Source organism: Artibeus jamaicensis, unplaced genomic scaffold (genome assembly GCF_021234435.1).
Source record: "Artibeus jamaicensis isolate MK-2021 breed Jamaican fruit bat unplaced genomic scaffold, CSHL_Jam_final scaffold_461, whole genome shotgun sequence".
In the NCBI taxonomy this organism is placed as follows: domain Eukaryota; kingdom Metazoa; phylum Chordata; class Mammalia; order Chiroptera; family Phyllostomidae; genus Artibeus; species Artibeus jamaicensis.
Genome location: NW_026522045.1, coordinates 16667333 through 16739421, shown reverse-complemented (window position 1 = coordinate 16739421; position 72089 = coordinate 16667333). Strand labels below are relative to the sequence as shown.

General features: G+C 40.7%; 1 protein-coding gene across 3 annotated transcripts; it reads left to right on the top strand.

The window, feature by feature from the left end:
• Positions 1–23902: 23902 nt before the first annotated feature.
• Positions 23903–55392, top strand: IDS (iduronate 2-sulfatase). 3 transcript variants are annotated; one of them, XM_037148547.2, is made up of 9 exons: positions 23903–24150; positions 24660–24796; positions 25430–25607; positions 28376–28464; positions 31131–31331; positions 32831–33001; positions 38535–38661; positions 40760–40933; positions 54865–55392. In XM_037148547.2, exons 1-9 carry the CDS (start codon positions 24057–24059, stop codon positions 55335–55337), a joined length of 1644 nt encoding a protein of 547 aa, XP_037004442.2. In that variant the 5' UTR covers positions 23903–24056; the 3' UTR covers positions 55338–55392. The 3 variants fall into 3 exon arrangements, with proteins under 3 accessions (XP_037004442.2, XP_037004441.2, XP_053513499.1); XM_037148546.2 differs by having other exon boundaries at positions 23961–24150; positions 40760–40873; XM_053657524.1 differs by lacking the exon at positions 54865–55392 and adding an exon at positions 42185–44538 and having other exon boundaries at positions 23961–24150.
• The last annotated feature ends 16697 nt before the right edge of the window (positions 55393–72089 follow it).

Here is a 72089-nt window from a genome sequence, read left to right as displayed (position 1 = left end):
GCTCTGTTTTGCCTGGTTTATCTGCGCAGGAAAGTGTGTCCATGGTCAGCCAGCCACCTTGCGTGCCTCAGTGGGTCTGCTTGTTTCCTCCCCATGCCCAGGGTGTGCTAGCCACCACTTTTTCCTGCCAAGACCTCTCTCTGCTGGATGCCGACTTTGCCCCTCTTACTGGTCTGGATGAATGGTTGTCGGACTTCCGTACACTTCAATTTTCTGTCTGTTCTGGTTGTGTTTTTGTTTCTAAATCTTTGTTGTCCTTAATTTTGGTTGTGCGATGAGGTACAGTGTTTCCACCTATGCCTCCATCTTGGCTGGGACTAAATACAATCTTAAAAAAAATAAATCCTTTAGTAAAATCATGGCAACTTGACAGTATTATGATTAAGTTCAATAAAAGTACGTGGGGTATGTAGAAGATCAAATTCTACAGCTGCCTCTTTCTATGCCTTCTAATTCATTTGGCTCCTTAAATGATGGGGGAAATCCCTTATCTCATGAGAAACAGTTCCAAAATCAAGTTATAGGTTCTCCTGTTAAAAGTTATTTTCATGTCAATTGTTAAAATGGGACTTCTATTCGTGTTTTGGGTATTTCACCTTAATATCATCCCCAGAATTCCTGTGATTCCACAATTACGATTTTACAGTGTAGAAAAGTATTCAGTTCTAGTCTGCTCTTGCTTTAGATGTGTGTGTGTGTGTGTGTGTGTGTGTGAGTCACTGAAAACTCAAAGTAGATTAGAATTGCTGAAAGATTTTTTCCTGCCATTATTGGATGCAATCTTTTTATTCCCTTTATTCTTGATTGATGTATGGATAGCCTCATTTAAAATTTTTTCTATAGGAACTTGTCTGATTTTAGGACTACCCAGTCAAGGATCTGATAAATGGCTGGCCATAGTTACTCAGGGTAACATGTTTGAGTTAAATTGATTGCATAATCATACCACTTTTTCCTTTGCCGCTGTTGGTAGATAAATGACAGAATCCACATTCTAGGTCCTGTATAGAAAGTTAGCTACACAAAAGTCTCATTGGTAGCTTTGCTAATAGAGCTTCATAGTGTACCTCTTTGGCCTTCTCTGAATCAGAGTCCTGTAGCTGCTTCTGGAGAAAGTTGTATCCCCAAAGCCCACTTAGTCCAAGCTGCTTAAGTGGCTGTGACCTCTGTCATGCCCCTTTTGCTTTTCAGTTTGAACCAAAGATTATGAAGCCAAGGCAAGTCTGAGAGAGACTCATCCTAAGATTCATAAAGCCTTTCCTCATTTAAAAAACAGAAAAAGCCTCAAGTACATCTCAATCATTTCAAAATGGAAGGTAAAAGCTTACATTATACAAGGAAATAGCAGTAGAGAATGGCTAATCTTAAACCAACAACAACAAAAAAACCTCTAAGAACAAACAACCTCACCTCAAAATAATGAAAAAAAAGGGGGCCATCCCATTCCTCCCCTTGTTTCTTTTATCCTGAGATTTCACTTAGGACCTGAGGCCTCTGAGAAAATAAAAAATGCAAAGCCACAGGGGAAAACAGCTTCAGAGATTAATTTTGGACAAGACAGTGAAAGCTGTAAATAAAAAGTTTGGAGACTTCTTGAAAAAAAAATAGAAAACTCTAGGACGTTTTCTTCTTAGATGGGAAATCTCTGATGTCCAGATCTCCTTTCTAGAGTCAGCCTGAATTCCTCAGTTATGGGATACTAAACACCAGTGGAGTGTAATAAACTGAGTGGAGTGTCAGCCAGGAATTAAAATAAAAACGAGCAAAAGCCAAAGAGCCAATAGAAATAACTCTGCTGTTAGAATAACAGGAGCCACATAGGAAAGGACTGTTTGCAGAACATCTGAGGTTCTGAAGAAATTACTAATCAATGGTTCTGTTTTAGTTTCCATCAAAAATCAGACTGAGGTTTCAAGGCTCTTAGAGTTATTAAAGAACGAAAAGAAAATGACAGTGTTTTGAACAGTGAGAAAATGGTACCTAAATTTGGTGTTTAGACAGCTCATTTAAAAAAGACAGTATCTTAAAACTCACAGGAAAAAATGTGAACATAGAGAACAAAAACAATACAGGAAGATGATACAGCCTGGATACAGCATGTTTAATGCCTCTGCTGTATAGAGAAATAACCCCTTTCCCCTTCTCACCCTTATGCTGGCAGCAGGATATGCACTAAAAAATTAGACTCAGAGTCAGTGAATCAAAGGATGAGCTCATATATCTTCATAGCTCTTTTTTTTAAAGGAGCAGGCTTTGCTTTAAGATGAAGAGGTGAATAGTGTTTGGGGAGACCCTCCAAATGTCATAATATGGAGATATTTTTCTGTGGTTTCGGTACCCACTACAGCTTTCCTAGGCCTCCCTAGACAATTTATTTAATTTCTTTTGAGAAGAACTCTTTTTTTTTCATTCTTGGTAAAACACTGGGTTTCAATACTTCTTGGAAAGAGTGCTGTCCAAATAGAAACTTCAGTTAATCCCTGTGTTTTAAGTCCCATTTCTTACTCTTTTCCTCTGTTGTTCCTGCTATCTCTGAGTCAGGAGACTGTTTAGGCTACTTTTGTTCTCTCCTTAGCTGAAGTCCCCTTTGGAGGTATTCTAGGCCACAGGTTTCAGCAGTTTTGATGTGATGGCTTCCAAAATTTGGTAAAATTTTAAAGCACTACAGATCCCCTCCCACTTTTTTTGAGATAAAATTCACATAATATAAAGTAACCATTTTAAAGTGAACAATCCAATGTCATTTAGTGCATTTACAGTTATTTAGTTGCAAGACATATTCAGACCCCAAAGGAAACCCCGTAGACATTAAGCAGTTGCTCCCCAGCCCGTCTCTCCAAACCCCTGGCAACCACCAATCTGTTCTGTCTCTATAGATTTACCTACTCTGAATGTTTTATATAAAAGAAATTGTAAAATATGTGATGTTTGTGTCTGACTTTTTTCAATTAGCATGATGCTTTCAATAGTCAGCATGTTGTAGCATGTGTCAGTACTTAATTCTTTTTATGGCTGGATAATATTCCAGTGTATATAAATATATATCACGCTTTTTTTATCTATTTGTCTATTGTTGGACATTTTGGCTAGTTCGATTATTGGCTACTGACAATAGTGCTGCTATGAACATGCCTGTACATACATTTGTTTGAATACCTATTTTTAATTCTTCTGGGTACATATCTAAGAGCAGAACTACTGAGTCATATGGTAGTTCGATTTTTAAGTTATTGAGGAACTGAAGAAAAACTGTTTTCCACAGTGGCGGAGTCATTTTACATTTCCATTAGCAATGTATGAGGCCTCCAACTTCTCCACATCTTCACCAACACATTCTGTTTACAATGTTGTTTGATAATAGTCATTTTAGTGGGTCTGAAGTACTACTTGACTGTGGTTTTGATTTGCATTTCTCTAGTAACCAACGAATATGAACATCTTCTCCCTTTCATTCTTACTGTTATGTATTATTTTTGTTTGTTCATGATTATTTTAATGGAAGAGTGATGAAAACAGATACATGCCACCAAACCCCTCTTCAATAAAGGCCTTCTTGCCCCTGTTGCTGAGAGGGCTCCTCTTTAGGGCTTTCTGCCCCTGTAGGGCTTAACTCACCTGCAGAGAGCCAACTTCCCCGAGATCAGACCCCTCCTAGTGTAGCTACATTTAATGACTTATCAAGGAGGTATATAAATATCTGGCCATCTCAGCCTAACTGCAGACAACTCTGAAGGGCTCTTCCAGCTCTAGACTGCCCGGTGGGGGTTAGCCAAGGCCTGTATCACAGCTCGTCCGATCAATCTGTCTAGTCTTGTTCCCTTTCCATCCTTTTCATGGATGTTTCTCCAAAAAAGGACTGCCTAATAAACCACCCCCCTGTACACTTAACTCAGCTTTAGTGTCAGCCTTCTGATGAACCCAATTCATAACAGACAATAAATGCATATGTCTGATTCATTGACTTGGGCTGGAAGTGGAAGTAATCATTATTTCTTCAATTTTGCGGAAATGTAGCTCTAGGAAGGAAGATGGCAGAGGAGTAAATGGAAGTCACACTGACCCTCTCCCAGGACCAGTCTGGAATTACAACTCAATTGTAGAGAAACCACCCAGAACAATTGAGCAATAGCCAGAAAGAAGCATATAACTTTGGACCTACAGAACCAGCTTCAGCACAACCAGTCTGGTAAGGAGTGCAGTGGATACTAAAGAGGGCTGGCTGGGTACCCACAGGTGGCAGCACCAGCAGGATGATTAAGCAGCCATTTGGATCCCCCCAAAGAAGATCGCGGTCTAAACTCTAAGCTAGGATTCCCATCCCAGAACACCAGAGCTCAAAAAGTACACAAATAACAACCAGTGGAAGGAGCAGCAGGGTTGCTCCCTGCCAGAGACAGTGGGTTGGAGATGCAAGGGCTGTTTAAAGGGCCAACACACCAATTTCCATTTGCAGCCACTTACCCGGGATTCAGGCAAAGGCAGGGGCCGTGTAGACTAGAGATGCCTGAGGAGGGACTGGGTACAGAGGTTTGGGGAGAGAACTGAGAGTAGCCCCTGGGATCCCAGTGCTGAGTCATCCCCCAGACCGCAGCAGCCTTTGTGCTCAGGCAGACCACTCCCCTCCAACCAGCAGCTACCTGGGGAGCTGAGGGGAAACAATAGCCCCCACCACAGGAGGGCTTTGGCCCCACCCTATAGTGCTTAAATGTGACTGCTGAGTGCAGAGGGACCATATTAACAATTGAAGGAGACAGACAGTGACAGCAGATCACTGGAAGTATCGAATAGGCTGCCTCAAGTCAGATGGGGTCAACATCTGACATCACCAGAGGCAGATGCAGAGAGAAAAGAACAGTGGTAAATACAAGAGGCTACCTATACGAAAGCCACTGTGGTCTTCATGATTTCCGATATTTTCTTTCCTGCATAGCTGTATAGCATTCATTTCTTGTCCAGCAAATTTGTATATAATGTCACTAGATTTTATACCATAGTGTATTTCAATCAACATAGTTTGTCCCTTCCTTCTCTTAGCCCATCTTACCTTCCTCTTTCCTTGCAATATTCTCATTTCAAATTTGGTATTCTTTCTGGCTAAAACATTCCACACTCTTACTATTTCTCTCCTGTCCAGACACTCAAAATGAATTCTCTTGTCAAGGGTCATTTCACATCCTTTCACCCAGCTATTAAAATACCCCTGTTCTCTCTACACCTTAACAAAATTTGCCAGTTGGTTGTGGGTAGTGTAGTTGTTGTTGCATTGTTCTTTTTCAAGGTTATCTCTAGGACTTCACTAATTCTCTATTTCAAATAACAAACTTTACTGGACCCCTCTCCTACTCTTTTTCTTTTTTTGACTCGAATTTTAATTATGCCATCTTAGCCTATGTTTTCTTTCTTTTTCTTTTTTGTATTTCTTCTATTTCTCTGTCATCCTGCCCTTTTACTTTTCTTTATTATCCTTTTTTTCTTTTCTTTTTACATCACAACTTTTAATTCTCCCTCAGTCTTGTTTTTGTTCCTCACTCTTAGTATTCCCTCCTCTTCTATCATTATAAAATAACTTCCCATTCCTCTAAACATGCCTTAGCCTTTTCTTTGTTTCTATTTTCCCTCTTATTCCCATACCACCTATGTTAATTTTAGCTCGTTTGTTGTTGATAGTACTGCAGTAGATCTTTCTCTTCAGTTTGGCACCAGTATTTTTATTAATTATTTAATATTTTTCCTTCCTTTTTCTTTCTCTCTCTCGCTTTGTTTTATTTTATACTATTTTAATTTCTGTTTAAACCTAATATTATACATTTCCCTTCTCACACCTCATTCCACACTCTTCATTCCCTTTCTTTTGCATGAGGTAAACTTTGCCTTCTCTCTTCCATTGCCCCAACTCCCAACTCTTCTTAGTGCTCCTCCTCTACCCTCTCAAAATCATTTGTTTCAGTAGGTCATCTCATATCCACTCTCTTCTCTCATAATAGTCTTAATCTCTTTAATACTGGTTTGCTTGCTCTTGGTAGTGGGATTATGGGGGCAGCTATATTTGCGGATATGGGTTTATTTCTTGGACTCTGTGGTTTTGTTCAGGAAGTGCCTGCACAACAGCACACAAGATGTGCTGGGCGAAGAACCCTCGGTCAACCAGCAGCAGGGAAGGACCCATGAAAGAACAACCCAACAACAATCAGAACCCAATTACATCTGAAAAACCAGCATAAAAGGCATAAAGCACATCCCAAGAACATCAAGTTCAGGTGAGCAAGGAGATTACACTACTGTACCTCACAGGCCTCCCACCATAGAAGTTCACAACACAAAGTAAGAAAGTCAAAACAGATTAATTTAAGAAACAGAAGCAACAAGAAGAATCCCACAAACATAGGAAGACAAAAAAAAAAACAATCTAAAGAAAAGGAGGAATTTTCAGAAAGAGAGCTAAAGGAAATAGAGGCCAGTAAACTATCAGATATTGAATTCAAAAAAGTGGTTACAAGGAAGCTAAATGTACTCAGAGTGAACTACCAAAAACTACAGGGAAACTATGAGGAATTTACTGCAAACTATATCAGCATTAAAAGGGCATAGAAAGAATCAACAATGGCCAAGGTAAATAAAAAATACAATTGCTAAATTAAAGAACACAGCAGAAGGAATCAAAAGAAGGTTTGATGAAGCAGAGGATTGAATCAGTAAGCTGGAGAACAAAGTAGGAAAACAGCTCCCAGTAAGAGCAAGAAAAACAAAAAAGACTGAAAAAGAATGAAGAGGGTTTAAGGGAAATGAAGGACAACATGAACAGCAGTAATATCCATATAATAGAAATGCCAGAAGGAGACACAGAAGGATACTTCATAATACTCAAGGGAAGAATCCATCAAGAAAACATAAACATTATAAACATATATGCATCCAACATAGGAGCACCCAAGTACATAACGAAAATTTTGTAGGACATCAAGAAAGATACAGACGGCAACACACTTACACTAGGGGATTTTAACACAACACTGTCAAAAACGGATAGATATTTTAAACAAAATATCAACAAGGATATTGCAGCATTGCACGATGCCCTAGATCAAATGGACTTAATTGATATAAATAGAGACTTTCATCCAAGAGAAACAAAATATACATTCTTCTGAAATGAACATGGAGCATTTTCAAAGATAGACCACATGATAGGACACAAAACAAGCCTGAACAATTCTAGAAAACTGAAATCATACCAAGCATTTTCTCCAACCACGAGGAACAGAAACTAGAAACCCACCCCATGGGAAAAGAAAAAAACCCAAACACTCAAAATTATGGAGATTGAATAGCATGCTGTTAAACAATGAGTGGGTCAAGAATGAAATTAGGGAAGAAATAAAGTTTCTGGAAACAATGAAAATGAACTTACAACAGACCAAAACTTATGGGACACAACAAACACAGTCCTGAGAGGGAAGTTCATACTGATACAGGCCTAACTAAAAAAGATAGAAACATTTTAAACAAACAACCTAAACCTACATCTACAAGAACTGAAAGAACAACAACAAAGACAGCCCAGAGCAAGTAGAAGGAAGGAATTAACCAAGATCAGAGCAGAATTAAACAACATAGAGACTAAAAGCATAATTCTAAGGACCAATTAATCTAGGAGCTGGTTCTTTGAAAACATAGACATATAATCAACAAGCCTTTAAGCAGGCTCATCAAGAAAAAAAAGAAAAAGGACCCAAATAAAAACAATTAGAAATGAAATATGAAGGGTTGCAACTGGTACCACAGAAATACAAAGGATTGTAAGAAATTACTATGAAGAACTATATGCCAAGAAATTTGAAACCCTAGGTGAAATGGACAAATTTCTAGAAAAATATACTCTTCCCAAACTCAATAAGAAGAAACAGAGAGCCTGAACAGACCAATAACAGACAAAATTGAGGCAGTAATCAAAAAACTCCTGACACAAAAAAAGCCCTGGACCAGATGGTTTCACAGGAAAATTCTACAAAGCATTTAAGGAAGAGCTAACCCCTATCTTTCACAGACTATTCCAAAACATCCAAAATGATGGAAGACTCCCAAACTTATTTTATGAATCCAGCATCATCCTAATCCCAAAACTAGATAAAGACACAACAAAGAAAGAAAACTTCAGGCCAATATCGCTGATGAACATAGACTCTAAAATCCTCAACAAAGTATTGGCAAACTGCATCCAGCAATACATTAAAAAGATCATATACCATGACCAGGTGGGATTCATCCCAGGGATGCAAGGATGGTACAATATTCAGAAATCAGTAAACGTAATACATCACATAAACAAAAGCAAAGGCAAAAATCACATGACTATATCAATAGATGCAGAGAAGTATTTGATAAGGAACAGCACTCATTTATGATAAAAAAAATACTCAGCAAAATGGGAATAGAGGAAGAATTCCTCAACATAATAAAGGAGAGACCATATATGAGAGACCTACAGCCAGCATCATACTCAATGGGCAAAAACTGAAATCTCTCCCACTAAGATCAGGAACAAGACAAGGGTGTCCGCTTTCACCTCTTCCATTCAATATAATGTTGGAAGTTTTAGCCACAGCGACCAGACAAGAAAAGGAAATGAAAGGCATCCAAATGGGAAAGGAGGAGACAAAATTGTTATTGTTTGCAGATGACATGGTAGTGTACATAGAAAACCCTACAGACTACAACAAAAAAGCTACTTGATGTAATAAATGAATTTGGCAAAACAGTGGGATACAAAGTCAATATCCAGAAATCAAAGGTATTTTTGTATACCAACAATGAAATATCAGAAACAGAAATAAGGGGAAAAATCACATTTGGTATAGCAACAAGAAAAATAAAATACTTGGGAATAAACCTAACCAAGGAGGTAAAAGACCTGTACTCAGAAAACTATACACCACTGAAGAATGAAATTAAGGAAGACACAAATAAATGGAAGCATATATCATGTTCATGGATTGGAAGAATTGATTCCATCAAAATGTCTATACTACCCAAAGCAATTTATAGATTCGATGCAATCCCTATTAAAATACCAATGATATATTTCACATATAGAGAACAAAGACTAAAAATGTATATGGAACCATAAATGACCCTGAAAAGGTGCAGCAATTTTGAAAAAAATAACAAAGTAGGTGCGATCACCATACCTGACATCACAGTATATTACAATGCCATGGTAATCAATACAGTCCTGTACTGGCATAAGAAGAGACACATAGGTCAATGGAACAGAATAGAGAGCTCAGAAATAAACCCAAGTCTTTGTGGTCAATGAATATTTCACAAAGGGACAAAACCATAAAATGGAAACACAATAGACTCCTCAACAAATGGTGTTGGGATATCTGGACAGCAACAAGTAAACCAAAATAAAACTCAATGACCAACTTACAACATACAGGAAAATAAATTCAAGGTGAATAAAAGACATAAATATAAGTCATGACACCACAGAAGTCCTAGAGGAGAAGATAGGCAGGAAAATCTCAGATATTCCACACAGCAACATTTTCACTGGTATGTCCCCTAGAGCAAGGGACATACAGGAAAGAATAAAACAAGTGTGATTTCACCAAAATAAAAAGCTTCTTAGTGGCTAAACAAAACATTATCACAATGAAACTGTATGGGAAAATATATTTGCCAATGATACCTCGACAAGGGCTTGATCTCCAAAATGTTTCAAAAGCTACATGACTCCACACTAGGAAGTCAAACAACCCAATTAAAAAATGGGCAAAACCTGGCTGGTGTAGCTCAGTGGATTGAGTGCGGGCCTGGGAATGAAGCAACCATGGTTCGATTCCCAGTCAGGGCACATGCCTAGGTTGCAGGCCAGTTCCCAGCAGGGGACACACAAGAGGCAACCATACATTGATATTTCTCTCCTTCTCTCCTTCCCTTCCCCTCTAAAGATAAATAAATACAATCTTAAATAAATAAATAAATAAATAAATAAATAAATAAATAATGGGCAAAGGACCTGGACAGAGTCTTCTCCAAGGAGGACATACAGAGAGCCAGAGACAAATGAAAGGATTCTCAGCATCACTAGCCATCAGAGAGATGCAAATTAAAACCATAAAGATACCGCTTCACACTGGTCAGAATAGCCATCATAAACAAATCAACAAACGAGTGCCTGTGGGGTTGTGGAGAAAAGTGAACCCTAGTGCACTGTTGGTAGGAATGCAAATTTGCACAGCCTCTGGAAAACAGTATGGAATTTTACCAAGAAACAAAAAAATGGAATTGCCTTTTGACCTGGCAATTCCACTGCAGGATTTATATCCTAAGAATCCTGAAACACTAATTCAAAAAGAACCTAGGCACTCCGGTGTTCATAGCAGCACAATTTATAATAGTCAAGTGCTGGAAGCAGCCTAGGTGCCCATTGGTAAATTAGTGGATCAATAAACTGTGGTACATTTACACGATGGAATACTATGCAGCAGAAAGAAAGAAGGAGATTTTACTGTTTGTGATAACATGGATGGAACTGGAATGCATTATGCTAAGTGAAGTAAGCCAGGCAGTGTTGGGAAATGCCCTGTCTGGTTTCAGAAGCTGTAATCCCCCAGGGCTAAGGTTGAGTAAAGAGACCTTGAGACCATAAGTCATTAAGGAGACAAAGCTTATCTCTGTGGCAGAGGTGCCACCTTTGCCCCCCCTTTCACTTCATCCTGCTTGGCTCTGGGTGGATGACTGGTTAGCCAATGAAGGGTAAGATTCCTCAAGGAAGGGGTGACCTAAGTCAGGTGTGGTCACAAAGGTGCCCTCAGGGAAGGGACTTATGGGCCTACAGAAAAAGGGGGTGATTTACCCCTTGCCCCTCATCTTTGACATAGCCTTAGTCCTCATTCCGTCTGCAAGAAGTCTCCTAATCTCTTGGCTTCCTTACTTCCCCTGCCTGACTTAAGCCTGAAACAATGCCAGAGGTGGGTACAGCCCTGTGCTGGAAAGGGCGGGTTCCCAGGGGTGATCAGGCCTAAGAAAGAATGCATAAAACCCTGTGAAACTTGCTTGGCTAATACCGTCAATTTGAATGAGAAGAGTCCAAACATGAAATGAGTTTGTTTCCCCAAAGTTTTATGGCCCCTTAGCTATCTGACCCTGACTCAGAATAAGCCCTCATAGTTCTTTGAATGTTATCTATTGTTTGATCATTACTATCTGACAATGATTGAGCTTTACATATATGCCCTGTATTCCTATGGAAATTAAACCTAATAAAAGCCCATTGGGGAACTGGCTCAAGGCCCTTCTCATTTGAGAGATTGGCCACCTTTCCTCCCCAAGAAGATCATGTCTTGGTAGAATTATTCTCATCCGTGGTGGATGAGGGGGGTGGGGGCTCTACCGTATAAGAGGGCTGCTTTATAAGAGAAATACCATATGATCTCACGTGTAAGTGGAACCTTAATCAACAAGCAAGCCGGCAAGCAAAATATAGCCAGACTTTTATATTGACAACAAACTGACAATAACCAGAGGGGAGGAGAGAGGGAAATAATGTGGGAAAGAATGGAAAGGGACATATCTGATCATGCTATGGGGGACCCATGGATGGAACCGAAGCATGGTGGGATTGAGGGTGGGTGTCAGTAGGGCAGGGGAAAGTGGTGGTGGGAAAATGGAGACAACTGATTCAAACATCAATAAAAATTAGCCACTAATAAAAGTTAGCCACCCAACTAGCCACTTTTCAGAAAATGTGGAAAAAGGATAAGACTCTGGTTAGGAGAGGAAGAAGGATTATGAGTTGGATCTAGAAAACAGTTCATTTGTGGGAGGTCAGATTATGAGGTGAAGTGAGAGTAAAAGATAGAATATAGGTGTAGTGTGTGAGAGAATAGAGTTAACCACAACAGTAATAAAGGCAAGAAACAGTGAAGTGAGCTAAGATCCGGGAGGGGTGCTGTGTAGTATTTAGAATTGTATGGAACAGCAATTATTTGCAATAGTAATGCAGCCAATCATGTGACGGAATCTATGTGATCTTAATAGCCAGAATAGGAAGTACAGGACCTAGAGTAGTTTGCTATTCAACACAAGTGAAGTGAAAGATGGAAAATTATAATACACTATGAAAGAGAGAACCAGGGAAACCAATCAAACAATGCAATTTAACAAACCAAGCAAAGAAGCCTGCACAGAAAGAAGAGAAATAAAAATGATAATAAAATGAAGGGTGTAAGAATAATGAAAATAATAATAATACAAATATACAATTACTTGCAAGTTTTTTGGAGTAGCAAAGTGAAAATTTGTCTCACTGTGTCAGTTGTTGGGATGACCCCTCTTTGGGTCTAACTCTGGTCCTTTCACAGCTCCAGGTTTTATTGTCTCACTTGTGGGAATTTTTTTTAAAAAAGGAAGGAAGGGAAGAAGGAAAGAAAGGAGGAAGAAAAAAAATTTTTTAAGAGCCTCCTGCTGGTTTGAAACTGGCCAAGCAAGTTCTGCTGGTCTTCCTGGCTGAAGCAAGCCAAGGGAGGATGGGTTTCCCTTTTCTCTCTTCCTGAGCTGCACTTGTTGAAGTTTCCCAGCCCAGTTCCTCAGTTCGCTGCCCCCAGTACACTTCTGCACCCAGCCTATGCCTCAGTCCATCAGTAGTGTTGTCCTTGAGGTGCACCAATTAGGGGCCACTCACACTCACACACCACCTTCTCGGTTTTTGCTGTCCTAGATGCTTGGGACTCTCAGAGTTCCTTCAGGGTAGTTGAGCACACCCAAGAGTGAAGTCTTTCTGGGGATTGCTGAATCCCTGTGCCCTGCAGCCCTCCTCTGCATGGGTGTCTCCACCTTTCTCTTAGAGAACCAGTCATCCCTGCAGGGTGGAAGCACTGCCCTGGCTGCCATGGCACATGCAGGCCTTTGCCTCCTCTGCTGCTGTGCCCAGGGTGCTGGGATTGGGCACAAGGTACCTCTGGGCAGCAGGGTCAGGGACTCTACATCCCCAGGGTTGCAGGCACGAGAGCTCGACCTCCCCTGCTGGGGCTGGAGGGGCAGCCCCTTGGAGACGGGTTTCAGGCGTCCTCCACTTTTACTGCTGCTGCAGATGCTTGGGCAGCAGGGTAAAGTGCTTTTCGTTCCCAGGGCTGCAGGTATGATCCTGCACTCAGCCTTTGCTTCTGCAGTGGGTGGTCAGCCTCTGCGACCGGTGGGTAGGGGTACAGAGGCCGGGGTGTCTGCCACAGGAGAATTCCCTAAACAGCCACTGAGTGCCTCTTTTCTTTTCTTTTCATTTTGAAAAATTCCTCCTATTCAAGCCTGCCACTCCAAACAAGTGCCTGGCCTCTCACACAGCCCACCTCTCCAGCCAGACCAGGGACTATCCTGGTCAGGGTCCACCACTGCCCAACTCTTCCCAGCTGGCGTCCACAGTCTCAGTGTGTGCACACTACCCCTGTGTATTTGCAACTTCGTCCTTATTCCCCTCCTGCAACTTCAAGCATCCAGGTCCCTCTTAATGCTGCTCAAACCTTGTTTGGCAGGGGAGGGAGCCATTGACCTGGCTCTCTCCCAAGAACACTACCACAGACCCGGCAGGCCCCAGGCCTGGGGCTGCAGCCACCCTGGTTCCTGCACCAGTCCCTGAGATCTTATTGTCCTGAAGCACTCTCCTTGCTGTCTGACTTTCCAATGTCCTCTACACATTTGGGCCTCCAATCTTCATATATTCTGGGATACCATTGGCTTTTCACTCTGTTCCTCAGAAGATCTGATAGGTGTTTCATCTGTGCGCAGGGGGATGTGGACTCTGCTCCCAACTATCTCGCCACCATCTTCCCCTCCCTATTTTTATTTATTTTCAATTATTTTATAATTGTTCACGTACAGTTGTCTGCATTTACCCCCACCACTCTCCCCCACCTCAGCCACCCCCACCTCCCTCCCCTGATTCCAATCCCCCCTTTGATTTTGTACATGTGTCCTTTATAGTTGTTCCTCAAAACACTTCCCCCCTTTCCCCCCATCATCCTCTCCCACCTCCCCCTCTGGTTACTGTCAGATTATTTTTAATTTCAATGTCTCCGGTTATCCTTTGCTTGCTTGTTTGTTTTGTTGATTTTGTTCTGCTTAAAGGTGATCACATGGTATTTGTCTTTCACCCCCTGGCTTAATTCGCTTAGCATAATGCTCTCCAGTTCCATTCATGCTGCCACAAACGGTAGAAGCTCCTTTCTCTCTGCTGCATAGTATTCCATTCTAGAAATGAGCCACAGTTTTTTGATCCATTCATTTCCTGATGGGAACTTAGGTTGCTTCCAGCACTTGGCTATTGTGAATTGAGCTGCTGTGAACATTGGAGTGCATAGCTTCTTTTGGATTGCTGTTTCAGGGTTCTTAGGGTCTAATCCCAGCAGTAGAATTGCTGGCTCAAAAGGCAGTTCCATTTTTAGTTTTCTGAGGAAATCCCATATTGTTTTCCACAGTGGATGAATCAGTCTGCATTCCCAACACCAGTCTACCAGGGTTCCCTTTTCTCCACAACCTCATCAGCTCTTGTTCTTGGTTGATTTATTAATGATGGCCATCCTGACTGGTTTGAAGTGGTATTTCATTGTGGTTTTGATCTGCCTCTTTCTCTTGCCTAGTGACGCTGAGTTAGTTTCCTTCCATATGACTCTGCGCCCTCTGTATGTCCTCCTTAAAGAAGTGTCTGTCCAGGTTCTTTTCCCATTATTTAGTTAGGTTGTTTTTCTTCCTGGACTGGAGTTATGGGTATTCTTTGTGTATTTTGGAGATGAAATACTTGTCTAAGGTATCATGCGCAAATGTATTTTTCCATACGGTTGGTTAATTTTTCATTTTTGCCAATGTTTTCTTTACCTGTGCAGAAGCTTTTTATTTTGATGAAGTCACATTTGTTTATTCTTTCCTCTATACCCCCTTGTCTTAGGGGATGTATCAGTACAAACATTGCTGTTTGGGGTATCTGTGATTTTCCTGCCTGTGTTCTCCTCTAGGGGTTTTACGGTGTCACAACTTATATTTAAGTCTTTTATCCATTTTGAGTTTATTTTTGTGTGTGGTGTGACATCATGGTCAAGTTTCTTTTTTCTTTTCTTTTCTTCTTTTTTTTTTTTGCACGAAGCTGTCCACATCTCCCAACACCATTGGTTGAAGAGCTTATCTTTACTCCATTTTATGCTTCTGCTCCCTTTGTTGAATATTAATTGGCCATAGAGACTTGGATTTATTTCTGGGATCTCTATTCTGTTCCATTGATCTATGTGGCTGTTCTTATTCCAGTACAAGACTGTTTTGATCATTGTTGACTTGTAGCTATAGTTCGACATCAGGGATTGTGATCCCTCCAACTTTGTTCTTCTTTCTCAAATTGCTGTGGCTATTCTGGGTCATTTAAGTTTCCATATAAATTTTTGAAATGTTCTCTATCTGTGAAATATGTCATTGGTATTTTCATAAGATTTGCATTTAGTTGTAAGTTGCTTCATGCGGTATGGAAATTTTGATGATGTTAATTTTTCTAATCCATGAACACAGTATATGCTTCCATTTATTCATATCTTCCTTTTTATTTTAAATATATTCTATTGATTATGCTATTACAGTTGTCCCATTTTACCCTCTTTATTTCCGTCTGCCCTGCACATCCCCTCCCACCCGCATTTCCCACCTTTAGTTCACGTCCATGGGTCTTACATATAAATTCTTCAGCTTCTATTTTTCCTATACTAATCTTCACCTCCTCCTGTCAATTTCCTACCTACCATTTATGCTACTTATTCTCTGTACCTTTTCCCCCTCTCTCCCCCTCCCACTCCAGTGCTGATGACCCTCCATGTGATCTCCATTTCTGCGATTCTTTTCCTGTTCTACTTGTTTGCTTAGTTTGTTTTTGTTTTCTTAGGTTCAGTTGTTAATAGCTGTGAGTTTTTTTGTCATTTTACTGTTCATATTCTTTATCTTTTTTCCTTAGATAAGAACCTTTAATATTTTATATAATACGGACTTAGTGATAATGAACTCCTTTAACTTGACCTTACCTGGGAAGCACTTTATCTTCCTTCCATTCTAAAATGAGAGCTTTGCTGGATAGAGTCATCTTGGATGTAGGCCCTTGCTTTTCATGAGTTCTAATACTTCTTTCCAGCCCCATCTTGCCTGTAAGGTTTCTTCTGAGAAATGAGCTGATAGACTTATGGAGACTACTTTGTAGGTAACTCTCTCCTTTTCTCTTGCTGCTTTTAAGATTCTCTTGTTATCTTTAATCTTGGGTAATGTAATCATTATGTGCCTTTGCATGTTCCTCCTTGCATCCAACTTCTTTGGGACTCTCTGAACTTCGTGGACTTCCTGGAAGTCTATTTCTGTCACCAGAATGGGGAAGTTCTCCTTCTTTATGTTTCCAAATAAGTTTTCCATTTCTTGCTTTCCCTCTTCTCCTTCTAGCACCCCTATGATTTGGATGTTGGAACGTTTAAAGATGTCCTGGAGGTTCCTAAGCCTCTCCTCATTTTCTTGAATTATTGTTTCTTCATTTTTTTCTGGTTGAATGTTTCCTTCTTCCTTCTGTTTGAAACCATTGACTTGAGTCCCAGTTTCTTTCTGGTCACTGTTGGTTCCCTGTACATTTTCCTTTGTTTCACTTAGCATATCCTTTACTTTTTCCTCTATTTTGCAACCATATTCAACCAATTCTCCAAGCACCCTGATTACCAGTGTTTTGAACTGTGCATCTGAAAGGTTGACTGTCTTTTCATCACTTAGTTGTATTTTTTCTGGAGCTTTGACCTGTTCTTTCATTTGGGCCATTTTTTTTCTTATTTTCTCTTTTTTTGGCTTTGCATGCCTATTACATATAAGGGGTGAATACTTGGGTGTTCGCCAGGACAGGGCAACCCAGGACACTGCGTCGTGATGCAGTATGGGGAGGAGATGTCCAAGAGGGAACAGTGCTGCTTTGTCCACTCTCTACCAGTTTTCAGTCACTTCCCCCCGCTGTTCACAATCAAATCGGGCCCTTCTGGCGATGATTCCCAGTTTGGTGGGTTGTGTATGTTCTAGGACCCTGTGGATCTCTTCAACAAACTCTCCTGTGAGGTTGAGAGTTTCTTCTGCTTCTGCTTCAACCCCCATAGGTGTTTTCAGTCGGATGTTTTGAGGCTTTATTTCCTTGTAGTGTAGTGACCCTGTGTTAGAGGTCTATCTCACCCCCAGTTGCTCCTTTTGGTTTCTCTGCAAGTGAATATGGGATCACCAGGTCTGAAAGCTGCTGCCTTGCCCAGTCCACCAGCCACTGCTTTGCCCCCCAGTCTTCCAGTCACTGCCATGACTTGAGTCCTCTCCACCAGGCCTTCCCATCTCTGCCCCTCCTATCAGTTCGGATAAATGTTTCTTTAACTCCTTGGTTGTCGTACTTCCATACAGTTCGATTTTCTGTCATTTCTGGTTGTTTTTTGTTTCTAAATTGGTTGTTGTCCTTGTTTTCATTGCACAGGGAGGCACAGTGTGTCTACATATGCATCCATCTTGACCATACGTCCTTGTGTCTTCCTTAATTTCTTTCTTTAGTGTTGTGTAGTTATCTAAGTATGGAGCTTTTTACCTCCTTGGTTAGGTATATACCTACATATTTTATTATTCTTGTTGCGATAGCAAATGGGATTTTTCCTGATTTATGTTTCTGATATTTCATTGTTGGTGTAAAAAATGCCTTCTCTTTCTGAATATTGACTTTGTATCCCACTGTTTTACCAAATTTACTTATTAGGTTGAGTAGGGTTTTTTTAATTTTTATTTTTGGTGGAGTCTATAGGCTTTTCTATGTATACCATCATGTCATCTGTAAAGAATGACATGAACCCCACCCCCAAATGCTGTGTCACAACCCAGTAACTTGAGTTGCCCCACCCTGGTGAACACCTAAGTCTCTGTCCCTCATACATAATAGGTGCAAACAGACCAAAACATTGTGTCTCAAGCAGAAAAATCAGACCTCCTTTTTAGTTTACTTTTTGTTTCTTCCTTGCTTCTTCTAAGATTCTTTCTTTGTCTTTAAAACTTAGCATTTTAATTATGATGTGTCTTCAAGTAGACCTTTTTGGGTTCATTTTGACTGGGACTCTCTGTGCTTGAATACATCCTCTTTTTCCTCAACCTTTTTTTTTTAATTATGGCCACAGCTAGACTGAGGATAGAGAGGTTGTTTGTTCTCTTAAAATTTTGTAGCCATCACATACCTTTTGGATTAGTCTTATGGGTATAGTTTCTGTGGAACAATTCATACCTACTCTCATGGACTTTTTTGTGGCATCACTTCTTTCATAACCATATAGAAGCCACTTCGATGTCTATTTGAGTTTTGTTGGGTGGCCCTAGGAAGATATCTGACCTTGGGGTCAAATGTCTATTCATATTATGAATAAGTAAGATTGTTGTATTCATTTCTTATACTACAAATTTAGCAGCTGAGGACAATACACATTTATTATTTCACAGATTTGGGGGCAAGAGTCCAGGTACATCTTAGATGGATCCTTTGCTTAGGGTCCCACAAGTTTGCAATTGAAGTGTTGGCCAGGCTACGTTCCCTTCTGGAGTTTGAAGTCCTCTGTCAAACTCATGTGGTTGTTGGCTGAATCCATTTCTTTGTGGTTCTAGGACTGAGTTCTTGGCTTCTTACCATCTCTTGGCTGAAGGCATGCTCAGGTCTTTAAGACCACTAATAGTCCCCTGCCATGTGGGGATCTCTATGAGCAGTTATAATATAGTTTTTCAAAGATCAGCAAGAGAATCTCTCTAGTGTTTGCTAGCAAAATGGACTTATATCTCCATCATAATGCAGTCACAGGTTTATCTGCAAGTGAATATGGGATCATCAGGTCTGAAAGCTGCTGCCTTGCCCAGTCCACCAGCTACTGCCTTGCCCCCCAGTCTTCCAGTCACTGCCATGACTCGAGTCCTCTCCACCAGGCCTTCCCATCTCTGCCCCTCCTATCAGTCTGGATAAATGTTTCTTTAACTCCTGTCTCACTTTCACTATATTCTGTTGGTTAGAAGTACATATTCCAATCACACCCAAAGAGAAGGGATTACGCAAGGACATGGCTCATTTGAGGTCATCTAGGGTGTGTCTGCCACATCTGTCTATGAATTCTACTTTTTCACCTTTATTCAAATTTAAACTTTCCCAGAAAGACAGATGAGATGGCATGTCTGGTCTTTCATCCATCATATCTGTCATTAGAGGCCTGGCTCTTCTTCAGAACAGGCTTTTCAGCTGTCCCTTCCTAGCAGACTCTAATACCTCAGCAACATGTCAAACATGTTTGGATCAGTGATGAGTCAGGTGAATTTGTCTTCACATCAATTGCTTCTTTTCTGGAAACTCTTCTTTTTAACAAATTAAAAGTCTGCCTGTGTTATAATGATCAGGTTATGATTCTGCCCCTCTTTCCCATAGACTGTGCTCTCCTGGAGGAGGGTGACAGGCATGGACCAGTCTGCCTCCTTATCCCTCATGTATTCCCCCATCCCTGCTGCTGAGCCTGGATAGGATGGTACTCAGTGTACCAAAAAAACTGCAGACATTTTTCGAAGCAGGAACTGTGTGTGACTTTTACCTCATTGTCTACTTTGGTCAACACTGGGGTATATTGAATCCTTTTTTCTTCTTAAAAATATTTTATTTATTTATTTTTAGAGAGAGGGGAAGGGAGGGAGAAAGAGAAGGAGAGAGAAAGATCGATGTGTGGTTGCCTCTCATGTGCCCCCTACTGGGGACTGGGCCTACAATCCAGGCATGTGCCCTGATTGGGAATCGAACTAACAATCATTTTCTTTGCAGTCTGGTGCTCAATCCAGTGAGCCACACCAGACAGGGTTGAGTTATTTTTTAATGGCCTTTGTTTTATAAGGATAAGTACATAATTAGGTCCTTAGCTCAAAGGAGGCACATGAGGTAGAAGAATCCTGCAAAGTACAGGTCAGTTGGTTGTCCCTAGGAAGTAGTATGCACAATGTCTAAAGGATAGCATTGCTGGACAAGTTGTATCCTTGGTGTATTCTGGAAGTGACAAATTTGGCAAGAATGTTAGAAGGCACAATCAGAACCATAACAACTAAATGACAGATGTAAGGTTCAATTCTACAATGTCCCACATTAAGAAAATGGTTTCCTTGGAGGAAGGTGTGCTAAGTGTGTCACACATATTTGAAGCCTTTTTGCCCACTATACTTGGGCTGAGGAAAATGTTCTAGGATCTCCCCGTTAACACTTCTAGGCCTTTTGTGTCTAAACCATTAGGGCAGAAAAGTAAAGTGGTTTTTTTTTAAAGTATTTTCTTCATTTATTTTTCGAGAGAGGGGAAGGGAAGGAGAAAGAGTGGGAGAGAAACATCAATGTGTGGTTGCCTCTCATGCGTCCCCTGCCGGTAACTGGCCTGCAACCCAGGCATATGCCCTGACTGGGAATTGAACCGCGATACTCTGGTTCGCAGGCCCGCGCTCAGTCCACTGAGCTACACCAGCCAGGGCCCGTAAAGTGGTTTTAAGTGAAGCTGACAGACCGCCCTGTACTTGACCAACTCAACAACTCAGTGTAGTCAAACTGTTGAGTCTCAGGAGGTGGCAATGCAAATAGGCTTCTCAAATAAGGCCTACAAAGTGTAAACAATCACCTAGGTAATGAGGTCATAGGTATACACCTTATGAAAACAGGAAGAACATGTAGGTTAATTAATATAACAACCCACAAATCAGCCTCTGAGTTCATGAGGTTGCCTCTTGAGAAGATATTAAGTTGCAAGGCCTTTCCTGGAATGATATTAAATAGTGACAATCTGACAAATTCTTCCTGCTCATAAATTGAACATCTTTGATGTCACAAACCCAGTTCAACTTCTAAGTGAAAACAAAATTTTGAAGAGATTTATATATACTAGAGGATAAAGTCTACCACTGAGCATTGTGATTTTCCTTGAAACATGATTTTTCTCCTTAAGATCACCCTCATTGTCACTAAAGGGACTGTGTTAAGTGCAGTTTTAATTTTTGCCCACTCATTTGCAAAAACACAAGAGTAACAATTGATCACGTAGGCTCTTTGAATCTGTTTTGCTGAAACTCGTGCAAGAAACCTTTAGATTGAGCTTTAGTCAACCTTTCAGGGCACAGAGGCCAAGTCACACAACTGCCAGGAAAATATAGATTTTCCTGTAGTACATATATTCCTCGAGTCCTTGAGGTTCCCAAAGGATCTTAAAGTTACTCCTTGCCGTATTTCAGGAAAGCAATCTTTGTTCCTTCCTTGGAAAGACTGCAATGAACCACATGACCAATCTCAGTACCAGGCCACTTTTCCAGTGGGCCTTTTTTTTTTGGCCACAAGAGTCGATCTCAGCTCCTCAAGGCCTTCTGGTAACAATTAGAATTCAGGCATGCCTCCTGCAGGCATGACATTCCAGTCAGAGTCTTGGCTAACAAAACCACCATTGGAAACTGGTCTTAATTGGTTTTATGCAAAGAAACTTTATATGATCTCCAGAATATCAAATTCTGGAGGGCTCAGATAGGGAAAAAATATAAAGTGTGAAGGAAAAATCCTTGTCCTTCCAATATCCATCAAGATTGCATTCCCATGCCTTACACCTTTCACTGTTGATATTCTACTTGATATGAAGTTTTAACTCTCCCTGGGAAACTTCACTTTCTTTCTGAAACCAAAGCAAAGTCCAAAACAAAGACAGAGTTCCGGAAGAGTGGGTACTAGGACCAGTCTTAGAATTTTGTCTCATAACCTTCGGTCACACTAGCTGGTCACATAGAGAGACTTTCTTAGGTACCAAATGGCCCAAAGCCCCAATGGTAGAGGTATTCCCTCACCTACCAGTATGCACACTGGTCTTCTGGCAGAGGCATGACTTCTTATCCCCAGGTAGTAAGCCCACCAGCATTCAATGGTACAAAGCCTCAATAGTAGGGGTACTCTCTCGCCTACCAGTGCGTTCACTGGTCTTGGCAGAGACATGACCTCTCACCCCAGACTTGCCTCTGCTGACCTCTACTAGGTCCCAATGGCCAAACAGTAGAGACAGAAAATTCCCAATTTACACAAAACAACAGAGTTTAAACAAAGTCTCTGTAAGATCAGAAAGTAAGCGAGAAACAAATCAAGCAAAGTATAATTGCACCTAAGAGCCAAGGTTTCCTTTCTTTCAGGTTTAAGAGTTTCACAACATACTATATCCTCTACAACTTTTACTTGTTCAGAAATAACTGTAACTCACTTTCAGTTCTTGTTTCTTTTTTCTCAGTGGGAAAGACCATACTCTAACTCAGTATCTGGTAATTAAGTGTCCCTAGACTTGCAAGCACATAAATAAAGTAAAAGGAACATTGTTACTTTCCATTGGGAGTCACTGTTCTTTTCCAAAAAGAAAAAAATTGAAATCTCCTTCTGGAGTGCAGGTCCAGCTTTCCCTTTCAGCATCAATCACAGCGGCAGGATTTGTCTTCCTCAAGCAGTGCGTGTTTTATCTGTGGGTGGTGGATCTAGGGCTTGATTCCCATCAGCTTTAGGGAAGTGTACATTGTCAACAGGACATCATAAGGACCAGTCCACTGTTCTGCTAGCTTCTTTTTGGGACCTTGAGTCAGGAGAACAGCCAGAAGCTCCTCTTTCCAGGGGGAATCCAGTCAGGCTCCAGTGTAAATAGCCACCCATGCTGGAGCCTGAAGAAATAGCAAAGCAAGTGCAGCAGCAGTGGCAGCAGGCCACAGGCCATAACCATGTTCCGGCTATCATTTGAGGAAGCATGCCTCTTACTGACAGCCACCTTGCTCTTCTGCTTCCTGGCTGTGTGACCTTGATCAAGTGATTCAGCCTCCTGAAGTTTAATTTCTGGATTTGTAAAATGGGAATGATAGCAGCATCTAGTTCCTATTATTGCTGTGAGGAGAAAATTAGCATTTTGCCTGGGTCATAAGGATACTCAATAACAACACTAATATTTATGCATTTCTTTGTGCAAAAAAGATCTCCAATCCACTTGGAACTGTGTTAGGTTATTTCACGGGGGAGTTGGGGTGAGTCAGAAAGAGAATGGGGACTGTGATGTCCTTTCCCAGCCTTCAGTCCCAGGCAGACAGTAAATGTTTTCTGTTAGGAAGTTATTTCCTTCATTCCTCCTATTTCATGTCACTGGCCAGCCACACCTGGGCTCTGTGGTCCGGTCCTCTAACACTGTCAAACATGATTGGGACAATGGTTGCTTCCTTTGCCTAGATCGCCCTTCTTGCAGACACCCACATAGCTTGTTTTCTCAACTCCTTGGAGATTTTGTTCAAGCGTCACTTTACTGACCACTTCCACAAAAGGTAACAAGCAGCAACTCCCTCCCCTCCAGACCATACATGTTCACTGGCACTCTGGGTTTTTGTTTTGGTTTTTTTTTTGTTATTTATTCTCCACAAACTCCACAAGGTAAGGGACTTAGAACTTACAAGCCCCCTATAGTGTTTGATGTACATATCTGTGGTACTTAGTGTTTGTTGAACAAATGCATGGGAAGGGGGTCAGGAAGCCTGGTTCTTAAAGGGCCTCACTCAAGGCGAATGGCATTTGGCATGATCTGTAAGGAAAAGTTACTTTCATAGAAAGAAGAAATAAAGGGCCTCCAGGTAAGAAGCATAGCTCAAGCTAGGGCAAAGAGGCAGGACACTGCTGGTTAAGAACAGTGGTTGCATCTCAAAACTTTGGAAACACCTGGAAAGACTCTCTGCAGCAGGTCTGCAAACAGGTTAGATAGCTTACAAGGGCCTCTCTCTCGCCACCAGGCCCCACCTCCTAGAATTGGGGCGGGGACAAAACGCGCAGGCGCAGTTGAACTCTGGCGGCAACCAGGCCTGTGGGTGCAGAGACCCCGTCCAGCAGTTTTGAGTCAGCGGCGGCAGCGGCGGCTGAGGCTGAGGCTGAGGCTGAGGCTGAGGCTGTACCCTTTTGCTGCGGCCTGTCACCATTGCCGTGGAGCGGCTGCACGGAGGCAGAAATGCCGCTGCTGGACCGGGGCCTGCTCTGGCTAAGCCTGCTCCTGGGCTCCTGCGTTTCTCTTGGGTCAGCGGCTCAGGGCAACAATACCAAAGGTGATGCCTGTGCCCATCCCTGCCCTGATTGTAGGACCCCCTTTTTCCCTTCCAGCTCTCTTCCATTCTTCCCTCACTACATCCATCCTTTCCTTCCTAGCTCCCTTCCTTATAGTGTTCCTTTTTCCTTTCTTCCATCAGTTCATTCTTACACCCATTCTTTCTTCCCTCCCACCCACTGTCCTTTCTTCCCTCCATCCACATTTCCCTCCCTCCCTAAATCCATCTTTCCTTTCCTCTATACTTCCCTCCCTCTTTCTCCTGGATCTCTTCCTCTTTCCCTCCCTCATCCAGGCCTGAGGTTATGGCCAAAGCCTCACCCTGCCACCTAAGACTGGGGTTTCTTCTGTTTACCCTCTCCCACCATCCCTGGCTTGGTTAGCGGGGTTGTCAGAGTTGTCAGGGTGGAGGGTACAGCCTTGGCTCTTTCAGTACCCTAGCACCTACCATGAGTGGGAGGTTCAGTGTAAGTGCAGGTCATCTCATTGAAGCCCCACCCTCCCATGCAGATACTCTGAATGTCCTTCTAATCATTGTGGATGACCTGCGCCTCTCCTTGGGCTGTTATGGGGACAAGCTCATAAAGTCCCCAAACATCGACCAACTGGCATCCCACAGTCTCCTCTTCCAAAATGCCTTTGCCCAGGTATGTCTGGGGTTCTTTAGGTGTGGATGTGTGTCCTGTACGCTGAGGGGTGGGGGCTTGCCTCAGCAGTTGTTAGATGGCACTGATTGTGCCAAGCATCTCTATCAGAGAGAAGTGTCATCTGGAAAATGACATTGATATAACCTGGTTGTCCACTGACAAAGAAGACGGTGTTTTCAAGAGGTCCTCTCCTTAGGGTGGTCCTGACCAGCATCATTCCCCAAAGAATAGGTTGCCTGGGGCTGAGCAGGAAGGAGTGCTGTAGAATGTCACCCTCAGACCTGCCAACTATCCTTGAGCAAGTGCCAGGCAGCTTGCCATGGCATCACTCCTTCCTGAACCCCTTCATGGGGCGACACCCAGGACCATTGCCCATTCTGCGCACCTGTGAGACACAACTGTGTTGAAGGAGGACAAAATCATCTGCTGGTTTGAAGAGCTGAGTTCTTCCTCCCTCTTTCCTGGGAGACATTTCTGGTGACTGGGTAAGACCCAAATCCCACTGTTTGACTTTCAGATCTGCAAGATTCAGCCAAGCTGTTTGCTACGGACTCTGGAGGTTCCCTGGTTACAATTTAGCTCCCAGACTATTTTTCTCTGATAGTGTTTCTCTCTGCTTCTTCTCCCTAACAGCAAGCAGTGTGTGCCCCAAGCCGAGTGTCGTTCCTCACCGGGAGGAGACCTGACACCACGCGCCTATATGACTTCAACTCCTACTGGAGAGTACAGGCTGGAAACTTCTCCACCATCCCCCAGTACTTCAAGGAGAATGGCTATGTGACTATGTCCGTTGGAAAAGTCTTTCACCCTGGTACTGCTTGCTGTCCAAAGTCCGAGTTCTTCTTGTTTCTTGCCGAAGCACAGGGGATCCTGTACTGGGGCTGGGGCTATCTTTGAAGGGCTTCTTGGGACTGGGTAGACGCCTTATTATTCATTGCTTACTTTTTGCAAAATCTTAACTTCTCAACTTGGCTTCATGTTCTCACCCAAAGTAAAAAGGGGTAGAAGGAGGTTTTTTTTTCTCCATTCATAAATTAGTCATAGTACTGTTTGTTTCTGTCAGCTCATGGTATAGAAGGGACTGAACAGGTTAGGGAGGTGACAGTGTTCGGTGAGGTTCTAGCTCTATGCCTCTGTCCCCTAGGGTCCCTGTTAGTAAAGTTGGGAATTTAAGGGTTAGAACATCTGAGGATGTCCCACTTGGCCAGCTGTTGTTGCTGTATTTCCCAAGAAAGGGGTTGCTGCTTAAGGTCTGTGAATTAGGTCAGTAAGAGCAGTGTAAGCTCATATCTAGGACCTATAGGATGCCAGGGGCTGTCAGTTTTGACTTTCAACACCCCCTGATGAACTGACTTTCTTTAATGCCAAAGTGAGAATGATGAAGCACAGACTAACTCTAAGACTTCTTTTTAACTTACAGAAGAGTTGCATGATTACTTGACAAAAAGTTGGTAAAAAGGGAAAGTATAAATGAAATGTAAATTACTTGTAATCACAGCACCCTGCTGGGAGCTGTATTCGATTTCCACCATCTTCTGGGCACACCATTATTCTTATTGGAGATATTTCTGTGCATATAATTTTGTGTTGTGATTTTTTTAAACAAAATTTTCTCCTTTAGTTACTCTCAATTACAAAGTTTATTTTTTAAATGACAGTACAGTAGTCTAATATATACATGTACTGTACTTTAGTCCAAGTTGTTTTCAAGTCTTTGCTGTCATGCATTCAGCTGGAATGAATATCTCTGGGGGCAGAGTGAACTGTTGATGGTAGTGCCACCAGGAATTTGGGCCCCTGGCTTCCAGTCCCAGCTTTGCCACTTCTTAGCTGTGTAGTTGACCTTGAGCAAATCATTTACCCTCTGAGTCTCAGATTCCTTCTCTGGGAAGCTGGGGTCATAGCTGCCTTGATTACCTTCCAGGGGAGCACCCCAGTGCTGGTAGTCCAAGAGTGTGAAAGTACATTGAAAACCCAAGCTCTGTATGGACCACATTGCTTATCATTAGGGGCTATGATTTGAACATTTTCAGTAGCTTTCTTTTTGCTCACTGCTTATGTTGGCAGGATCAGCAGCCTTCTTCTGGAACCCAGCTGACCAGTCTAGGTTGAAAGTAACTTATGGTTGGATTAACTTGGGCCCACTTTTGAAGGTGAATCTGTCAAGAATCATGTTGTGCAATCAAAAACCAAGCATTAAGAGAACTTTCTATAGTCAATACTCATATTATAATAACCCTTGTCTCAGTGTAGCTGGAGAAAAAGACAATTTTGGGGAGAGGAAGAAATCCAGCAGGAGGGTGATCATGTTTCAAGAAGGTAGGCCAGACAAGGCCTGAATGGTATTGTTTGGCCTCCCATAGGATGGTTAGATTTTGGGATCGGGCTATAAGTACTGTGTGTTAGCCATAGAACAAAAGCTTTGCCTGTAGTCCTTGTGGAAACATATTTTTCAATTGGGTCCTTGTTCTGTCAGAAAAGAACCTGTCCAGGATGACAACAGCTACCATTGATTGAATGTTAGGTATGTGCCACTTATTGTGCTGGCTTCTCCTTTAATCCTCTCAACACAATGCAAGGTAGATTTTTATCATAGTCATCGTTTCCTGAGGAGGAAATTGAGGCTCACAGAGGTCAAGTGTCTTGCCCAAGATTGCACAAATACTAAGGGGCAGTGCTGGGATTTGAATCCAAGTCTGTCAGTGGCCTGTGCTCTATCTGCTGGCCTTATTGTGCTGAAGAGCCTTCTATCCACTGTCCCCCAATGTGTCACTGCTGGTAATCCTCTTTCTCCCCTAGTTCTGACTGTACAACACTCTCTGCTTCTCCTGGCTTATCCCATAGGTAGAACTTCCCTTCATGCCCCTTGCAAGCCTTGCTTACTCATTGCCAACTATCACTGGACCCACATCACTTCTGTGTCTTGGGCTTCCTACACTTAACACAGCACCTCTGCTCCCTACATAGCTGGCAGCCCCTCCTTGGTTTCACACCTTGTTATTTTGTCTTCCCAAATAGGATGTTAACTATTGAGCTTAGGAGTGGGTTTATGCTTCATGAATGAGCACTGAACCTGGGGTTCTAAGGCATGGATTGAAGTCCAGGCTCATTCAGCTTGGCATTGGCAGCTTGGCAGCTTGGCATATATCTGGTTGGCATTGGGTAGGGCCCCGACCTTCTCTGACCCTCTCCTTCCCCAGTTGCCCATGTCGGTGCCAATGCCTCTGCTGTCTCCTTCATATGGCAGGGTTCTGCGGGGCTGTGTTGCTCTAGCAGGCTGGCTTATCTCAATCACTCACCCTTTTAGGTTTCTTCCTCAGAGCCTAGCATGAACTGCCAGGGCTTAAAAGAGTGGGAGGTCAGATGCTTAATACTAAAATAGAAACCTAGAGAGAGATGACTTTAATGGGGCTTCTTATCATATGGCCTAAGCTCTTGATTTTATAGATAAAAAAACTGAGGCCCAAAGAGGGGAGATGATTCTTCCCCAATTATTTATAAAGTTTTAACTTTGGGTGGGGAGGGCATTGAAAGATGGTCCATAGTTTATTTAATGACTTTCTTCTTTTCCCCCTCAAGGAATATCTTCTAATCATAGTGATGATTCTCCATATAGCTGGTCTGTTCCACCTTATCATCCCTCCTCTGAAAAGTATGAAAATACTAAGGTAAGGATATGAAAGGGATACAGTTCTCAAGAGGAACTGCTTTTCCCCTGTATAATAATTTAAGTTGAACTATCATGTATACTATACCTTCTTCCAAGCCAGTTATCCATTGAGGTTTGTGGGTTTTGTTGGTGATCATGACTTGGCAGACGAGTGTTGTGATCTTTGGCATTAGGTCCAATGGAAAGGTGGCTTTGTTTTAGAATCTGGTGGGCATGTCTTGTTCTAGAACCTTATGTTCCAGTGTCTAAAACTCATTTAATAGTTCCTTAGTGCTCATTCTGGATAAGACTTGGTGATGAGGGTTGTAGGAGATGCAGAGACATGGAAATGAGAAGAGATACCTGTGCTCCAGGAACCTCAACCCAGGTCCTAAGAAAGGCATACCATCTGTCTGTCGGTGTTGGGCCTAATGGCTATGTTCAGGTGCTTTGTTAGGGATTTTACAATTTTAGGGCATTATGAAAAAAAAAGGAATATACAAAGAACCTTAAAATTAATCTTGGCATCCCCAATGTATAAATGAAACTAAAGCCCATAATTTAAGACATTCAGAAAACCAGCTGCAGGAATGAGAAATGACATGATCCTTGGAGGTTTTTAGAGATATTATGTGGAGAAGGCTATAGACTTGTGGGGGATGGTGTGGTGCAGAGGAGTATTATAAATTCTTGACAACTTTCTATTGCAAAATGCAGAAAGCTAAGGGCTCTGACCTTTGACTTGTGACTTGAATATTAATAGAATGAGATTAGAAGACCCCATCTCAATCCCTGTATTCCCATCTTGCTACTTTCTAGTGACTTCTCAAATGCCAGACTACTGTTTCCCACCCTGCACATTTGTTCTCAAAATGGTGATCTGACTATACAAAATCCCCCATGAATGCTGTGGGTCATATAGAGGGGAGCAGATACTGGGAGTCAGGTACTGGGCTGTCCATTCCTGGGGCAGGGTGAACAAGGTAGCCTGTGGAAGGACATTATTCTTTGAGATGGAGCAGTAGTTGCTACTGCCTCTGGGTCTTTGTGAGGTAGAAATCATAGTCAAAACTGACTTTGGCCTTTGGCCACCATGGCCACTTTGGGAAATAAAGCAGTAGATTCCATTCTGTGCATGATGCGGTTGAAGATTTTGGAATTTCATGGACTGTCACCTTATATAGTTGACTGAGACCCTGTCACTTACAAGCCTTAATCTTTCTTTGAAATTGAAGACAGATTTTTTCTTTTGTTAAAAATTTTTGAGATATAATTTATATACCATAAAAATTACACTTTAGAGTGTACAATTCAATGATTTTTAGTATAATCACAGACTTGTGGAACTGTTATTAAAATCAGTGTAAGACCATTTTCATTATCCTCCAAAATAGCCTTGTATCCATTATTATTCACTCCCAATTTCCTCTCAACCCCCAGCATGTGGTAACAACTGATCTGCTTTCTTTCTCTTTGGATTTTCCTATTCTGGATATTTTGTATAAATGGAATCATATAGTATATGGCCTTTTGTGTCTGGCATCTTTCACTTAGCATAATGTTTTTGAGGTTCATGTCATAGCATAGATTAGAACTTCATTACTGTTTATAGCCAAATAGTATTCCACTGTATGGTTGAATACATTTTATTTATCCATTCATCAGTTAATGGACATTTGTGTTGTTTCCACTTTTTGGCTGCTGTGAATAAAGCTGCTATAACATTCATGCACAGACTTTTCTATGGACTTAAGTTTTCAGTTCTCTTGGGAAGAATTGCTGGGTCAAGTGTTCATATGGACTTAGGATTTTACTTTTTGGTATACACCTAGGAGCAGAATTGCTGAGTTATATAATAACGCTATATGTAACTGTTTAAAGAACTGCCAGAGTGTTTTTCAAAGCAGCTGCATCATTTTACATGCCAACCAACAATGTATGAGGATTCCAATTTCTCCACATCCTTGGCAACACTTGTTATTTTACATTTTAAAAAATTACAGCCATCCGCCCTCATTGGTGTGGCTCATTGGATTGAGCACTGGCCTGCAAACCAAAGGGTCGCCAGTTTGATTCCCAGTCAGGGCATATGCCTTGGTTGTGGGCCAGTTCCCCAATAGGAGGCGTGAAAGAGGCAACCACACATTGATGTTTCTCTTCTTCTCTTTCTCCCTCCCTTCCCCTTTCTAAAAATAAATAAATAAAATCTTTAAAAAAATTATAGCCGTCCTAGTGGGTATGAATGATTATCTTATTGCAGTTTTGATGTCCATTTCCATGGTGACTAAAGATGTTAAGCATCTTTATGTTTGCTTAATGACCATTTGTATGTTTTCTTTGGAGAAATATCTATCTATTGAATTCCTTTTCCTATTTTTTAATTGGCTCATTTTTATTGTTGAGTTGAAGATGGATTTTTTCTTTATTAGTTTGCTTGGGTTTCTTTTAATTATGACCTAGAGACAGAAGTTTATAGCAAGGAGGTAAGTGCTGGTCGATTTCTGGCTCCTCCCTGGAAAAGAAGAAACACTTCTCTGTTTTAGTTGTTACTTGCTGTGTGCCTATCCAAAATAACTAATACTTAATGGGCTGCTGGTATGAATGTTAAATACATTGTGTGTGTAACATTCATGACTTCTATTTATTGCATTTAAAAAGCTGACATTTTATGTTTTTTTTCGAAAGACATGCAGAGGGCCAGATGGAGAACTCCACGCCAACCTGATTTGTCCTGTGGATATGGCAGATATACCCGAGGGTACCTTGCCTGACAAACAGAGCACCGAGCAAGCCATACAATTGTTGGAAAAAATGAAAACATCTGCCAGTCCTTTCTTCCTGGCTGTTGGGTATCACAAGCCACACATACCCTTCAGATACCCCAAGGTGAAAAGCTGGCTGAGGGATGATCCAATACAGCTATGACATCTGTGTCATTTGTTAAAGGGAGGGGTATTTCTGTAGTCAGGGTGACCACATTCTGCTGTCGCTGATCATCAGAGATGCCTGATGATAACTAGTATACTCCATAGTGTGAGGATGGTGTTCAGAGGTCAAGGCTAAGTAGTAGACTTAGGACATATAAAAATCTTATTAGAAATGCTCGGCTTTCTAATTTCCCTCACTGGGAGATTTTATTTTCTTTCCTTGAACTCAGTAAATGCTGGATTGGTTGGTGAGATCATCACAGAGAAGTGAATCAGAGCTGCCAAAGCCTGCAATAGGGGATGGTCCATGGGACACAGTTCCAGGGAATATGGATCCTTCTTCAGTAACTGACTTTCCTATAGAGCATCTTGGGTCAGACCCCTTACACACAGGGCACTGCATTTCTAGTTGGAAACTCAAATCCTATGCTTACATGTATATCATTAAGAGATTATAACTCACCCTTTTTCCCCCAGTTTTTCCCTATCATGTTTTTCCTGGGCTTGAGTAGCCCATTCTTTTGACTTTGAAAAGAATATCCCTTAGTTGTGATGAAAGTTGAGACCAGAAGACATGTTCTTTGATGCTGCTGGTATCTTGCTTTGATTGGCCCAGGGGATCTCACTTTCCTAGCAGGAGCTGTCAGCCCCTTGATGAAGTGAGTCTCACTTCTGTTGTGCAAAAAAGAGGTTGCACAAGCTCTTCTTTGAAAGTCCTGTGCATGAGCTTGACCCTTGGCTGGGAACCTGCGTCTCTGGTGTGCTCCTACCATTCCCAGAACTCATGAGTGGCTCACTATACCTAAACTGTTTATGTAAAACCCTGCCTTTCTGCTTGGAGTCTAGAAGTTTTATATGTGAAGGCAAAACAGCCCCAGTTAAAACTCTGGGTGCAAAAGCTTTAATGAGCACCCCTGATAGCAACACTTCATATGTGTTATCACACAACTCATTGCTAGGGGAATTTAAGCACATCCTGTGACTTAACCAGGAGAGGACTCTAGAAGCTTGTGCCTGGTTTTCCCCAGACTTCATTCATGTGGCTTTTTTCTTTACTGAGTATGTTTGGTCTCCTTTTACTGTAACCAGTCATAGCCATGAGTATGACTGTGCTGAGTCCCAGTGAATTACCAAACCTGAGGGTTGTTTGGGGACAGACAACATTTCTCCATAACTATAGGTCGAGATAGGAACAAGAAGGCATGATTTGTATGAGAGAAGAGAGGTGTCACTACTCTGTAGAAAACAAATTGCATTATTTCACTACCATTGACCTCTTGTGGTAGTGACTTAATATCTGACTTTAAGGTAGAGGAAATACCTCAGCAATGTTAGTGAGCCACCATGTAAATGCATCACAGGCTTAGAGAAAAGGTAATATAAATGCCAATAGACTCTGAGCCTTGTACCTTTGCCAAAAGAGTGACAACTTGTTGGCTTTGTGTGCTTTCTCCTAAGGAGTTTCAGAAGTTGTACCCCTTGGAGAACATCACCCTGGCTCCTGATCCCCAGGTCCCTGCTGGCCTCCCTCCTGTGGCCTATAACCCTTGGATGGACATCAGGCTACGGGAGGACGTTCAAGCTTTAAACCTAAGTGTTCCCTATGGCCCAATTCCTGTGGACTTTCAGGTACCAAGGATATATTTTGGGGAAATATTGGGCACTTATGGCATGATGTCACTGGGCATGCCACTTTACTCAATGGATACTACTACATCCATCATGTCTTAGGAAGAAACTTCTCTGTGTAAGATATCTTGCGAAGTGCTGGAGTTAGGGCGGTCTGAAGGCAATTAGGACATGGGAAGTGCTGGATGGATAGAGTCTCCCAGTCAGTGTCTCCACTTCCAAAGAAAAGGGCATAATGAGATTTGGTGACTCTCTGGATGTGGGCACAGGGGTGGGGAAGAGTCCTGGATGTTCCCTACTAACTGATGGAGGATGCTATTTAATCTAAGTGACAGTTCATCAGTTAATGGGTGGTGGGCAACTCCTGCTCAGCCCAGAACACTCAGTTTTCTGGTACTTGCAGTTCCCTTCTGAGGAAATGCCAACACAGGCATATACCACTCTCAGGGGGTAACTTGGTGAGCAGGATCTTGGTGCAGACTGAGCAGGGGCACCAACATAGCCAGTTCTATCCAGCTGCAATGTGAGGTTTCCCTTTGCCATGATATGGGGGTTGAAGCAGACATGGCGTTAAAGTCCTCACATTGACTCATCAGTTACCTTCTCTCTGGATTGAAGAAGACATGCTGACCAGTTACATTTCTGGAATATTCCACATTACCATGTGAATACTCCAGTAGGCAGTCTACAGTAGAAGGAAGAGGGCTGTGCTTTAAAAATGTTATTCCTGGACCACATGCATCAGAATCACCATGAGGGTGAAGTTCAGAGTCCTGACCCCACTCATACTTAGGGAGCTTGAAGCTAGAGGTGGAGACCAAGAACTTGCATTTCTATAAAAAGCACAGGGCTGACACTTACGTACACAAAAGTTTGAGAATCACTGCTGTAGGATATAGTTCACAACAAAACATAATGTACAGGTATCTTTTGCTGCTCACACACAGTTCGTTCCTGAGTTTGGGTGGTGAGGGATGTGTTTTTCACATCTGATTCCAGAGTTTCAGATGGCAGTGGTGAAAGTTTGGAAAGCAGTGGATTCATCAATTTGTTTGGTTCCTAATTTCCATTTGAAGGGATTATGATAGTGAGGTTGCTTGAATTGTAGCTCTGAGGCAGCACTTGACACCTTGTTAGTGATGGTCACCTAAAATGACTCTTTAAAATGGGCTGTATGCCAGGAAGGGTGCTCAACATTTTATGTGTGTTCTTTATTTTGGTCTCCATGGGAACCTAATGAGGTGTTGATTATCTCTGCTATCTAGGTGAGGAAATTAAAGACAGGGAGGTGTGGTGACTTGCCCCAGATCACACAGCTAGTGATAAGTGAGTGTGTAATGTCAAAATCCCATGGTTTATTTTGTTGGTTCCAAACAGTCTGGGTTCAAATTTCTGTTTTACTCCATACCAGCTGCATGACCTCTGTCAAGTCATTTTACCTGTTGGAACGTTAAGTCTCTTATCTGTAAAATAAATACTAGAGGAAGAAAGGTTTTCTCTGAGAACACCTACTTTGGAGGTATTCAGTGGGAACTATAGTGAACATGTGAAAGCATCTAGGACAGTGTCAGCTTCCTGGTGAGGGCTCCTTCAAAGTTTTCTTGTCCTCCATCCATTGGTGGTGTTGCTTGTACACAGAGTTGAAAGCATGACCCAGAGGATCTCCCTGGAATGCTTATGTGCTGGTCCCTGTCCCACATTTACTTGAAATGGGGGCCCTGCTCACTGTCCTCTTGCAGTTTTGGAGGTCTCTGCCCAAACCCCATCTCATTCCTTTCCTGAGAGTCTCAGTCCTGTTCCCTCTTTAGCCTCAAACCTTTTAACTGAGCTTTGTGTGAGCCAGACACCTCAGGGCCACACCTGGGAGTTTGTCATCTCCCAGGTCTGCTTCTCCTTTGTCACCACCTGACCACCATCTCTTTTTTTGCAGCTCCCTTACTCCATGCCCTCATTTGCCACACAGCTCTCTTGGATTGCCAGTATTTGGATTCCTACTCTCCCATAGTAACTAGGTCCTTTTGGACTTCACTATTTCCCTAAATAGCCCATGCCCTGTGGCAGGTCACTTATTTTTCTTCTCAGCGCCTCAGCCCTTGTCTATTTATCCTTATCCTAACTGCAGTACCCTAATCATGGGATAGTTCAGCCACCACCTCTGCTCTCAAGACTGAATCTTGAGGGAATCCATGCAGCCATGAGGCAGAGACACCCATGCCAAGCTTCCAGTCCCAGCAGTCCTGTGCGGTAAAGGCTCAGCTCCCTTCAACCCCTCAGGTCCTTCTGCCCCCCATTCTCCTCTGCCTGGTCTCTCAGTGATTACTGCACTTCCTGTTTCAAAAATGGAGGCTCGTGGACAGTCTGAGAGAGGGGAATGCACAAGACAGATGTGAGTACACATCTAGGCTGTGCTCCTTGCCAGCTCTGTGTCTCTAGGCAAGTTAATCAACTTCTCTGAGCTTCTGAGTTCTCCTGTGTAATATGGGAATAGTAATGCTCACTTAAAGGGTATTTGAGAGGATTAGATGGTACCCAGAAGATGTGTGGAAAATAATGCTATTAATAGACTCCCTCACCAGTAGCCAGAATCGTGTGTACATGTGTGCTGGACTAGCGGCCTTCTCCCTAGTCTTCTAAGAAAAGCAGCAAGGACTTGACTTCTCCCCAACACCTTTCCCCTTTATTCCCACATCTACAAGCAATGTCTCCTCTCCTCATCAGCTTTTACAGCTGCTTTTATCCATTCCATCTTCAAAAGTCCTGCCTCCTTTGCCCTTGCCCGTTAGTTCTCCCTTCCAATTTTTTCACCTGCTCTTCAAGGGATAATGAGTGAAACGTGGTCTGTTTTGGCTGCGTCTGTGCCCTCACTGTCTGTCCATTCTTGATATGCCTCTATGGAGCCTTCTGCCTCTGCAACCCACTAAAGAGTTCTGTCATCTGGGTCAGCACTAACTTTCTTGGCAAATAAAATCTATCTTGTGGATGTGACCTTCCCTGGGTATCTGCTGCTTCCTCACTTGTTGACCAGTGCCACCCTTTCTGGAAATGTCCACATCCTGGTGTACTTCAGTTCCCACGGCAAACCACTTTTCCTGCATCTGCCACTCAGGAGTGCTGCAACCCAAGATCAGCCCCAGGGACTCCACTGTCTCCTTTCTGCCCCTCCTCCCCAGTTAGACTTAGGTGAACCCTGTTGAACTAATCCTCCAGCCCTGGTTTTGCTTCTGATTTTCAGACATGTCTGTCCTTTTGTCTGCAAGAGTCACTGCCCATGGTGACCTCAGGGCCATAGGCCCCAAATGGCCATGCTCTTGCTCTTGCTCTTGCTTTTCTCCCTCCTTTTGTGCCACCCCATGCCACCAAATCATGTCACCAGCTGAATAAGAAACCTAGAGTCACCCTTGGAATCCTCATCTCTTTCCCCCTGTTGCCCCCTCCCCTTCCCCACTCCTATTTGGTTTCCCTAATTCTTCTCAACTCTGTATTTGCCTCTTCTTCACCATGTCTTTCTTGACCACTACATTGGGTCTGGGTGTTATTTGTTTAACAAATATATATTGAGATCTTCTTGTGTGTCCAGCACTAATACAGTGTCATTTTTCCTGAGTTTCTGGAATCTGCTCTGGGCTATTGCCTGAGGACTCATGCTGATCTGCAGCCCTGACCACACTGACTCCTTACCATGAACAGCTTCAGTGCCTTCCTTTGTCTCCAGCATGGGACTTCCATTCCTTGGATGGACCTACCAGGTCTGGATCATTTGGCTCTGACCTGCCTTTTCAGTGTCCTTGCTGTCCTGCTTGGTCCTCTTGTTTCTTTCTCCAGCCACAGCAGTCAGCTCACTGACCACAAACACACTCTGCTCTGGTGACTCTGTCCCATCCTATCCTTTGCAGCTCCTGTTTACAGTATCTTATTCTAAATTGTCTGACTGCCAGTACCCCTTTCAAATGCTTACTCCTCTGTGAAGTCTTTCTTGATTTCCCAAAGCTGACTTGAGGGCTCATTGTCCCATGTCATACCAGTAGTAACATGCATTTTCTAGTTTCCAAGCCATTATCTTCATTGGACAGGTGACTTGTTAAGAGTAAGGACCACGTCTGCTCCTTTCTCTATCTCCAGGGGCCATTATAGGAAGGAGGACATATTCTTGAATAGGACACAGCCATCCTCACAGGTGTCTTTGAGCCCCAAGAGGATTAAAGTTCCTCAAGTTACAGACTGAAGGCCTTTATCTAGTAGAAAGTTGAAGTAGGCTGGAGTTCAGCATAATTCTCCTAGAAGGTTGTTAGATGAATATCTGTCATCTTTACCTCATAGAGAGAATGGATGAGTCTCATGTTTGTTCTCAGCTGGCAGTAAGAAAAGAAGCCAGCTAGTCCAGCTAATAAGATGGTGGAAGCTGTGGCTGCTCTGATATGTCAGTGGCCCCCTTATTTCTCACACTTGTTGGGGAAGGGGGTTCATCTTTTTCTTTAATATTTGTGAACAAGGCTTGGAGGGGAGACATTCCAGAAGGGGCCATGGCTTTTTTACATCAGTGCTTGGCTTGGCTGCTCCTAAAGTTCCCCTTGCTTGGGTTAAGACACCATGGAGGGTGTGCTGCTCTCTCGTCAGCTGTGAATTTGTTAGGAATGAGACTCACATGACAACTGGAATCCATGAGGATAAGCAGTTGCTGTCTTCTGCTGGGTTAGACAGTGGTCAGAGAGAAGGGCCACACACTGATGTTGTTGTAAGTTGAATTGTGTCCCTCAAGAAGACATGTTGAAGTCCTGACCCCCAGTAGCTCAGAATATGGCCTTATTTGGAACTAGGGTTGTTATAGATGTAACAGTTAAGATGAGGTTCTACTGAAGTAGGGTGGGCCCTGATTCAATCTGACTGGTGTCTTTATGAGAAGAGGAGAGAAGGGAAGGACAGAGGCAGAGATTAGAGCACTACAGCTGCAATGCAAGGTATGCCAGGGGCTGCTGTCACCACCAGAAGCTGGGAGAGGCAAGACCCTCCCCTTGAAGTATCAGAGAGGGAATGGCCTGGTGGACACCCTGATTTCAGACTTCTGGCCTCCACAACTAGGAGAGGACACATTTCTGTTGTTTTATGCCCCCTACTCTGTCATCCTTTGTTATAGCAGCAACAGGAATTGGATATAGCTTTATGTTATCTTTCACATGGCTTCAACAGAGGTTAGAGGGACTGATGGATAAGTTTCTGTGTACAGGGTCTTCTTCTGGGACCTATAAAAGTATGTAAAGGAGACAGAAAGGAACAGTAAGTAGCACATCCATCAGCTGTTCCCTAAATGAAAGCTGATCCTCTTAAGAAAGAATCTTACTTATAGGCCTGCAGATTTTACTTTGACTATGGGGAGATGGGATGTAGATAGTAAAGAAATGAACATCCGGTTGTGGCTGAGAGAATCAAGGGCATCAGCAGATGAGTGGTGTTTTGGTGGGATGTTCAGGCGAACACTATGTATGCTACAGCAACTTAAATCACAGTCACTCTCATTATCATTATTTTTAATTTGTAGCGGAAAATACGCCAGAGCTACTTTGCCTCTGTTTCCTACTTGGATACACAGGTTGGCCACCTTTTGAGTGCTTTGGATGATTTTCATCTGGCCAACAGTACTATTGTTGCATTTACCTCAGATCATGGTAAGTGTTCTGAAATGTCCTGGTGAGTCACTCAAAGTCTCTGAACTTTTTTTGTGAAATGTGCTTTTCTAGATTGCCTTAAACATAGGCATGTTCTTTTTTGGGACTCAGTAGTGCCTTGAGTGTGGGGTCTTGGGGGGAATTTATGCTCTCCTTCTTAGTCCTAGGATCTCTCTTCATGTCTCTGTGGGTCAGAGAAGAACTTTTCCACCTTTGTCTACCTTCATAGAACATGCCTCACTCCCTCAGGCAATCCCCACACCATTGTTCATGTCCATGGGTTGTGCATATAAGTTCTTTGGCTGCTCCATTCCCTATACTGTACTTTACATTCCCATGGCTATTCTGTAACTACCTATTCGTACCTTCTTAATCCCCTTACCTTTTCATCCATTCCCCCACACCCATTTTGGGTTCACAACTCTCATCTCTCCTAAGGCAGTTTCCAACTTTTTTTACAAGTGGAAATATTTTTTAAATTATTTTTAATTTGAAAAATTTTAAACATGTCTAAGAGAAGAAGATAAACAACTTCCTGGTCTCTATCTTCCTGGCCCCATATATCTATTCATGGAAGTCTTGTTTATTTCATCCTCCTCCACACCCCTACTCCCAAATTGTTTTGAAGCAAATTTAAGGTCATTCATTTTTCTGAACAGTATCATACCATTATCATACCTAGCACTGGGAAGACAATTGTGTAATATCATATAATGTAAAACACAACAATATTAGAACATAACATATACTCATTGTAAAAACAAAAGAGGGATATGGAGTGTAATATATAGGGCCAGGGCGCTCTGACCTTTTTTTATTCCTCCTGCCCAGAGCTAACTGGCACTGATGGATTATGGGGTATCTGCCATCCTTTATGCATATGCCTGTGGCCGTGGGTTATGTGTGTGTATGTACATAATATACTAGTAATGAACAAGGTAGGGTTGATTGTGCTATGTGTACTGTTTTGTTCCCTGGTTTGTTTTTTATGACTTAACAATATCATAGACAGTTTTCTGTGTCATTTCTTACAGACATACCTTATGTCTTGTAAAGGCCTGTTTTTATTATTTATGGAAGTATCATAATTTTCACTGTTTACCTAGTGACCTGCCATCCACTTCTGACTTCTCTCTCAGTGCCCAGTTTTTTCTTATAGTGCTAAAACAGCCTACTGCACCCCATGAGGATAAGGCCCACTTGTAAGCTCTCTTTGCTTGGCAGCTGCTGTTGATTACAAATGGCTCTTCTCAAAGAGCTCTCCCTGGATTTCCTACATCTGGGCTCTAAAACCTTCTCAAATCTATACATAGCAGATTTTTGTGGCTTTGTTGTTTTGTAACACAAAATACTTAATGTATGATTTTTATCTTTTATATTCTTTTATATCAAAAAGAGTACTCAGACTTAAAAAGATTGGAAATTTCCAACTTGGGGATTTCAAATTATCTTTTGCAAGGCATGTTTTTAATCAGGGTTAAGTGTAGTTTTTAATCAAGGTTAAGGATTTGGAATCAAAAGTTATATTTTTTAGGTCTGTGGTATGTCTTAAAAGTTGGACAAACTGCCTTTGCCTTTTTAAAAAAAATTAAGTGATTGTGCCACAGTTTTACAGCTTATTTCTTCGTGGTACACCCTCCGAAAAAAGTGAAGACTAGAGTTATGAAACTTGAGTCCAGATAGATAGGCACAGGATAAGGCAGTGGTGACACTAAAGTTATTGGGATCCTTGTCCAGTCAAGAACAAGCCAAGCTAAGCAGGGGAAGTGGGTGTGGGGGTTGGGGAGAACAGTGGTCCCTTGGAACCCTACCTAAATGTATATTGCTAGTTGTTTCCTAAAAGAAGATATTTTAGTTTGGGAATTTAATATTTTTTCCTATTAAATGTTTCCTCATTCAAGATAAGTGTCTAACTTCAAATAAAGTAATATTCAGGTGAAATCACCAATTTGTGCTAATTGTGGAGGAAAATTTCTTGTTGGTGAAGAGTTTTTGCTTCCTCTGAGTTTTAATAACAAGAATTAAAATGATATCTAAAATGAGTAAGCTGTAATGTGATTATTTTATTTTCTGTCATTCCATGCTTCTTTTGAACCAGGATGGTCTCTAGGTGAACATGGACAATGGGCCAAATACAGTAATTTTGATGTCGCTACTCATGTGCCCCTGATGTTCTATGCTCCCGGAAGGACAGCTCTGCTTCCAGAGGCAGGCAAGAAGCTTTTCCCTTACATCGACCCTTTTGATCCTGCCTCAGAATTGATGGAGCCAGGTATACAGTATGCTAAAGTGATATTGCTTGACAGTAATAGCTTCTTTAGTTTATACAAATCACTTAACCAAATCATAGCCTAGAGGCTTACCCAGTCCACCTTCCTGCCCAATGTTGGTAGTCATATACACATTTCTTGGGTACTGTCTTTTTCTTTATTTTTTAAGCATTTTTTATTTAATTATTGTTCAAGTACAGTTTTCTGTCTTTTACTCCCATCCCAGCCCACGCCCCCCCCAGTGCTCCCCACCTCCCTCCCATTTCCACCCCCCTTAGTTTTTGTCCATGTGTCCTTTATACTTGTTCCTGTGAATCCTTCCCCTTTTCCCCTGAAATTCTCTCCCCTCTGGTCCCTGTCTGCCTGTTCTGTATTTCAGTGTCTTTGGTTATATTCTGCTTGCTTGTTTGTTTTGTTGCTTAGATTCCTGTTAAAAGTGAGATCATATGGTATTTGTCTTTTACCGCCTGGCTTATTTCACTCAGCATAATGCTTTCCAGTTCCATCCATGCTATTGCAAAGGGTAGTAGCTCCTTCTTTCTTTTTTACTGCATAGAATTCCACTGTGTAAATGTACCATAGTTTTTTTGATCCATTCATTTACTGATGGGCACCTAGGTTGCTTCCAACTCTTGGCTATTGTAAATTGTGCTGCTATGAACATTGAGGTGCATAGGTTCTTTTGGATTGGTGTTTCAGGGCTCTTAGGATATAATCCCAGCAGTGGAATTACTGGCTCAACAGGCAGTTCCATTTTGAGTTTTCTTAGAAAATTACATACTGTTTTCCCTAATGGTTGTACCAGTCTGCAGTCCCACCAACAGTGAACTAGTGTCCCCTTTTCCCCACAACCTCTCCAACATTTGTTGTTTGTTGCTTTCTTTATGATGGCCATTATGACCAGTGTAAAGTGCTATCTCATTGTGGTTTTAATTTGCATCTCTCTGATAGCTAGCAGTATTGAGCATCTTTTCATGTGCCTCTGGATCCTCTGTATGTCCTCCTTGGAGAAGTGTCTGTTCAAGTCCTTTTCCCATTTTTTAATTGGGTGGCTTATCATCTTAGAGTGGAGTCATGTGAATTCTTTGTATTTTTGGAGATTAAACCTTTGTCTGAGGTATCATTGGCAAATACGTTTTTCTGTACAGTTGGTTCTCTTTTTATCTTAATACTGTTTTCTTTAGCCATGCAGAAACTTTTTATTTTGATGAGATCCCATTTGTTTATTCTTTCCTTTATGTCCCTTACTCTAGGGGACATATCAGTAAAAACATTGCTGCGTGAAATATCCGAGATTTTCCTGCCAATGTTCTCCTCTAGGATTTTAACGGTGTCATGAAGGCATTTTTGTATACTAACAATGAAACAGCAGAAGCAGAAATCAAGAAAAGAATCTCATTCGATATAGCAAAAAGAAAAATAAAATATCTGTGAATAAACCTAACCAAGGAGGTAAAAGACCTGTATGCAGAAAACTACACAACACTGAAGGAAGAAATCAAGGAAGACACAAACAAATGGAAATATATACTGTGTTCATGGATTGGAAGAATTATCATCATCAAAATGTCCATACTACCCAAAGCAATTTACAGATTCAATGGAATATCTATTAAAGTACCAGTGGCATATTTCACAGACATAGAACAAACACTTCAAAAATTTATATGGAACCATAAGCGACCCTGAAAAGCGCTGCAATTTTGAGAAAGAAGAACAAAGTTGGAGGGATCACAATACCTGATACCAAACTGTATTACAAGGCCACTGTAATCAAAACAGCCTGGTACTGGCATAAAAATAGGCACATAGATCAATGGAACAGAACAGAGAGTCCAGAAATAAACCCAAGTCTCTATGGGCAATTAATATTCAACAAAGGGAGCAGTAACATAAAATGGAATAAAAATAGCCTCTTCAACAAATGGTGTTGGGAGAACTGGACAGCTACGTGCAAAAAAAATGAAACTTGAGCATCAGCTTATACCATACACCAAAATAAATTCAAGACGGATAAAAGACTTATTAATATAAGTCTTGGGTACTTTCCATGCTTTGGGTCAGGGAGGAGTAGCAGCACTAGAGCTGACAATTATGGCCCCTGTTCTCGAGCCATGGATTGCAGGGATGGTTGGAGACAAAGGAGTACGAGGCATTCCCAGGATTGAGAAGGCTCTCAAACAGGAGACAGACAACAACAGCCTACTCCAGAGCTCATATGAAGCAGGTAGCAGACTCAACCAGGGCAGGGGCTCTCCCTACCAACCCCCAGCAATGAGTAGAAGTCTATTACCTACATACTTTTGGCAGGGATTTGGCCCTTTGTGAGAGAGACAGACATTTGTGATGTCTGATGAGAGTCAGCTCATCATTCTAGTGAACCACTAGATCTGTAACATTACCAGGTAATTCTCCTTCTGCCCTCTCTACAGTGGAGGTGAAGTTAACTTTGACTTCCAGCTTCCAGTCCTTCCAAGTTTTGAAAACAACATAATATTCTCTTCTCTAGGCCAAAACCCTTAATCCTTTAGCTGTTCCTTTAGCTGTTCTTCTCAAGATAGTGTGATACCCATGGTTATCCTGTTTTCTGTCTTCCAAAATGTTCCAGATGGGAAGGCACTTTCAGAAATGTTCTTTGGGCATGTTCCCCTCCCAGCTGTATAGGTGGCCCAATGGTTTTGTTGTTAGTTTTTTCCTGACTTGATCCGCTCAGTGCAGAAATGCTCAGATCACTTTAGACATTTTTCAATATCTAGGGCTTTTTTCCTATGAAGTTTGCTAAAGCAGGTCGCCCCCTTTCTGGAGTTCTGCATTTAATCCATCTTTAACATCTACATTATGTACTTTATGTTGATTCCTATTTAAAATTTTCCTGGTTTCGGACCATCGTTCTGGCTTTCTGGATCTTTCCAAGTTTGCTTTCTACTGCCCAATTTCATTTTCTGTACATTTAATTTTTATGTACTCTATGCTCTGTCTTATTTCATGTCATTGATAAAAAGTGTTAAAAGTTTAAAGGCATGATTATAGTCCTTTGTTTATTTGTAGAAGTCTTCTGAGAAGTTGAGAATCTTCTTTGAAACTTTTGTTCAGAACTGTTTGGCCACTCATAAATTCATAAATTCATACACTGTCATCCAGTTTATTCCCAAATTTCTCTCTATATCTCTTCTCTAAACTTGAAACTTGGGTTTCCAGCTGCCTGTCTACCTAGACAGTCTTACATGCCTAAAGCCAAACTTCTGACCTTTCACCTCAAGCCTTTCCTTTAATAGTCTCCCTCTTCTCAGGAAATTGTAGTAGTCTTTCAGGCCAAAAATTTTGGAGTCATTTGTACCCATCTTTCTCTTATATTCCATATGCGATATTCATTGCATCAATAAGCCTGTCACTCTCCATTCAGAATCTGTTGATAATATTTCTCACCACTTCACTGCTGCCACTGTGGATCACAGTGCCACTGTTTCTTGCTGGATTACTACAATAGCTTGCAAAGGTCTCCTAAGTGTGCCCTTGATCCCCTAGAGTTTTTCTTCCTCACAGTAGCCAAAGTAATCATTGAAAAATCCAAGTCATAGGGGAAAAATGGGGAGGGATTTTGAGGAACAAGTATGAAAGACACAGGGATGAGGACTGGGGGGTGGAAATGGGAGGGAGGTGGGGAGACGGGGAGGGGGGGCTGGGATGGGAGAAATAGACAAAAAATGTACTTGAAAAATAACTAAATAAAAATTTAAAAAAATAAAATAAAATGAAAAGATAAAAATCCAAGTCATGGCCCTGGCTGGTGTAGCTCAGTGGATTGAGCGCAGGCCTGCGAACCAGACAATCGCGGTTCGATTCCCAGTCAGGGTACATACCAGGGTTGCAGGCCGATTCCCTGCAGGCCAGTTCCCAGCAGGGGAAGCATGAAAGGCAACCATACATTGATGTTTCTCTCCCTCTCTCCATCCCTTCCCCTCTAAAGATAAATAAGTAAAAAAAAAAAAAAAAACTAGAAAAAAAATCCAAGTCATGTTGCGTTAGAGCCCTGCTCTGGAGCCTCCTATACTCCCCCGTCTTATTCTGAGTAAAGGTCCTTACCATGGCCAACGAGACCTGATGAGATCTGGGTCCTCATTATTCTTTTTTTTAAAAAAAATATTGTTTATTCTATTACAGTTGTCCAATTTTTTCCCGTTATCCCTCTACTTCCCAGCCTATACCCGCAATACCTACTACAGTCAATCTCTACACAATTGTCCATGTCATGGGTCATTCATACAAGTTTTTTGACTAATTCTTTCCCCTTCTTTTCACCATTCCCCCTTTACCCTCTTTCCTCCAGCAACTGTCAGTATCTTCCATGTTTCTATGTCTCTGGGTCTGTCTTGCTCATTAATTTATTGTGTTGACTAAATTCCTTTTAGAAGTGAGATCACGTGGTATTTGTCTTTCACCGATTAGCTTATTTCACTCAGCACAATAGTCTCCAGTTTCATCCATGCTGTCACACAGGGTAGGAATTCCTTCTTTTTCAAAATATATTTTATTAATTATGCTGTTATAATTGTCCCATTTCTTTTCCCCCTAATTCCCCTCTGTCCTGCAGCCCCTCTCCCACCAGCATTCCTGCCTTAGCTCATGTCCATGGGTCATACATATAAGTTCTTTGGCTTCTCAATTTCCTACACTATTCTTAACCTCCCCCTGTTTGTTTTTTTTTGCCTACCATTTATGCTTCTTATTCCCTCTGCCTTTTCTCACATTCTCCTCACCCCTCCTCCCCACTGATAGGCCTCCATGTGATCTCCATTTCTCTGTTTCTGTTCTAGTTGTTTGCTTAGTTTATTATCGTTTTTGTTTTATTTAGCTTCAATTGTTGATACTTGTGAGTTTGTTGTCATTTTACTGTTCATAGTTTTGATCATCTTTTTCTTAGATAAGTCCCTTTAACATTTCATATAATAAGGGGTTGGTGATGGTGAACTCCTTTAACTTGACCTTATCTGGGAAACACTTTTTCTGCCCTTACATTCTAAATGATAGCTTTGCTTGATAAAGTGATCTTGGATGTAGGTCTTTGCCTTTCATGACTTTAAATACTCCTTCCCAGCCCCTTCTTGCCTGTAAGGTTTCATTTGAGAAATCAGCTGATAAGTCTTATGGGTACTCCTTGATAGGAAACTGTCTCCTTTTCTCTTGATGCTTTTAAGATACTCTCCTTATCTTTAATCTTTGGTAATGTAATTATGATGTGCCTTGGTATGTGCTTCCTTGGGTTCAAATTCTTTGGGACTCTCAGCTTCCTGAACTTCCTGGAAGTCTATTTCCTTTGCCAGATTGGGGAAGTTCTTCTTCATTATGTTTTCAAGTAAGTTTTCAATTTCTTGCTTTTCCTCTTCTTCTGGCACTTCTATGATTCAGATGTTAGAATGTTTAAAGTAGTCATGGAGGTTCCTATGCTTCTCCTCATTTTTTTGAATTCTCGTTTCTTCATTGTGTTTCAGTTGAATGTTTCTTTCTTCCTTCTGCTCCAAATCATTGATTTGAGTCCCAGTTTCCTTCTCTTCACTGTTGGTTTTCTCTACGGGTTGCTTTATTTCATTTTGCACAGTCTTCACTTCTTCCTCTATTTTGTACCCATATTCAACCACTTTTGTTAGCATTCTGATTACCAGTGTTTCAAACTCTGCATCTGATAGGTTACCTATCTCTTCACCACTTAGTTCTGTTTTTGGAGTTTTGAACTTTTTTTTTTCATTTGGGCCATATTTCTGTGTATCAGCACATCTGTTACATTCTAATGGGTGAGCCTTTGGTATTCACCAGGGCAGGGCAAACCACATAGGTGTGTTGTGGCACTGTATGTGGGGGAGAGGTCCTAGAGGGAAGAATGTTGCGTGCTCAACTGAGCTGGTTTTCAGTCACTTCCCTGGTGTCCCACAAAGAAATTGGGCCCTTCTAGTGCTGATTCCTGAGTGGGTGCTTTTGTGTCTGTTCTAGGACCCTGTGGATCTCTCCAACAAACTCTGCTTTGAGGCTAGGAGTTTCTCCTGCCACCATAATTCCCACATGTTTTTACAGCCCGAGATTTTTAAGCTTTATTTCCCTGTGCTGGAACCCTGGGTTGCATGGTCTGTCTTGATTCCCAGTTGTTTCCCCCAGTTTACCCACACGTGAATATGTGACTGCCTAATCTGCCAACCACCTCACTCACCTGCAACTCACCTTCTCACCAGCTTTCCCTGAACTGCTTTGCCACACATTCTCTGTCCCAACTGCCCATTTCCATCCCTCCTACCAGTCTGAATGGATATTTCTTCTTTAACTTTCTGATTGTCGGACTTTGATGCAGTTGGACTTTCTGGCAGTTCTGGTTATTTTTGTTTTTCATTTGTTGCTCTCCTTCTTTTAGTTGTGTGAGAAGGCAAAATGTATGTATCTATGCCTCCCTCTTGGCCAGAAGTCCTCCTTCTCTCTTTCTGCTGCATACTATAGCACTGTGTAAATGTATCATAGTTTTCAATGCATTCTTTTACTGATGGGCACCTAGGCTGTTTCCAGCATTGGCTATTGTTTATAGTGCTGCAATGAACATGGGGGTGCATAAGTTCTTTTCAATTGTTGTTTCAGGATTCTTCGGGTATGTTCCCAGCAATAGAATCATTGGGTCAAAAGGCAGTTCCATTTTTAATTTTCTGAGGAAATACCACACTGTTTCCCACAGTGGTTACACCAGTCTGCATTCCCAACAACAGTACACTATGGTTCCATTCTCTGTACATCCTCACCAGCAGTGTCAATTGTTGATTTATTAATGATAGCCATTCTGACAGGCATGAGTTCATATCTCACTGTGACTTTAATCTGCATCTCTCTAATGGCTAGTGATGTTGAGCATGATTTTATATGTCTATGGGCCCTCTGTATGTCCTCCACGGAGAAGTGTCTATTCAGATCCTTTGCCAGTTTTTAATTGGATTGTTTGTCTTCCTGGATTTGAGTCATTTCAGTTCCTTATATATTTTGGAGATTCAACCCTATAGATGTATCATTGGCAAATATGTTCTGCCATACAATGGATTCCCATTTTATTTTGATGACGGTTTTTTGGCCATGTAGAAGTTTTATAATTTTATGTAGGCCCATTTATTTATTTTTTTCTTTATTTCTCTTGCTGTAGGAGATACATTGGCAAAAATATTCCTTTGTGGCATATCTGAACTTTTACCACCTATGGTACAACTAGGAGTGTTATGGTATTATGACATACATTTAAGTCTTTTATCCATTTTGAATTTATTCTGGTGTATTGTAAAATGTACCAGAATAGTGTGATTTAATTTTTTTTGGTATGATCAGACCACTTCACCTAGCATCATTTATTGTAGAGACTATTTTTACTCCTTACTATGCTCATGGCCCTTTGTCAAATATTAATTGACCATAGAAACATAGGTTTATTTCTGGACTCTGTTTTCTTTTCCATTGATCTATATGTATGTTCTTATGCCAGTATCAGGCTATTTAAAAAAAATATTTTACTGTACTTCAATTACACTTGTCTGTGTTTACTCCCTACCACTCCCCCCACAACTCCAGCCAAACCCTCCTCCATCCCTTGCTTCCACCCCCCCTTGGTTTTGTCCATGTGTCCTTTATAGTTGTTCTTCAAAACCCTTCCCACCTTTCCCCCATTATCCCCTGCCACCTCCCCTCTGTTTACTGTCAGTTCTTAATTTTAATGTCTCTGGTTAAATTTTGTTTGCTTTTTTCTTTTGTTGATTAGATCAGTTAAAGGTGACATCATATGGTATTTGTTCCTCACTGCCTGTCTTATTTCACTTACCATAATGATTTCCAGTTCCATCCATGTAGTTGCAAAGGGGAGGAGCTCCTTCTTTCTCTCTGCTGTGTAGTATTCCATTGTATAAATATACCATAGTATTTTGATCCATTCATTTACTGATGGGCACTTAGATTGTAAATCGGACTGCTATGAACAGTGGGATGCACAGGTCCTTTTGGATTGGCGGTTCAGGGTTCTTAGGATATAATCCCAGCAGTGGAACTGCCAGGTTAAAAGGGAGTTCCATTTTTAGTTTTGGGGGGAAATTACATACTGTTTTCAACAGTGGCAGCACCAAGAATGTACTAGTGCTCCCTTTTCTCCACAACCTCTATAACACTTGTTGTTTGTTGATTTGTTTATGATGGCCATTCTGACTGGTGTGAAGTGGTATCTCATAGTGGTTTTAATTTGCTTCCCTCTGATGGTTAGCAATGCCTAGCATCTTTTCATAGGTTACTGGGCCTTCTGTCCTCCTTGGAGAAGTGTCCGTTGAAGTCTTTTGCCAATTTTTTAGTTAGCTTGTTTATCTTCCTGGAGTAGAGTCATGTGAGTTCTATATATATTTTGCACATCAAAATCATTGTCCGAGATATCATTGGCAAATATGTTTTCCCATATAGTTGGCTCTCTTTTCATTTAAATGCTTTTTTTCTTTAGTCATGCAGAAGCTTTTTAATTCGATGAGGTTCAGTTTGTTTATTCTTTTCTTTATGTTCCTTGCTCTAGAGGACATATTGGTGAAAATACTAATGTGTAAAATGTCTGAGGTTTTCCTGCTTATGTTTTTCTATAGGACTTTTATGGTGTCACAACTTAAATTTAAATCTTTTATCCACCTTGAATTTATTTTTTGTGTATGGTGTAAGTTGGTGATAGGGTTTTAGCTGTCCAACTTTCACACCATTTGTTGAAGAGGCTATTTTTACTTCACTTTATACTTCTGCTCACTTCAGTGAATATTAATTGACCACAGAGAATTGGCTTTATTTCTGGGCTCTCTGTTCTGTTCCATTGATCTCTGTGTCTGTTCTTATGCTAGTACCAGGCTGTTTTGATTACAGTGGCCTTTTAATACAGCTTGGTATCAGGTATTCTGATCCCTCCTACTTTGTTCTTTCTCAAAATTGCTGCAGCTGTTCAGGGTCATTTATGGTACCATATAAATTTTTGAAGTATTTATTCTATATCTGTGAAATATGTCATTGGTACTTTAATAGGGATTGCATTGAATGTGTAAATTGTTTTGGGTAGTAAGGACATTTTGATGATGTTAATTCTTCCAATCCATGAACACAGTATATGTTTCCATTTGTTTGTGTCTTCCTTAATTTCTTTCTTCACTGTTGTATAGTTTTCTGGGTACAAGTCTTTTACCTCCTTCATTGGGTTTATTTGTAGGTACTTTATTTTTCTTGTTGCTATATCAAATGGGATTTATTCCTGTTTTCTGCTTCTGATGTTTCATTGTTGATATACAAAAATGCCTTTGATTTCTGAATAATGGCTTTGTATCCTGATGTTTTGCCAAATCCATTTATTAGGTTGAGCAATTTTTTGGCCAAATCTATAGGATTTTCTATGTACAATATCATGTCATCTGCAAACAATGACAGTTTTGTTTCTTCTTTTCTAATTTGGATGCCTTTTATTTATTTTTCTTGTCTCATTGCTTTGGCTACAATTTCCCATAGTATGTTGAATAGAAGTGGTTAGAATGGACATCTTTGCCTTGTTCCTGATCTTTGTAGGAAAGCTCTAAGTTTTTGCCCATGGAGTATGATGTTGGCTGTAGGTCTCTCATATATGGCCTTTATTATGTAGAAGAATGCTCCCTCTATTTCCATGTAGCTAATTGTTTTTATCGTAAATGCATGCTGTACCATATCAGATTTTTGCATGTATTGCTCTGATTATGTGGTTTTTGTCTTTCATTTTGTTTATGTAATGTATTACCTTTATTGCTTTGTGAATATTGTACCATCTTTTCATCCCTATGATGAATCCCACTTAATCATGTTGTATGATCTTTTTAATGTATTGCTAGATGCAGTTTGCCAATATTTTGTTGAGGATTTTAGCATCTAGGTTCATGAGCGATATTGGCCTGAACTATTATCTTCTTTTTGTGTCTTTATCTGGTTTTGGGATTAGAATGATGCTGGCTTCATAAAAAGAGTTTGGGAGTTTTTCATCTTCTTGGATTTTTTGTAATATTCTGTGAAGTGTAGGGGTTAGCTCTTCCTTAAATGCTTTGTAGAATTCTCCTCTGAAATCATCTTGTCTATGGCTTTTGTGTGTCAGGAGTTTTTTGATTACTGCTTCAATTTCCTATGCTGTTATTGGTCTGTTCAGGCTTTCAGGTTCTTCTTTATTCAGTTTTGAAATATTACATTTTTCTAGACGTTTGTCCATTTCACCTAGGTTTTCACATTTCTTGGCATATAGTTGTTTATAGTAATTTCTAACAATTTTTTGTATTTCTGTGGTATCAGTTGTACTCTCTCCTCTTTCATGTCTGATTATATTTATTTGGGTATTCTCTCTTTTTTTCTTGATGACTCTGCTCAAATGCTTGTTGATTTTGCTTATCTTTTCCAAGAACCAGCACCTGGATTTATTGATCCTTAGAGTTGTGCTTTAGTCTCTATGTCATTTAATTCTGCTCTGATCTTGGCTGTTTCCTTCCTTCTGCTTGCTCAGGGCTGTCTTTGTTGTTATTCCTCGAGTTCTTCCAGGTGTAGGATTAGGTTGTTTATTTGAAACATTTCTATATTTTTAAGGTAGGCTTGTGTTGCTATGAACTTCCCTCTCAGGACTGCCTTTGCTGTGTCCCATAAGTTTTGGATTGTTGTGAGCTCTTTTTCATTTGTTTCCAGAAACTTTTTTATATCTTCCTTGATCTCATTCTTGACCCATTCATTGTTTAACAGCAATCTATTCAATGTCCATGAGTTTGAGTGTTTTTGAGTTTTTTCCTTGAGGTTGGTTTCTAGTTTCAGTCCCTTGTGGTCAGTGAAAGTGCTTGATATGATTTCAATTTTCATGAATTTCTTGAGGCTTGTTTTGTGTCTTATCATTTGGTCTATCTTTGAAAATGTTCCATGTGCATGTGAAAAGCATGTGTATTTTGTTTCTTTGGGATGAAGGGCTCTGTATATATTGGTTAAATGCATTTGATCTAGGGCATTTTTCAGTGCTGCAATATCTTTGTTGATGTTTTATTTGGTAGATCTATTCATTTTTAACAGTGAGGTGTTGAAATCCTCTATTATAATTGCGTTGCTGCCAATATCATTCTTGAAGTCCTAAAAAATTTTCTTTATGTATTTGGGTGCTCCTGTATTTGGTGCATATACATTTGTAATGTTTATGTCTTGATGGATTCTTCCCTTGAGTGTTATGAAGTGAGCTTCTGGGTCTCTTATTATGACCATATTTTGAAGTCTGTTTTGTCTGATATGAATATTGCTACCCCAGGTCTTTTTTATTTCCTATCCATTTGCTTGGTATATTTGTTTCTAGCCCTTCTCTTTCAGTCTGTGTAGGTCTTTTGTTCTGAATTGGGTCTCATATGTGTAGGTCATGCATTCTTATCCATTCAGCTATTCTATGTCTTTTGATTGGAGCATTTCATCCATTTACATTTAAGGTTATTATTGACCAGTGCTTATTTATTACCATTTTTCTTACCTGTGTTTCTCTCTCTCTCACTCTTTCTTTTTCCTTTTCTTAAAGCAGACCCTTTAACACCTCTTGCACAGCTGGTTTGGAGAATATGTATTGTTTGAGGCTTCTTTTGTCTGGGAAGCTCCTTATTTGGGAAGCTCCTTATTCGACCTTCCATCTTAATTGAGTGCCTTGCTGGGTAAAGTAGCCTTGGTCGTAGGCCTCTGGTTCTCATTACTTGGAATATTTCTTGCCATTCTCTTCTTGCTTGGAGTGTTTCCATTGAAAAGTCAGCTGCTAGCCTTATTGGGGCTCTCTGTTATGTTACTTCCTGTTTTCTCTTGTTGCCTTTTAGATTCTCTCTTTGTCTTGGAATGTTGCCATTTTAATTATGATGTGTCTTGAAGTGGGCCTCTTTGGGTTCCTCTTGATTGGGACTCTCTGTGTCCTGGATTTGTGTGACTTTTTCTCTCATCAAATTAGGGAAGTTTTCTATCGCTACTTTTTCAAACAGGTTTTCTATTCCTATTTCTTCTTCTCTTTCTGGTATCCCTGTTATACAGATATTATTACATTTCATGTTGTCCTGCATTTCCCTTAACTCCTCTATGTTCTTTCTGAGTCTCTTTTCCCTTGTTTGTTTTTTCTGGGTGTTTTTTCCTACCTTGTCCTCCAGCTCACTTATCTGGTCCTCTGCTTCATCTAGCCTGCTTTTGATTCCTTCTACTGTGTTCTTCAGTTCACAGATTGTATTGTTCATTTTCTCTTGGCTGCCATTCATAGTTTCTACTTTCTTTTTCATGTTGCTACAGTTTTCAGTGAGTTCATTATAGTTTCCCTGTTGTTTCTGGTAATTCATTGTGAATTCATTGAGCTTCCCTGTCATTGCTTTGAACTCAATATCTGATAGTTGAGTTGCCTCTGTTTCATTTAGCATTCTTTCTGAGGCTTTCTCCTTTCCTTTTTTTGGGGTGTTTGTTTTTCTCCCATTGTTTGTGAGACTCTTGTTATTAGCCTCTGCTTCTTATTGTGGTCTGTTCTGACTCCTTGGGTTTATGGTGTGAACATCTATGGCAGAAGATCTGTAAGATTCAGTGGTGTAGTCTCCTTGATCTTCTGAGCTTGCTGGTGTTGGGCTGTTGTTTATGTTGGCTCTCTGTATGTCTTTGTATTTTGATTGTTGGTGGGTCTATCTTTAGTGGATCCTTCCCTCCATCTGATTAACCTAAGGTCACTCCATCCACCACATCTTGTATTGTGTTGTGCAGGTGTGGACAGGTTGTGTTGAAGCTGATTCTTCTGTGTGTATAGGATTTTGAAGCTTCTCTCTTGCTCTTGTTCAGTTGTTTCTTGTGGGTAATTTCTCCACCATTTATTTGTATTTCCAGATTGGTCCTAGATGAGGTTAGTATGGCTTCCACTCCCTCCTTCACCTTCTTCTGTTATCTGTTGGTGGTTCCTTTGTTGTTGGTGGATTTCCTCTTCCAGAAGGTATATTGGTGTTCTAAGCTCCCACCTACTCTTGGAACATAGTCTTTCCTGTCATCCTCCAGTGCCAGGTAGGCAGAGTGTGCACGAGGTTTTCTGCAGGAGTGAGCCCCATTATCATTCTAACATCATCTTTTTACAAGTGTCCAGGCCAACGGTCTTGTGCAATGGCTGCAAGTCAGGAATTGTCTGATTGCTTCCTCATGACTAGATTCAGGGTAAATATTTTAAACACATGTACTACTTGTGGGGTTGTGTGCTCCCATTGTATCAGATCAGGGGCACTTTCTAGAAGCCTGTGCCAGTATTAGTGATGCCAGCTTTGATCTCCTGTTTAAGGTGGTTGTGTCAGCCAGGTCTTGCCATTGTAATGGGACCCTGCAGAATGTTACTATGACACTAGGAATATCATGTTCTTTAACAGACTTCTACCCAATGGTTTGGGCCTCCATTGATCCTTGCTCGAATCAATTATAAACTGGTGGTTCCAAAGTTTCAATAGTTTTTAAAAGTGCCAGGAGGCTGAGGGCACCTTCATTTTGCATCATGCTATTGAGTGAGCTGCTGAGTTGGCACTGTTTCTGAAGTTCTTATGCTAAAAATAAATGTTGTAGCCCTGGCTGGTGTAGCTCAGTGGATTGAGCGCAGGCCTATGAACCAGACAATGGCAGTTCGATTCCCAGTCAGGGCACATGCCTAGGTTGCAGGCCGGTTCCCTGCGGGCCAGTTCCCAGCAGGGAACCCATGAGGGGCAACCGTACATCGATGTTTCTCTCCCTCTCTCCTTCCCTTCCCCTCTAAAGATAAATAAATAAATAAATCTTTTAAAAAATAAATGTTGTAAAAGAAAACCGTGAAGCCCTGATTGGCTCATTTATTCATTTTGCCTGGCTGTGGCAGCTATTCTGTAATGTAACCCATTCTGCTGGATCTTTTTCTCCTCAGGCCAGCAAGCTGTGGACCTTGTGGAACTTGTCTCTCTCTTCCCCACACTTACGGACCTCGCAGGATTGCATGTGCCACCTCGTTGCCCCATTCCCTCATTTCATGTGGAGCTGTGCCGAGAAGGCCAGAGCCTTCTGAAGCATTTTCGATTTAATGACTTGGAAAAGGATCTGACACTCCGTGATAATCCCCATGAGTCTATTGCCTATAGCCAGTACCCCCGGCCTGCGGACTATCCTCAGTGGAATTCTGACAAGCCAAGTTTAAAAGATATAAAAGTCATGGGCTATTCTATACGCACAATAGACTATAGATATACTGTGTGGGTTGGCTTTAATCCCCATGACTTTCTGGCTAACTTTTCTGATGTCCATGCAGGGGAACTGTATTTTGTAGATTCTGATCCTTTGCAGGATCATAATATGTATAATGACTCCCAAGGTGGAGACCTTCTTCAATCACTGATACCTTGAGTTGTGCCAACCACAAAGGGAGTATGTATGCATGTATGTATGTATATATATAGTGTACGTGTGTGTGTGCTCCCTTACGGCAGGTAACAAAAGGAGTTAGAGCTGGTTATTTCATGATTACTCTTCAAATTGGAAGAAATCCAAGGGGTATGCAATCAAAATGCACATCAAAAATTTGGCGGGGACTTCTGCCAAGATGGAGGCATAGGTGGAGACGCTGTGCTTCCTCACACAACCAAGTTTAGAGACAACTAAATAATAGCAACAGAAAACACAGCCAGAACAAAGAAAACTGAACTTTTCGGAAGTCTGATAACAACAAATTCTTCAGCCTAACTGGTAAGAGGGGTGAAACCAGCAGCTGGCAGAGTGGGGTAGCACAGGAAAACTCCGTGAGAGGGACTCAGGGGCTCGGAAACCAGGCACAGGGTTGGACCTCCTGGGCAACTCAGCAAGCAATGGCAGGGAAACAGCCAGGGAGCAGGGCTGCGGCTGCGGGTTGACTGTGGTCGCGCATTCGTGTGTGGGTAGACAAGCGAGGGAGTGGGTGATTGGACGAGAGACAGCAGCCCCAGCTGCAAGCCATTTCCCCGCTCTGATCCCGCCTCCACATACAGCGTCATAATCCAGTGACCTAAGTGGCCCTGCCCCGGTGAACAACCTAAGGCTCTGCTCGTCACCCAGCTGCGAGAAACAGCAGAGAGGGCCACCATTTCCCCGCTCCAACCCCGCCTCCACATACAGAGTCATAACCCAGGGACCTGGGAGTCCAAGCCTCCGCTCCTCAGACTTAACGGGCACAAAAAGATCAAAAATGGCTCAAGAAGATCTCAAAGCCCCAGAGCCCATAAATCTAAGCGATGAAGAAATAGCAAAACTCTCAGATGCACAGTTTAAAACACTGGTGATCAGGATCTTCACAGAACTGGTTGATTATAGCCACAAATTAGACAAACATATGAAGGCGAAACTAATTGAAATGAATGAAATTGCACAGGAAACCAATAGCAATGAAAATGAAACTGGGACTCAAATCAATGGAGTGGACCAGAAGAAAGCAAATAATGGCCAAACAGAAAAGAGTGAGGAAGCAAGAATTCAAAAAAATGAGAGTCTTAGGAACCTCCAGGACATCTTTAAACGCTCCAACATCCAAATTATAGGGGTACCAGAAGGGGGAAAGGAACAGCCACCAGTGGAAACCTTATTTGAACAAATAATAAAGGAGAATTTCCCCAATCTGGCAAAGGAAATAGACTTCCAGGAAATCCAGGAAGCTCAGAGAGTCCCAAAGAAGTAGTACCCAAGAAGAAACACACCAAGGCACATCATAATTACATTAGCCAAGATTAAAATGAAGGACAGAATCCTAGAAGCAGCAAGAGTTAAGGGGACAATCACCTACAAAGGAGTCCCCATCAGACTGTCAGCAGATTTCTCAAAAGAGACCTTCCAGGCAAGAAGGGGCTGGAAAGAGGTATTCCCAGTCATGAAATCCAAAGACCTACAACCAAGATTGCTCTATCCAGCAAAACCTTCATTTAGAATGGAAGGACAGATAAGGTGCTTCTCAGATAAGATCAAATTCAAGGAGTTCATCATCACCAAGCCCTTATTATATGAAATGTTAAAGGGACTTATCTAAGAAAAAGAAGTTTAAAAAACATGAACAGTGAAAGGACAACAAACTCACAGTTATTAACAACCACACCTAAAACGAAAGCAAACTAAAAGGACAGCTAGATCAGGAGTGGAAACATAGTAATGAAGATCTCAAGGAGGGTTAGCAACAGGGGAGTGAGAGGAGGAGAAGGGGGGAGAAGGTACAGAAAATAAATAGCATACACAGTAGATAGAAAATAGATGGGGGGGCAAGAATAGTATGGGAAATATAGAATCTAAAGAACTTGAGACACATGGTCATAAACTAAAGGGGGGGTAATGATGGGGATGGGGGGTAGGGTGGAGGGAATGAAGGGGGAATAGAACAACAGTAACAGCATAATCAATAAAAAAATAAATTAAAAAAATTTGGCAAAAGAATACACTACAGCCAAATATTTTTATGTGGTCTTTATTAGTTTCTAATTGGTAATTGAACTGGGGTTGGGCTGAACCTTTTCTTTGCTTTTTTTTAAGAGTCATAACTTATTTATTGAATTAATAAATACAGATTAGTAAACTATAATTGCCATATCTTTAGATATCAAGACCATAATAACCAAACATAACACAATATTTAAGAAATACTTTAATTAGTTGTGGAATTTAGTGCATTTCAAAAAGTAAGAATATATCAAATTAAGTTTGACATTGAAGTCCTGTTCTTTTGTTTGTAATTTTATTATTTGTCTTATTTAGCCCAATATATTAAAAGTATTATGTCAATATGTAATACAGATTTCTTTTTAAAATAAAGTTAAATAATAATGCTAGATGCCAGGGCCCTAAAATCTTATTTTTAGTTTTTGTTTCTAAGATCACAAAATTCAAAATCTGAAGATAAATATATATGAAGTAATTAATGTGGAATTTCTACGTGAAATAATAATGTTCAGTAAACTAGAGTCATAACATGAATGAGAAATTCAGTTACAATTTTTAAAGGTTTTTTTACCCAAATAATAATTTGTTCGTAAATAATATGACCCTTGAGCCTAAAGGCCATGTATTAAAAGACATCATCGTTTACAGTGGAAAACATTTAAAGACATAATTGTAAGCACGTGTCAAGTCACGACTTTATTAGTGTTCTCTTTTGTGGGTGTTTGGTTGCAGACATTCATTTATTCAAGGAGCAAGAAATATCCTAATTAATTACTGATTAAAGACAACATTAGATTATTGGATGGCGACGGAGTAGGACGGGGCGGATTCTAGCTCCCTTACTCGTGGGTGAAAATCCTGGCAGATCTATAGAGAAGCAGCGCACTAACCCATCGGTTATCTAGCATTTGTGAAACTAAAAGAACAGAGATTGTGACGGACGCTGAAACACCAGAAAGTGGCAGGTCAGTGGGGTCTCGGGGACCAGAATAAAGACAAAGCGGCAGCGGGGGCTGGCAACCCTGGCCAGGGGGCCCTGGTGCTGCCTCTACGGCCAGGGTCTAGAGCCATTGGTCTGAGACCAACACCAGAGGTGTCTGCCACAGGAGCCTGGGCACCCAGCGGCCCCAGTGGCCACCAGCATGGGCCAGCAGCTCCCCTGCTACCCGTATAAGCAAAACTGGACAACACCAGGCAGAGACCTGTTTGCTTGCCTGCTTGCATTATCAGGGAGGGTTACAAAGAGGGCCCTGTTCAACTGCACAGTCTGTCGTCGCCAGCCTGGGATAATTGAGAAGCCCATTGTCCTCACTGGTCTCGCTGGGGACTGGACTGGGCTGAGAGGCAGACTGTCTGGAGAGTTTTTTTTTTTTTTTTTTTTTTTTAAAGTGGACTGAGGTGTTCTCCTGCCAGGGCAGCTTGGCTTGCTTCCCACCAGGCCTGTGGCGAGCCAGGGGGAAAGCAGAGGCAAGGACTAGGAAGCACCCTGCCGGTTCCTCGGGTCCCAGACAGCCCCGCAGGCCCGCACAGGCATGGAGGCTTCTGGGTCCCTGCCACAGGACTGGGAAGCGCCTTGCCAGTTTCACCTGGCTGGTGTGCACAGGCACAGAAGCCTGTGAGTCCTCCCACAAGATTGGGAAAGACCCTACCAGAACCCATGGGACCCAATAAGCTTGGGTAGTGTGCGGGTGACCACACCCCAATCTGGTAGCCTGGCTGGTGCACGCACTTGCACTGGCATCCCAGCCCACAGAGAGATCCTGCTGTACCCAGAAAAACCAGTCTAAACAGTTTGAAACCTACAAGGGAAGGGTTTTTCTCTTTATCTAGTTTTTTTTTTTAATTTCCTTTTTTTTTTAAAGATTTTATTTATCTTTAGAGGGGAAGGGAAGGAGAGAGGGAGAGAAACATCAATGTATGGTTGCCTTTTGTGCGTTCCCTGCTGGGAATTGGCCTGCAGGGAACCGGCTTGCAACCCCGGTATGTGCCCTGACTGGGAATCGAACCGCGATTGTCTGGTTCGCAGGCCCGCGCTCAATCAACTGAGCTACACCAGCCAGGGCTTATTTCCCTTTTTTTTAGTAACTTTTTTTGTGTTTGTTTAGTAATCTTATATATATTTTAATTTTATTATTGCTTTATCTTTCTATACTTTGTTCCTCTCCTTTCTTTTTCCGTTTTAGTCCTTCTTCCTTTTCTCTCAAACTCATCGCTTTTGCCTCCCTTCTCCTGCCTTTTCGTTTGTTTGTTTGTTGCTTCATTTTCTTTTACCTACAAGAGACACAAACAACTGGGAACTGTGAAAAGACCAGAGTGGGACCCAAAGAGGGGGCATCTCAACGGTAGAGACAGAGAGACAAATTTTGCTTTCCTATAGCAGAGAAACCATGAGGTGTTGCATATTTTTTTCATTATTCTCACTTCTTTTATATTTTAATGGTATCTCTGTATTCCTCCTCTTTCTGTATAGGCTTTTTAGTCTTGAGTGGTTATACTGTATTATTATACAGGCTCACCCTGTTCTTTCCTCCACAGTGCTTTGCTAATCCTCTATACTCCACGCCACTTGTTTTGGTTTAGCACATTACCTAAAGCTCTATACCCCCTACTCAGGCAGATCACATAGAGTTTGTTATAGGAGTGCTGCTCTAATATTAGTGTAAATAATAGCTGATCTATACAACAGTAAATACTTCACAACACATCTCCTGGATCTTAGCCCATCGTACAGGTCTCTGAATTCTCTTACTGTAGTGATTAACTATTTGCTCACACACTACGCCTATTTACTGTTCCTTACACTCACCTTACCACAAAATCTGACCGTCTGCAACCTCACTGCATTCTAGATCCAACTAACAAGCCTTCCCTCCCCAACAAGAGGCTTATCCTTTGTCTATCCTTTTGTAAAAGTGGCAAGTTGGGTTGAAGAATATGGTTAACGCTATATATAGCCTAAAGATTGCCTATCTCCTCTCTACCGGCTATGACTGTAAATATCATAAAATACTCTTCTGCTGTCATAAAACATTTTCCCTCCCCCTCCAACTGATTACACATACATGATAAAAAAAAGTAGGTGGAAACGGAGAACATCAAGTCACCTGAAGGAGTCTGCACCACTGAAATTCACAGGTATTATACCACAGAATTTCACAATATGAACCCAGGGAGTCAGAACTGATCAATTTTAGAAGCTGAGGCTAACAAGAAGAGTCTCACAAACAATGGGGAGACAAAGAAACAATCCCCAAATGAAAGAAAAGGAGGAAGTTTCAGAAAGAATGTTAGATGAAATAGAGGCTAATCAACTATCAGATAGTGAATTCAAAGCACTGGTTATTAGTAAGTTCAAAGAGCTCACAATGAGCTGCCAGAAACTACAGGGGAGTTATAATGATCTCACCGCAAACTATATCAACATGAAAAAGGAAATAGAAAATATCAGTAAGGGACAAGAGGAAATGAAGAATACAATTTCCGAATTGAAGAAAACAGTAGAAAGTTTCAAAAACAGAATTGATGAGGCGGTGGATTGGATTAGCGAGTTAGAGGACAAAGTAGAAAGCATCTCGCAGAAAGAGCAAGAAAATGAAAAGAAGCTCAGAAAGAATGAAGAGGGATTAAGACAAATGCAAGACAATATGAAATATAATAATATCCGAATAATAGGAATACCATAAGGTGAAGAAGAAGAACAAGGGATACAAAACGTATTTGAAAGAGTAATGAGAGAAAAATTTCCCTAATTTGATGAGAGAAAAAGTCACACAAATCCAGGAATCATAGAGAGTCCCAATCAAGAGGAACACAAGGAGGCCCACTTCAAGACACATCATCATTAAAATGGCAAAATTCCAAGACAAAGAGAGAATCTTAAAGGCAACAAGGGAGAAAAAGGAAGTAAATTACAAGGGAGCCCCAATAAGGTTAGCTACCGACTTCTCAATGGAAACACTCCAAGCCAGGAGAGAATGGCAAGAAATATTCCAAGTAATGAGAAACAGAGGCCTGCAACCAAGGCTACTTTACCCAGCAAGGCTCTCAATCAAGATAGAAGGCCAAATAAAGAGCTTCCAAGACAAAAGAAATCTAAAAGAATACAACTCCACCAAACCAGCTCTGCAAGAGATGCTAAAAGGACGGCTTTAAGGAAAGGAAGGAAAAGCAAGAGACAGAGAGGAACACAGGTACAAAATGGCAATGAATAAGTACCTATCAATAATAACCTTAAACGTAAATGGATTAAATGCCACAATCAAAAGACACAGAAAGGCTGAATGGATAAGAAAGCATGACCCTCACATATGCTGCCTACAAGAGACCCACCTCAGGACAAAAGACCATCACAGACTAAAAGTGAAAGGTTGGAAACAAATTTACCAAGCAAATGGACAAGGAAAAAAAAGCTGGGGTAGCAATTCTCATATCAGACACAATAGACTTCAAAAAGAAGGCCAAAAACAGAGACCCAGAAGGTCACTTCATAATACTCAAGGGAAGAATCCACCAAAAAGACATTAACATCATAAATATATATGCACCGAACATAGGAGCACCCAAATATTTCAAGAAAATCCTAGAGGAATTCAAGAAAGATATTGACGGCAACACAATTATAGTAGGGGATTTTAACACCCCATTATAAAAAATGGACAGATCTTCCAAACAAGATATCAACAAAGATATTGCTGCATTAAACAATACCCTAGATGAAATGGACTTAACTGATATATATAGAGCTCTTCTTCCCAAAGAAGCTAAATACACATTCTTTTCAAATGCACATGGAATATTTTCAAAAGTAGACCACATGATAGGACACAAAACAAGCCTCAACAAATTCAAGAACATTGAAATCATACCAAGCACCTTCTCTGACCACAAGGGACTGAAATTGGAAACGAACCCCAAAGGAAAAAACCCAAAACACCCAAAATCATGAAGACTGAATGGTATGTTATTAAACAACGAATGTGTCAAGAATGAAATTAGGGAAGAAATCAAAACTTTTCTGGAAGCAAATGAAAACAAACTCACAACAACCCACAACTTATGGAACACAGTGAAGGCAGTCCTGAGAGGGAAGTTTATAGCAATACAGGCCTACCTAAAGAAGATAGAAACATTTCAAACAAACAGCCTAATTCTACACGTGCAAGAACTTGAGGAACAACAACAAAGACATCCCAGAGCAAGTAGAAAGAAGGAAATAACCAAGATTAGAGCAGAACTAAATGACATGGAGACTAAAAGCACAATCCTAAGGATCAATGAATCCAGGAGTTGGTTCTTTGAGAAGATAAACAAAATAGACAAGCCTTTAAGTAGGCTCATCATGAAAAGAAGAGAGAGGATTCAAATAAACACAATCAGAAATGAAAGAGGAGAGATTACAACTGATACCACAGAAGTAGAAGGGATTGTAAGAAATTACTGTGAAGAACTGTATGCCAAGAAATTTGAAAACCTAGGGGAAATGGACACATTTCTACAAAAATACAATCTTCCAAAACTCAATGGAAAAAAAGCAGAAAATCTGAACATACCAATAACACCAAAAGAAATTGAAGCAATAATCAAAAACTCCCATCACACAAAAGCGCTGGACCAGATGGTTTCACAGGAGAATTCTACAAAGCATTTAAGGAAGAGCTAACCCCTATTCTTCACAGACTATTCCAGAAAATCCAGAAGGATGGAAAAGTCTCAAACTCCTTTTATGAATCCTTTTTAGGATGATGCCTAATTCCAAAACCAGATAGAGACACAACAAAGAAAGTGAACTTCAGGCCAATATTGCTGATGAACATAGGCGCTAAAATTCTCAAGAAAGTATTGGTAAATCACATCCAACAATATATCAAAAAGATCATACAACATGACCAAGTGGGATTCATCCCAGGGATGCAAGGATGGTTCAACATTCACAAATCGGTAAATGTAATACATCACATAAACAAAAGCAAAAACAAAAACCACATGATCATATCAATAGATGCAGAAAAAGCTTTTGATAAAGTACAACACCCATTTATGAGAAAAACACTCAGCAAAGTTGGAATAGAGGGAGCATTCCTCAATATAATAAAGGCCATATATGAGAGACCTACAGCCAATATCATACTCAGTCGGCAAAAACTAAAAGCTTTTCCACTAAGATCAGGAACAAGACAAGGATGTCCACTTTCACCACTTCTATTCAATATTGTATTGGAAGGTTTAGCCACAGCAATCAGGCAAGAAAAGGAAATAAAAGGCATCCAAATAGGAAAGGAGGAAACAAAACTGTCACTGTTTGCAGATGACATGATAGTGTACATGGAAAATCCTATAGACTCTACCCAAAAACTGCTCGAACTAATTAATGAGTTTGGCAAAACAGCTGGTTACAAAGTCAATATCCAGAAATCAAAGGCATTTTTGTATACCAACAGTGAATCATCACAAGCAGGAATCAAGGAAAAAATCCCATTCAATATAGGAAAAAGAAAAATAAAATATCTGAGAATAAACCTAACCAAGGAGGTAAAAAACCTGTATGCAGAAAACTACACAGCACTGAAGAAAGAAATCAGGGAAGACACAAACAAATGGAAACATATACCTTGTTCATGGATTGGAAGAATTAACATCATCAAAATGTCCATACTACCCAAAGCAATATACAGATTCAATGCAATACCTATTAAAGTAGCAATGGCATATTTCACAGACATAGAACAAACACTTCAAAAACGTATATGGAACCATAAATGAGCCCAAATAGCAGCTGCACTTTTGAGAAAGAAGAACAAAGTAGGGGGGATCACAATACCTGATATCAAACTGTATTACAAGGCTACTGTAGTCAAAACAGCCTGGTACTGGCATAAAAATAGGCACATAGACCAATGGAACAGAACAGAGAGCCCAGAAATCAACCCAACTCTCTACAGTCAATTAATATTTGACAAAGGGGGCAGTAACATAAAATGGAGTAAAGATATCCTCTTCAACAAATGGTGTTGGGAGAACTGGACAACTACATGCAAAAATGAAACTTGAGCACCAACTTACACCATACACCAAAATAAATTCAAGGTGGATAAAAGACTTAAATATAAGCCATGACACCATTAAAGTCCCAGAGGAGAACATCGACAAGAAAATCTCAGATAATTCAGGCAGCAACTTTTTTACTGATATGTTCCCTAGAGCAAGGAATATAAAGGAAAGAATAAACAAATGGGATCTCATCAAAATTTAAAGCCTCTGCGTGCCTAAAGAAAACAGTATTAAATTAAAAAAACAACCAACTGTATGGGAAAATGTATTTGTCAATGATACCTCAGACAAAGGTTTAATCTCCAAAATATACAAAGAACTTACATGACTCCACTCTAAGAAGACAACCAACCCAATTAAAAAATGGGAAAAGAACTTGAACAGACACTTCTCCAAGGAGGACATACAGAACATCCAGAGACTCATGAAGAGATGCTCAATATCGTTAGCTATCAGAGAGATGCAAATTAAAACCACAATGAGATACCACTTTACACCAGTCAGGATAGCTATAATAGACAAAGCAACAAACAACAAATGTTGGAGAGGTTGTGGGGAAAAGGGGACCTTAGTTCACTGTTGGTGGGATTGCAGACTGGTACAACCATTATGGAAAACAGTATGGAATTTTCTCAGAAAAATAAAAATCGACCTGCCTTTTGACCCAGCAATTCCACTGCTGGGATTATATCCTAAGAATCCTAAAACATCAATATCAAAGAACCTATGCACCACAATGTTCATAGCAGCACAATTTACAATAGCCAAGAGTTGGAAGTAACCTAGGTGCCCATCAGTAAATGAATGGATCCAAAAATTGTGGTACATATACACAATGGAATTCTATGCTGCAGAGAGAAAGAAGGAGCTACTACCATTTGCAACAACATGGATGGAACTGGAAAGCATTATGCTGAGTGAAATAGGCCAGGTGCTGAAAGACAAATACCATATGATCTCACCTTTAACAGGAAGCTAAACAACAAAACAAACAAGCAAGCAGGAAAAAAAAGACAAAAAAAACAAAGACACTGAAATAGAGAACAAGGGGATAGTGACCAGAGGGGAGAAGGAAGGGGAGTTAAGGGGAAAAAAGGGGGGAGGGATTTGGAGGAACAAATAGGAAGGACACAGGGACGAGAACTAAGGGGGGTGGAAAGGGGAGGGAGGGGGGGAGAAAGGGGCGGGGAGGCTGGGATGGGAAAAATAGACAAAAAAGTGTACTTGAAAAATAACTAAATAAAATTTAAAAAAAAAGAATAGAAACCCACAAGAGAAAGAAAAAAAAGAGAAAGATTTGTACATAATATTAAGAGGCAATAAAAAATACATGCTTATCCACAGCTCAATGTACAGAATAGAACACCTGGTACCTGACAGTGCTACTTATTTATATAGAGCAACCATGTTCTGAGCATTTTGGGCCTAGAGATAGATAAGCCTGCCTTTGAAATGATGGCTTTGAAGGAAATACTCATTTTTCTCCAGTAAAACTATATTACTTGATGTCACTGAGCTCCACTAGGTAAGACAGATATGGAGTAAATAAACATCTTTATCTCAATTAATCATAAAAATAGTCTCCAGGCACAAATGAAATACTGGTTGAAGGCCAAAATTATATTTATATGATTTTCCTATGACCCCTTTATATTGCAGTGCTGTTAACTGCAGTTTCAAGAAATAATAATTGAAGCAACCTATATAATTCTCAGTCCCTTGGAACCAAATGTGTTTCAGAATGCAGAACATTTTCAATTTCACTTTATATTTTATTTTTCATATACTGTTGACATTCAATATTATATTAGTTTCACGTGTACAGCATTGTGGTTAGACATTTATATAACTTATGAAGTGTTCTCACTGATAAGTCTAGCACCCACCTGACAGAATATTTTGGATTTTAAAAAGGCAATATGACATGATAAACTGAATATTATATGACACTGCTATGGGGTCTTGGACAGAAGTTCATGATCAAACACAGTAATACTTTTACAACAAAATATATGAATATTTACTCTAAGCATTAAATAACAACTATACAGTATATCAGGTCAGGTCAAATGAGGTAGAAAAAAGCTTTTGGTGGGGACTTCCGCCAAGATGGAGGCATAGGTGGATGTGCCATGCCTTCTCCCACAACCAAGATTAGAGAAAACTAAATATTAGCAACAGAAAACACAGCCAGAACACGGAAAATTGAACTTTTCGGAAGTCCGTTAACAACAAATTCTTCAGCCTGACCGGTAAGGGGCGAAACCAGCGGCTGGCGGAGCAGGGTTGCACAGGAGGACTCGGCCAGACACACTCAGGCCCGCGGAATCCAGGCACAGGGTCAGACCTAGTGAGCGACCCAGCGAGCAACCAGGCGAGCGACCTCGGGGGAGACAGCCGGGCCCGGGGCTGCGTGTTGACTGAGGTCAACCAAGATTGCTCTATCCAGCAAAACTTTCATTTAAAATGGAAGGACAGATAAGGTGCTTCTCAGATAAGATCAAATTCAAGGAGTTCATCATCACCAAGCCCTTATTATATGAAACGTTAAAGGGACTTATCTAAGAAAAAGAAGTTAAAGAAACATGTACAGTGAAAGGACAACAAACTCAGTTATTAACAACCACACCTAAAACGAAAGCAAACTAAAAGGACAGCTAGATCAGGAGTGGAAACATAGAAATGAAGATCTCAAGGAGGGTTAGCAACAAGGGAGTGGGAGGAGGAGAAGGGGGGGAGAAGGTACAGAAAATAAGTAGCATAGACAGTAGATAGAAAATAGATGGGGGGGCAAGAATAGCATGGGAAATATAGAATCTAAAGGACTTGAGACACATGGTCATAAACTAAAAGGGGGGTGATGGTGGGGATGGGGGGTAGGGTGGAGGGGAATAAAGGGGGAATAGAACAACTGTAACAGCATAATCAATAAAAAAAAATTTTAAAAAAAGCTTTTGGTGTGCAAACCTTTTTTATTTTCAGAATTTTAGATACAAAATTAGGGGTTTACATGTACTTCTAATACTCTGACTTTAATATATCTTACTTCACATGATTAAAATAAGAACATTTTCTTTATCCATAAATTTTACTTTAAATTTAATAGTGTGTATTTTACCGAAAGTAACAAAACAATGTAACATGGCTTTATTACTTCAAAATCCAGCACTACTCTAGGAACAGAAGATTTGGTTTTAGATTCAGACCTCTGACATGCATTATTGAGATACAAAGTTAGATATGCTAGCCAGTATGTAATAAGAATGCCCAAGGTGGAAAATATGGGTGAAGATTTGTTCATTGTCCTAGAGATAATTTTCTTGGTTTTATATAAAATTCCATATATTGTGGCCAACATATTCACACTTGAAATGGATAAATCAACTTCTCCTCTATCCATGCACTCACTGATACATTTGCTCATTTGTGAAATAAACACTATTCTAAATACTACAGACATAAAGATAAATAAGGCATGGGACCTGACTTCAGAAGCATAAAGTTTAGAAGGGAAGAGAGATGTATAGTTTGATAATTATACCAAATTGAGATAATACAAGTAAAGGTAACCAAATTGTTAGGAGACAAGCAGGAAGAAGCCTAACCACCTGGCCAGGAAGTTTGAGGTAAATTTTCTAGGGGAGGTGACATCTAAACTGAGGCCTGCATCCTGAGTGGAGCAAGCTATAAAAAATGAGAGTGTAACATCTCCTTAAACAAGGAGATGTTTGAGAGCATTTCAGTCAGTATGTATATGGGGTGAAAAGCTCAGAACTGTGAGGTAGCATGTTTTTTGTTAACATTAAGTGGATTGGTGGGGCTAGAAACACCCAAGTGGGCCCAGTGGGAATTTCTGGTGATACAGATCTATATGGTTGTGAAAATTCCTTTCTCTAGGAATTTCTAGGAGCCTAGATCTAGGAACAGAGAAATCATGTGTGGATTCAGATGCAGTGAAACAAAGGAGCTGGAAAAATGGATTAATTAATGTATCAGGCAATAAGATCTAGGGTAAGTAAATAAATCAAATAATGTTCAAAATATAGAAGACTAGGGAAAAACAGAGAGCCAAAAAGACTGGAAGTCTCAATAAGAACAGGTATAGCAACAATAAAGGAAATAAATACCTAGAGGACAAGGAACCTTCAGTTAAAAAATAGAGTTTTGAAGTGTAAAATTTTGGAGACTCAGAGGTTCAATTTTTGATGAATGTCAAGGTTCAGGATATGGACATGAAAAGTGGGTGACCAATGCAGAGTACAGGATAGATTCCTCAGAATTGAGTACATTAGGGAACTCTGAGGCTATGGACCTAGATGGCACATAACATGGACAATGAGGCTGCCCAGAAAGATGATCTGATGGAGAAGAACACAACACCTAGCAAGTGCGTAGACTAAAGGAGGAGCTCAATTAACATTTGCACAGAGAATAAATGTTTAAACTTAAGAGTTTAGTTTCAATGGCCTGCATACTAGATTCCTGTGGAATGCTTTAAAAAATACAAATTTCAGGACCAAACCACAGACTTCCTAAATCAAAATCTCTTGGGTAAAGCCCAGTAATTTTATTATTAAATATTTCCAATGTTATTTCCATAGAAACTATATAAAGACCAGAGTTTGACAAACACTGATCTAGTAGGTTGATTTTGCCATGTTTCTTAACAAACACTAATTCATTACATGAATATATATTAAGGCAATTAAAAACATAACATCAATTTTACAGATAGGAAACTTTGTAAGTTTAAGTTATCATTTACAACATCACAAAGATTAAAAAACAATGGAAATAACTAACTAGATTATTCCAACTATTATTTACCGAGTTGCCTACAACATGGTCTAGAGACCAGTAGTTCTGAAACCTGGGTGTACATAAGAATAACTTGTTGGGCTTGTTAAAACACAAATTACTGGCTTTCAACCAGAGCTTCTGACTCTGTAGATCTAGAGCAGGGCTTGAGAACATACATTTCTTGCATGTTTCCACAGGATAATGAGAAAGAGGAAGAGGATGATACTGGTACAGGAAACTCATTTGGGGAAACATGGCTCTAAACTCAAAAAAGTGTGAAGCCTGGTTCCTTATACTTATGGAAGTTTCAACATAGCTACAGAAAGAAAACTAATAACAAAAAGGATAATTATGTTATATTGAATGAATAAGAATACAAGTGCAAAAAAGAGTTCCAAGAAAAGAGAAAACACTGGGACCTGGAGCACATGAAGAACACTTCATGGGAGAGTTGAAGCAGCTGCAATTTGAAAGTCAGAAAGAATTCAGGTAAGTGAACAGGATGAAGAACAATCCCAAATCTGGGAGCAACATGGGTAAAGAGCAGAAGAAAGAATAATGCCTGGGGTATGCCAAGAAATAAAGATCCTTCCCTAATTGGAGAAAAAGGTATATGAAATGTTCTAAGAAATATTATTGGAGTTATAGAATAAGTCCAATTGAGTAAAGCTGAAACAATAAGATGCTATTGTGTGTGTTTTATCTATATTTATTTTCTTTTTATTTCCTATAGCAGGAAAAGAAAGAAACTCAGAAAATAAATTGGAATCTTTGTTCTATCACTGTAATTGTGAACAAAAGGACAAATCTCTTTGCACCTCTGTTTTGAAGGTCACATAAGAGAATGTGTATGAAAATTTTACATAAACAGGAAAAGGCTAAACATGCTAATTCTCTTTTATCTATACCTTTTTTATGGAGTGTGACTTTCTACATAAGATACTTTTATATATCCCTTATTAGACTATGTATCCCTTGAGAGCACAGAACATGATCTGATTCACCTTTTTATCCTTCACAGCACCTAACGCAAGGCTTGGAATCCAGATATTCTTGGATGCATTAGAAGTTCTTGAACAATATATAGAAAGTGAAACAATACTCTTTTAGGAAGATATGTCTGGCAGGACTTTACATGTCATATTAGAAGGAAAGTACATTAGGAGTCCAAGTATATGTCCAAACTGTGTTGGCAAACATCCTTACTCATTACCTCCTTCTTAAGGTCACAGCTATACATTCCTATTGAAATGCCAGGAAACTTCAAGACTCAACTCCTAGCCATCTTCCAAATCCCACTTGCAGTCCTATCCCAGTTACTGTAACTCTTGTATGAACTCTTTGGATTAGACATCTCATTTTGATGCCCTCTTCAGTCCCCAATCTTGTTTTTGCCATTAGATGATAGCTAGCCTTGTGTTCTGGACGGATTGGTTGTGCCCTTAAAGTTCATGTGTTGAATACTTAATTCCCAGCTTTATTGTATTTGAACGTGGGGCCTCCAAAAATGTGATTAAGGTTATAAGGGTGGAGCCTCAGTTAGTAAAATTAGTGTCATTATAAAAATGAATTTTTAGTTTTTGAATTTTTAATTTTTAGGGTTTTTTTTTTACTAAAAACCAGAATTTGTTCTTTCTCTCTCTCCCCGCTCTTGCATGCATCAAGGAAAGCCATGTGAGAACACAGCAGGAAGGTGGCCATCTACAAGCCAGGAAGAAAGCCCTTCCAAATCAACTGGTCCCTTGATCATGGACTTCTAGCCTGCAGAACAATGAGGAAATGCATGTCTACTGTTTAAGCTACCCTGTCTGTGGTATTTTGTTATAGCAGCCCTGGAAGACTAATACAACTTGGTTCCCTTTTGCTTCTCTCCTGAAACCACTTACTCAGGACATCATTTGAAAGCATACAAGGCCTGGAATAAGCTGTGGCAATAAAATGGGATAAGAGGAAAATCCCAGATTCATTCCAAAATAAACAAAGAAATAAAAATGACAGGGAAACTAAGAGAACGTATTACATATTAAAAATAAGGGAAGGTAAATAGTCACGGATGACTCCAGGATTTCTAGCTTGAGAGACTAAAGAAATTACTGACAGAAATTGATAGGGGTCAAGGAAGATGATTTGAAAGAAAAAGAAGATAACTTCAGATTTTCACATGTTGCATTTAAGGCACTGATAGAATATCTAATTTGCGAGAGCAGGTAGCAATATAGAACAAATAGAAGTGAAAATTTCAGGACTCAGAATTAAAAGTTGCTCACCCAGAGAAGAAGCACAGACTTCATGGTCAGAAAAGACCTTAAAAATTACCTAACTCAATTCTCTATTCTAATTTTATGAGAAAAGCAATACAAAAAGAAGTTAAACTCATTATAAAACTGGTAGTAAAGATAGAACTATAACAATTACACAGATCTTTTAAAATGTTCTTTCTGCTACAAACTTATAATATTCCCTGGTAGATGAGAATAAGGCTTTAGGAATTACAGTTGGGAAAACAATGAAAAAGCAAGTTGAGATAGATCAAAATGATAAGAACAATGAAATCCATGGAAGGAAAGTTTCAAGAAAGAAACAGTCCCAGGTGACAAAAAATGGTGAAGTGGGATGGGAACTGAGAGAAAGTCACTACATTTGGCCATGAGGTCATTAGTTACTTGACAACAAACTGCTCTTTTTCTTTAATGTAATATATACAATTCTAAGCATTTTTTACTTATTGTTCAAGTACAGTTTTCTGTCTTTTACTCCAATCCCAGCCCACCCCCACAGTGCTCTCAACATCCCTCCCATTTCCACTCCCCTAAGTTTTTGTCCATGTGTCCTTTCTATTTGTTCTTGTGAATCCTACCC

Coding starts and splice junctions, on each gene's coding strand:
- IDS (XM_037148547.2), top strand. CDS start 24,057: ATGCCGCTGCTGGACCGGGGCCTGCTCTGGCTAAGCCTGCTCCTGGGC. Junction 31,332..32,830: donor TACCCTTCAGATACCCCAAG/GTGAAAAGCTGG, acceptor CTTTCTCCTAAG/GAGTTTCAGAAGTTGTACCC. Junction 40,934..54,864: donor CTCAGAATTGATGGAGCCAG/GTATACAGTATG, acceptor TTTTCTCCTCAG/GCCAGCAAGCTGTGGACCTT.